This window comes from Mandrillus leucophaeus, unplaced genomic scaffold (assembly GCF_000951045.1).
Source record: "Mandrillus leucophaeus isolate KB7577 unplaced genomic scaffold, Mleu.le_1.0 Scaffold101, whole genome shotgun sequence".
Classification (NCBI taxonomy): domain Eukaryota; kingdom Metazoa; phylum Chordata; class Mammalia; order Primates; family Cercopithecidae; genus Mandrillus; species Mandrillus leucophaeus.
Window position 1 is genome coordinate 3,430,287 of NW_012098210.1, and position 72,089 is coordinate 3,502,375.

Sequence of the window (72,089 nt, forward strand, 5' to 3'; positions counted from 1 at the left end):
GGCCTTACTACTTCACAGAGCCCCTACCCACTCCTGACTGCCAGTACCTCTATTCTGTGTGAGGGTTCTCTCTAAATTCCCTGAAGGCCACTCTACCCACACTCATCATAGGGCAGCTGCAAGGGCTGGTATCAGCTCTTCTGGGAGCAGCCCTCAACCATGGTCTGTCTGGAACTATTGTACAGCTATCCCAGATCTCCTGCTTCTTGGGTGAGAAAACTCTAAGGCATGTGCTCTACACTTGCTATCAGAGGTCTCCACTGGAGATGAAGCTCTGGTTGCCCTTTGTAGTAGCTCTCCTAAGAATACACCATTTACTGGCTCCCTTCCCATCCCTGTCTCACTGCCTCACTTTAATGCTGGTGTTCTCTGCACCTTCCACATTCACAACTTGCGCTTGAAACCTTGTCTCAAGGTCTTCTTCTGGGAAAAACTAAATTAAGACAAATAATAATTTTTATTATTTGTTTTAGCCTCATCAATCTTTGTAAACAAGCATTGCTGGGAGAGGAAGGTGAAAAATGTTCAAGCTAAGATGTCATGCTTGGCTGCCTCCAAGAGTATTTGAAAATGTCATACAAATCGTTTATCTCACTGTGCTTTAAGAGGCCAACTATGGGTTCTACCGTTAGAATTTCCCAACATCAATTCCTCAAAAGCCCGAACTCTATAGTCACCTGGCTATACTGAGACCAATGAGCAATCTTCCAGCCATTAATTACCATGAATAATATTAAATTACAATTCCTCCTGCAGGTGTAACTTTCTCCTGGACTAACTGGTTGAGAAGATAAATAGGCTTTCTCAGGCCAATTAGGAGGGAGTCCCAGCCATGGGCACAAAGTCATGTTTATTACAATTATGATCATGGCTGTTTTCAGAGAGGCAGAGGCTAGATTTAAAATAATAATAATAATACTGTCCAGAAATTACTGTGTGTAGAAGATCCTAGATCTTCCTCCAGGAGGCCTTACCTGAGACTCTCATCTGAACTTTGTGTTCTCCTTCTGTGAGCCCATGCTGCCCTATCTTTCCCATATTATGGTCCTTAACCTATTAAATTTTAAGGAGTATTTTATTTATCTAACCCCAAGCATACTTGAAAGCAGTGATTATATCTTTCATTGTTATATCCTTGGCATAGAGCTTGGCACTTAAAGGCATAGATAAATAAATAAACAGAGAACTGTAACAGGCAAAACCAATGAGAAGAGACCCTCTAGACAAAAACTGGAAAATATTTGAACTATAATTTAAAAAATACTCCTTTAAGTCTCATGATTTAAAATAAAATCAGATTATCAATAAGGGTTCAACTTTGTGAATGCTGTGTTTTATGTTCAGAGAACTTGCCCTTGATGTGGAAATGCAAGAGAAGGCCAATTTGAGACATGCAGAGGCTTGAGAACATCCCATCAGAAATCCTTGAAAAAATTACTTTAAATTGTATGCTAAATAACAGAAGATAAAGCAAAATATAAGCACATAAAAAGAGAAGGCCAATTTGAGACATTCAGAGGCTTGAGAACATCCCATCAGAAATCCTTGAAAAAATTACTTTAAATTGTATGCTAAATAACAGAAGATAAAGCAAAATATAAGCACATAAAAGGATGTGATGTCATAACAGATGAGGAATAACAACAAAGAAACAGAGAAGTGTAAATAATTTTAAAGGCTTACTTTATAAAATAGAATACAGAGGGAATAAATGGAGTTAAAGTGTTCTAAAGACCTTGAATTATACAAACAGCGGTAAAATATTAATGTATATTATATTCTAAGTCAAGAATAAATGCTGTGATTTTGAGAGTAACATTTAAAAATAGTAAAAGATCATATAACTAACAAGTCAATAGAGGGAGAAAACAGATTAATAAAAGTACTTGATTGGTCAAGAAAAAGGCAAGAAAAGGATAAAAAGGAACAAATAGAGGTGGGCTAATAATAGAAAATAAATTGTAGAATAACAGATTTAAACTCAAATATATCATTAAATATGAATATGTAGACTTATTCCATTTAAAAGACAAAGATTGTGAAATTAGACTTAAAAACTATTGCTTATAAGAAACACAATTTAAGTGTGTTTATACTTTAAGTATAAAGATACAGAAAGATTAAATGTAAGAGGATTATAAAATATAATCCAACATGCATACTTTAAATAAAAGACCAAGGATGTGGGTATATGGTTATTGCATAAAGTAGATAAGAGATAAAGAGAAATATTTTATAATGATAAAAGAGTCAATCCAACAGGACCATAAAACAATTCCAAATTTCTACATATCCAATAATGTAGCTTCAAAATATCTAAATCAAATACTGACAGAAATGAAAGGAGAAATAAACAAATCCATAGTTAGAGTCAGGGATTTTTAGCACAGCATTGCATCCAGCAGCTGCAGAATGAACATTCTTTTTAAGTCCACATGGGACATTTGTCAAAATTGATTGTATACTTCTGGGATATAAAGCAATTTTCAACAAAATTCAAAGTATCAACATCTTAAAAAGTATGATCTCTAAACACAGGGGAATAAAGCTACAAAACAATAATATTTGGCCAGTTGGTTGCATTTAGAGTGAAAGATGGAGAAAGGTGGCGGGAGCAACTGGCTGCAGTGAATCATAGAAGAGTCAATCAGGGAAAAGAGAAGCTTTTGACAGATATGTATCCAAGGACAGTGCCCTGTAGACTGAAATGCAGAGCTCCTGGAAGTAAGGAATGGAGCAGAGGATGGGTCTGCAGGTCTCAACAGCAAACTTAATCAGCTGTATAAGTTTGTGGAGAGCCAGTCACTGTGGAGAAATCCTGGCTATGCCTCCACATTACTGAAATTGCCTATCAGATACATTTTCCTTCGACCATAAAGCAAATCTTTCTTCTACTGAATGTCTTTTTGCCTAGTGGAAAGCATCACACTATTAAATTCCTCCACTCTCTAAGGTTGTCTCTGTTGAATATTTCTGAAGGTCACCAGTATGTAGCCTAATGGGCCATTTGATTTGAGGCTACTGAAAAAGTATTACATGCATCTTCCAAATGTGGTCACAGGTCATAAGGAGCTTAGGCACCAAGAGAAGCTAGGTTAGAGTGCAACTTGTTCCATCAGGGGTGCTGCATTTTAGGAAGTGAGGACTCCAGAGAATGCTGTGGTAGGTTTCAACATGTTTTTATTTTTTAACTGTCAAATTCCAGCTTCTCCTTGATTTTTCAGGCTTAAAATGAAACACCATAAATGAAAAGATATTAACCCTGTATTCAGGCTCCCTCTGATCTTCATCCCCCACTACAGAATTTTCCTGAAATTCTTTTCACAGACTGCCATGCTCCGTACAAAGTAGAGAATTAAAAAATATTTCCTGAGTTGACTTAAAGAATGCTAAATACACTTGCTCATTTCATTAATGCTTTAGTGGTATATTATACCCAAAAGAGTTTAGCCACTGTAGCTTGTATCCTGGTTTGACAGAGTACTGCTTGTAATTTGAATTCATGAGAAATTTCGAACTAGGTCTTCTGGTGTGATAAAGAAATAAGCCAACTCATACTTGCATAGAGAGATTTCTTTCCATCCCAAAGGTTCCTGAAAGATCATCCCAAGAAAAGAATCCTTGGAAATTTTCCAACTTAAATGAGAAAGGCTTTGGATAGTCAGATCACAATAAATGACTCCATTGGTTTGCCCAGAGGCAGTGGGGTTTGTTAATCAAGACGCAGAGATCCTGGAGGGTGGCCCTATTACCACATGGCCGCTAGAAATATTGTGAATGGCAATAACCAGGCTATTTTCATTAGCCTCGTTTCATTCTGATGTGATTCCTATGGCAAATTCCATGAAAAAGGATGTGTCCCCCTGACCCAGAGCCTCCCTGTTCCTCCCCAGACTCCAGGCCCAGGATCCCATAGCCAGGGTTCTGGCCTCTGCTACTCCCTTCTTGCACAGGGTTTGTTCCTTCCCAGGTGAGCCCTCTTCTTTATAGTATCATTCCCCAGGCCACACCCAGAATGAAGATCTTTCAAATAAGAAAGGTTTCTGGGGGTAACCAGGTCTCCATATTCTTCATCACACAACTTACCTCACCAACTTCCCTGCACCATGCATAGCACCCTTCAGCACATATGAAAACACTTGTTTGCCAACTGGGCTAACTCTGGTTGGTCCACAAGGTTATTTGGTACTAAACATCCATAGAACTAATATACTGCCCCCAGCGACCTACCTTACTTTCATCTCCTACTTGGCTTTATACCAGGGAGACTTGGTACCTGCAAAAGGTGATGAAACAGGCAAAGGTTGTTTGCCAATAATCGCAATGAGGAAGGGACTTTGTCACTTTCATCCATCCAGAGGCTCCATAGTGCTGTGGACATTTCAGAGTTGGACTTGTCAACATTAGGAGTTATTTCTCTTCCTCCTTCTGGGCCAGTTCTGGGCTATGCAGACAGCTCTTAGTCCACATTCTGGACCATCCAAAACTTTGGCTGGTGTTCTAGGTTTGACTCTGCTGTGCATAGAGTAGGAAAGAAAAGAGTATGCAGAGGTGCAAAGATCCTGCTCCTGAATGCTAAATAAAGGAAATGCAGCATTTTTTTGCCTAATAAGATCAATGCAATAATCCAAGTTTCCACTCTGTGAAATATTAACCCTCCAGCAGAACAGATAAACAAAAGGAAAAAAAAAAAAGAATATTAACAATGTTGGGAATAGGAGACAATGAGTAACTATAATGTGAGGGGTAAAAGCTCACTCTATCTGCCTAATAAAACAGAATCATTTGTTTGAAATTCACATGTGGTTATGCTTGATTTATCTTTAGCCAATCCAATTAAAAGCCCAGTTCCAGAGCTTTCCTCCAGAGTGACTTAAGTGGTCAAACCGTAATACATTCAGTTTGCAAGTGGCATAATTAAAACAAGATGCCAGTTAAGGCCTTGGAGTGGCTTAAAATAAAATCTGACTCCTCATCAAAAAATGTACACAAAGGTATAGTGTGGCAGGAAGCAAGAAGAGAAATTCAGACTTTCGTTCTATTCCTGGCTGTGTCTCTAACTTACTCCAGACTGCTTGCCAGTCACTTAACTCTTTAGGCTCTGCTCTGTTGTCTTATCTTTGAAAATAATGAGGAGTAACTCTCCTGGCTGTCTCCAGCAATACTGCAAGGCTCAAAGGAAACACATCTAGAAATATACAGAAAGAAAACAGCCCATTTAACATAGGGTATGATAGTTTTAATTACAAATGTTGGTTATTCTTGGTAATGGGGATGGTGACGTTTGTAAAAATGTTGCTGGGATATATCACTGCAGGGAGTGTAGAAGGAAGCCAGGCTTGGTGTCTATTAAATTCCAGGATAGCATAAAATACAAATATTTTGTTGATACAACAAATAATTGAAGTGACATAGAAATGGCAACAGTCTAAAGTCCTAAAAAGGTTGGTTTGGGCCTTATGAGTGTAGCTTTGTAACCGTGGCCATGCTGGTGAACCAAGGGGGAGACCAGGTCTGGGAGCTTTTGAGCCTGAAGAGGGAGGAGAAAACAAGGAAAGGATATGATGCGAAATCCTTAGCCAGCTCAGAGGATAAGATCTGGATCCCTTTAGGGAGGGCATGGATGAAGTAACTGAGTGGCTCATTTTCATATGGGTCAAGCAGGGATATAACCAAAGATTGAACTATCTGTGTCCAGGTTGCATACCAAACTGGTGCTCCTTAACTTTCTAAGATCATGGACTCCCTTGAGAATCTTACGAAAGCCAGAGAACCCTCATCCTGGGAGACTGGGGCAGCAGGAACGTGCACACACACGTCTGCACAATTCTGCTCCTGGAAGCCCGGGTGTGGAATGTTGGTTCGGAAACTCCAAACCAGGCTTTCATCTCCAAGAATGCAACATCCATTTTTATTTGTCTTTCTAGCCTTTCTTAAGCAGGGTTCTGGGCTGCTCATGGAATTGACCAAGTTTTGATGAAAGAAATGATCTAAAGTGTTATCTACTTTGGCTGACAGCACTAATTATATTCAACAAAGTAAGGCTAGCCTTACTGATCCTTCATAAAGAGGGCAAGGATGTTTATGTTCTAGAAAGTTCATGGGCTAGAAGGCTGCAAGTTGCCAAGCATAACCTCACCTAGCCCCAGGTTTGGCCCAGATGGAAACCTCACCCTTCCATGAGTGTTCCTACTTTAACTGAACCACCTTCTAACTCAGGCCTTAAAGAAGGTCAACACAGCCCTGCTGGGCTGCTCCCCAGTCCTGGTCTCAACCACAGGTCCGAGGTGAACGTAAGACTGGAGGAACCAGCCTCCTCAGGAGTCCCCTTGCCCTCACAGACTCATTTCCACCTCCAGGCCTTTGCATGGGCTGGTCCTTCCACCTAAAATGCTGTCTCCCCTTCTCTATGTGAGTAAAAAATGGGAATTCATGGGTACAAACCCAAACGTAAGCGCGTAGAGCATGTTATATATGCTATATGTTATGTATGTTATATATGCTCAATATATATTGCTCCCCAAGGAGCAATTCAATATAAACATCACAAAATCAAACCATCTTCAAATCTTAGGGTTGGTTTACTCCTCAAAGGTCATTCACTCCAACTGTCTAACACTAATACTAATATTTATAGCAATAAATAGTGATAAGAACATTACTACTAATATCACCAGTAATATCATTACTAACACAAGCAGTCCATCTCCTTGAGTGCTGATCTGGCCCATCAGTTGTTTTCCTTTCTGCAGGACAATTAATTCTTACACACACACATACACACACACACGCCATATATTTAGACAAAAAAAACAGCGTAAGACTAAAGTTGCATGACCTTAAAAAAATAAAGAAAGAACTGAAAATAGTTACTATTTCTGTGTACTCCAGGATGACCTTGAGGAAAAAACAGACAACAATCTGATAATTTAGAACCATGCATGCACACACACACCCCTCATTTTGTTCTGGGAAGGTAGCCCAAACCTTTCAGTTTTTGTGCTAATATGGCCCAAGAAGAAGGGGACAGGGGTCTTAATGAAAGCTTTGTTTTGTAATAACAAGAATGAAATCAGATCCACCATTTACAAATGACTTTGCATGTCACAAAAGTCTCTTCCTATCCTTCAAATGCAGAGGCTTCATCAAATACTCAGTCAAATGCTCATCCACCTGCCATTTAAATGCTCAGATTTTCTTCCCAGAAACTCCTCTCCACAACCACTAGATCTTGTTAACTCAGGTGTTTCCAAAAGCAAGGGTGGCCTCCTTGCCTCATCCCAGAAAGCTAGCAGGAGTCATCCCTCCATCTTTGCATCCCCTGGGTCCTTCCAGAGATCAAAGAGCACAAAGATGCAATACTTCCCACCACTCACCCTGAAAACAGCTCCCTATAGGATTGGATTCCGCCACCAACCTTTGGCCCAAGTTGGCACAGATGTAGGCCATGTGTCACAGCCATGCGGCAAAAGCAGCAGCTCATTTTTCTAGCTCACATTTTTTACTGTAGATAGAGTATCTGGAAATGGCTCAGGCATCACATTATTGTGAAAGCTCTCGTGCTAAAGGCTAAGCTCTCAGTGTCAATTTATGAAAGGCAGCAGAAAATTATTTGCTAGGCGCAAGGTGTGCGTGGATGTGTATAAACATGTCTGGAGGTTATTTCTGATGATGGAGGCGCATGTTTTTCCATAAAGGAATAGTCTAAAACAAGGAATAAAAATTACTAATGTAGTCCATGTGGAGACAGTTTCTCTGTTCAATTACTTTTTACGTGATGTTTTGCTATACTCCCCACAATGTGCTTTACCCATGCTTAGCATTTCAGGGTGCCGTCCCACAACACTGTCTCACCTTCTCCTCCTCATAGACGTGTGAGGTCAGCTCCCCTGCACATGTGAAGAATGAGGTATCTCAGAAAGGGGCACTGTTGTGGATACTGCATGCCATTTACAAAAATCTGTTTCTTCTTTTTGGGTGCACAGCTAGACTACCTTTCCCAGCCTCCCTGGAGGTTAGTTGTGGCCATGTGACTAAGTTCCAGCCAATGGAAAGCAAATAGAAGTTTGCCTTTCCCAGCTTCCCTTGAAGGCCTTTCCCAGCCTCCCTTGAAGTTAATTGTGGCCATGTGACTAAGTTCCAGCCAACGAAGGGAAATTGAAATGATGCGTGTAGCTTCCAGTACTGACCCATAACTGTCACCTACATGTGATCCTCTTTTCCCTTCTAGCTAACGGGATGGTGCCTCATCTCCCCAGGCAAGCTTGGAAGTCACATATGTAACACTGGTGTCTAAAATGGCTATGCGATGCTGAAACACACACACACACACACACACACACACACACACACACGTCTCCCTGCTAATCTGGAATCTCCCTGGAGCATTCTGTCAGTGAGAAATAAATTGCCAAGTATTGAGCTATTACATGTATGAGTCTTTTTGTTACCACAGTCTACCCTGGCCAAACTAGTACAGAAAATTGTCCCATGAAGTGGAATGCTGCCATATTCAGAAGACTAACGTTGTGTGGCACGGGCTTAATCAGGCAGCAGTGGTGGGGTAACCCACATAGCAGGAGAAGAGGTGGAGACTCATTTGATGTGGTGACAACACATTCATTAAAATGAAACATTCCGTAACTTCGAAGGCAGACCACATGTGTGCTGAGTCCATGGCTCTAAATAAAACATTGGAATAATTCAGAGTGATGGTGTATGTTGGCTATTACTGGGTTTAGCAAGGTGTTGCAGTATTACAAGAAAGAGACGGACTCAAGCAAGTTTGGTTTACAAGGAACAGGGAGTGTTCAGAGACTGCAGATCTTAGAGTGTTGGAGAGACTTACTGTTTTTGGACCTTAAATAGTAAGAAAAAGGATTTTAAAGGCAAAGTCTCTAGGGCTTGTCAGTAAAACAAAGAGGATAAGACCTGTGGCAAAGCTTAGATTAAGAATATTGCCTTCCCAAACCTATTGATTCAGTTGGTCTCAATATAAATACGTTACATTGAGAAAAAGAGAAGCATGGACTGGGAAGCGAAAAAATAAAGCAGGCTTGAGGAATATATTTGGGAAAGAATATAAGGTGTTGTTTCTGGTACACAGAACCAACTGGAAGCAAACCAAAGAGAAGCACACCACATTTTTGAAGCTATTGTCAGAGAAACCCTGAGCCTGGCTTAAAAAACCTGTGATTGTAAAGCTACACTGAGACCTCAAACTTGCAAGAATAGGGTGAGTTATGTGACTATACTAACCCCAAGAGCTGCATCCTCCCCAGTGCCCACTGCAGATGGGGCCTCAGAGAAATGTGATCAAGGAAGCAGCTTCCATCACCTCCAGGACAGAGGCCTGCCTGAGAGGATCCCATCACTGATATGGGCCAGTGCCTAGTGAATGTTTTCTCCTCTTTCCTCTATCAAATGGGGACTTTCATTGTAGTTTTCTAGTTCCTGTTATACCATCATATAAAGTTGCACTGTTTTCTCATGAGTACTCACATTCTTTTTTTAAATACCCACATGAAGGAAGCAAGGTGAGTATCTATCTTAAACAACTGAGGTTGTTATAACAAGATGCCATAACTTGAGTAGCTTATAAATAACGGAAAATTATTTCTTACATTCTGGAAGCTGGGAAGTCCAAGATGGAGGCACCGGCAGAGTGAGTGTCTAGTGAGAGCCTGCTCTCTGGTTTATAGACCGTGCCTTCTCACTGTGTCCTCACACGGTGGAAAGGGTGGGGTGACTCTGTGGGGTCTCTCTTATTAGGGCACTAATCCCATTCATGAAGGCTCCACCCTCATGACCTAATCACTCTCCAAAGGCTCCCCCTCCTAATACCATCATATTGGTGATTAGGTTTCAACATATTAATTTGTGCAGGGATGGAGAACAGTCTGTAACAGTATTTTAATTCCCAGTTTACCAGTGAAGAAACTAGACCCAGAGAGGTTAAAACCATGATAGTAGTTTTGGCCATACCATACCCAAATATCTAGTCAATTCAATTATAGGGAACTAAAAATTGTCATTTCAACTAGCAACATTGACATTCTACACCAAAAGATACTCTGAATTCAGGCAGTAATCCAGTAAAACCCTCAACAATGATGCCAACACATCCAGATGGCTGGCTAGCTGGATTTTGGACAGAATTTACCACATTGATTTGCACCAGAAGTCTTAGAATCATAGTCGAAGATGCAGGTTATATCCGGAACCCCCAAGCCAATGACTGATTTGCTCAATTCATTTCCCAAATCAATCAATCTGGTGGGACGAAATGTTACTCAAATTAAATTTCACCTCCAACTCTTGCTTGTGCCTGGGGAAATGATGGCTTTCTTCCCTTCTCATCCTCCCCCAGTGGCTGCTTCAAATGCATGAGCCTGGAAAGATCTAGTTTGAGGGAGAGTGTGGAGTTCATGAGACATATGTCCTGTGCTTTTCCACTTGTCCTTTTGCATGTAAAAAGAGATACTGCTCCTGTCTTTGCATCCCTATAGCAGTCTTATAAAGAGAGTCAAGTAAATAATATGTCTTTGGGGGCCTGGTTTCATTCCCATAATTACCTTTTGGACAAGAAATATATATATATACACTTAGCTGAGTAACTGGTTCAAACAATAATTAAAGTTGACATCAAGCACTTAGAAATAGGGCCTAATATAAAAGGGCCAAAATCCTTCAGAGAAACTTAATGGAAGGCTGAATTCACTGGGCTTATGGTATGAAGTAGCAGTGACATGTCAGATTGAGGAGGGTGGCTGGGTGCGGTGGCTCACACCTATAATCCCAGCACTTTGGGAGGCCAAGGCCAAGGCGGGTGGATCACCTGAGGTCAGGAGTTCAAAACCAGCCTGGCCAATATGGTGAAACCCCATCTCTACTAAAAATACAAAAATTAGCTGGGTGTAGTGGCACGTGCCTGAAATCCCAGCTACTTGGGAGGCTGAGGCAGGAGAATCATTTAAAACCAGGAGGTGGAGGTTGCAGTGAACAGAGATTGCATCACTGCACTCCAGCCTGGGCAACAGAGCGAGACTCTGTCTCAAAAAAAAAAAAAAAAAATTAAGGAGAGTGACATATAACTGCACTGTAGGATATATAGCTGGGCTAGAGGACATGCATGTCCTACTTAGAGTCTGGGCCATGTATCATAGTAAATAGTGAGTTTAATAGAGGTCCATTTGCCTGAATAATCTTTGGGAGAACCTCTTAGACAATGCTCCATTGTGACATTGAAAGGACATACAGTCATTCTTTTGCCTTATTTCCAAGTTTTGTATAATTTTTCATAACAGCTTTTAATCAAATCCTTATCTCTTCTTTATAAAATAAGAAATATAATTATTGTAAGATGAAATCTGTACTTACAATATTGATTATACTAAGTGACAATTAATTATTTTCTAAGCCCAGATTCTAAAGAACTGGGCTTTTGTTCAATCTGCAAAACCACATCCTGGTGGGTCCAGGCTTTCCAGGAATGTGTGCATGCCACAAACATTCAGTATTAGCCTCCCCAGGGGTAAGGACATGAGGCTTCTGTTTGGCAGAGCCAAAAAGGGTCTCTCTCATTTTCTCTGAATCTTGAGCTGCTTGGAGCTGCCTGGAGCAGAGCCCCAATTGATGCCTGTGGGAGGTCTTCTGACTTCTGTCTCAGAAGATGACCAAGGCCTCCATGGTCTTCCTCCACCCAGAAGCCCAGTCTGGAGATGGCTCTGGAGGTATGGTTGTGCTCCATAAGGCTGTCCTTGCAGGTTGCAGCTCTCTCAACCCTAAACCTTCCAACCTCCTTCAATGTCACGGGCCTGTGATGACAACACCCAACACTTCATACTTCTCAGAGTCTTTTCTCTCATTTCCTTTCCCATCATATGCCTCCCTCTTCCTTTTCTCCGTCCCATTTCCCTTATCTCCTTTCTCTTTGTCTTTATCTCTCTTTTCCCCCCAATGCTTTTACATTTGATCGTGTCACTCTCTTGATTAGGATAAAACACAAACCCCCCCCCCCCCCATGGTTTCAGTACCTGCTATTCCTTCTGCTTGAGACACCATTGCCTCTAATCTTCCTTGGGCTAGTTCCTGCTCTCTGCTAGGTTTCTGCTTAAACCTCATTTTTCTCAGAAAGAATTTCTCCTAACACCATCACCCCATGTTAAGTCCTTTCCTGTTATTCTTTCTCATATTGCTCTGTTCCTATAGCTATAGCAATTATCTCCATTTTTAATTAAATATGTATTTGTAAGTTTGTGTGTTTAATATCTGCGGAACCATTTGGATGGAGACTTTGTGGGCAGGACTACCCCTGTGTTTTCTGCCCCCTCTGTGGTCTGCACCCACCACTGTGCCCAATTCATAGTAGGTGCTCCGCCATTGGTAAACCTGGTGCCTCACCCACTCCTTCTTCACTGCCACCTTCTCTAAGCTTACATCTTACTTCTAGAATATGATGGAATCTCTGGCAGTGAGGAACATCCAGCTCGAGGAAGGCAATTGGGAAAGAGATTTTAAACACACTCAGACCCCTGGTGCCCGACACCATCCCTGTTTCCCTGTTAGCATTACCAGTTCCCAGTGAGTATTTGTTGAATGAATGAATGATTAATATTATTCTACCTAATTTCAAAGCACTGTTTCAGACATTTAACCATGAAATACTAGGAACAAAACCATTTGACACAGAGAGAAAGATGATGTATCTACAGGAAAGACTGCTCTGCACATCGCTAGACCCAGGGTTTGGGGTAGAATGAACAGTCATTCATTCAAGCATTGATGGTAACCAGAGAGCACACTCTGGAGGCACAGCAAGGCCAACAAGGGCAGGTGACTTATAGGAAGAGCATGGCTGGGAGGCAGTTCCAGCTCCTCCACCCCTCCTAGTGACCTTGGGCAGCTCACCTTCACCTCCTGTATCACTGTCTTTCCAACTGGATTCCTCAAAGGACCATTCTGAAGAACAAGTAAAATCTATGTTTAAGGTATGATGAAAGCCATCATCACTCAGTAGAAGGTGAGAATGAGAGCAGGTTGACCTTCCGACCTGTGGATCAAGAAGAAACATGAGATGACCACAGGTGAGCCATAAATCACACCAAAGTAGCTGTTGACGAAAAGAGTCTAACTCTGTAAAATTTTTGAAGATATTTATTCTGAGCCAAATATGAGTGACCATGGCCTATGACACAGCCCTCAGGAGGCCCTGAGAACACATGTGCCCAAGGTGGTTGGGGTGCAGCTTGGTTTTATGTATTTTAGGGAGGCATGAGACATCAATCAAATACATTTAAGAAATACGTTGGTTTGATTCAGAAAGGCGAGACAACTCAAAGTGGGGGCTATAGGGAAATTTAAACATTTTCTGGTTGACACTTGGTTGAGTTTGTCTAAAGACCTCGGATCCATAGAAAGGAATGTTCAGGTTAAAGATAAAGGGTTGTGGAGACCACATTTATTGTGCAGAGGAAGCTCTCAGCAGACTTCAGAGAAATCAGGTTGTAAATTGTTCCTTACCGGACTTAAAAAGGGTGCCTGGCTCTTAGTTGATTATCTCCTGGATCTGGAAAGAAAGGAAAGAAAACAAAGGGGGAAGGGAATTCTCTATAGAATGTGGATTTTTCCCACAAGAGACTTTGCAGGGCAATTTCAAGGTATGTCAAGGGAATATATTTTGGGGTTAAATATTTTTTCCATTTCTCATAATGTTAAGCCAGAGTCAGACTGAAAGTAAGTCACAATATATAGGGTCAAATAAAACCCATCTGATGAGAATGTATGGTTTGTAGGGCATGACTCCATAGACCCCTTAGGTAGGAATTTGGGTAAGATAAAAAATCAGAGCTTAGTCCTCATAGCCAAGGGAAGAGGTAAAAGTTCACTTATACCAAGAGGTTCCTATGGAGACCCAGCAAGGTGACTTCTTCCAGTTGTTGTAGTTTATTGTTGAGACAGGGTCTCTCACTGTCACCCAAGCTGGAGAGCAGTGGTACGATCACAGCTCACTGCAGCCTCCAACTCCTGGGCTCAAGCAATCCTCCCACCTCAGCCTCCTGAGTAGCTAAGACTAGAGGCATAAGCCATCACACCTGGCTAACTTTATTATTTTCGTAGAGATGGGTCTCTATGTTGCCAGGCTGGTCTCAAACTACTGGCCTCAAGCAGCCCTCTCACCTTGGCCTCCCAAAGCACTAGAATTACAGATGTGAGCCCCTGCACCCTGCCTCCTTTGAGTTTTCTTTTTCTTCTTTTTTTATTTTTATTTTAATTTATTATTATACTTTAAGTTCTGGGGTACATGTGCACAACGTGCAGGTTTGTTACATAGGTATGCATGTGCCATGTTGGTTTGCTGCACCCTCCAAATTGACTGCTTGCTTAGTTTGAGTCCCTGTCAAGCCAGTCCCAGATGTCTATAAATAACACCCAGAGTTTTTCCCTTCTTGGTGCCTGAGGTTTGCCAAGTTTCTCCTCTGCCAATGAGTCCTGTGAATTGGCTGCCACTTGCCAATACCTCAACTATGATGTTCCATTCCATTACCCTTTGCCTCAGAAGAAGCAGGTGGGAGCCAAGTCCCCACGCTGGCTCTGAGGGAGCTCGTAACCAATGTGTCTGGATTGGTTAGAATCAGCTCACATTAAGAGTGTGTGTGTTTGCCTTTGGGTTAGATTTTGTTTGTTTTTTTAAAAGGAATCTGGGAAAGTAACCAAGAATTCTGTAAAAACAAAATAAAACAAAACAAAAAAACTTTTCCTAAAGGGGTACCTCAAACCTGGTTCTCACAGCACAGAAAAATGACACAGAAGGTACCATTTTTTCCCCCACTGATTTCATCCTCCGATGAGCAAGGTATAAAAATGCCTCTTCTCAACTATTTTTATGCTTGTAGGGTTTCCATGGGGAGGAATTTGCCCCATCTTTCTTTGTTCCTCTGAATGGAATGAAAACACGTTTTTCTCTCATGTCTTTGAATCACCACCTTCCCTGATGCAGTGCAGATGTGTTGGTTTTGCAAGTAAAAAAAGGGTGTGGTGTCAGAGCACTGACCCAGGGAGATGTAACCTGAAATACTGAGGTTGTGGAGGAGGGAGGGGCTGCCAGGACCCTCTGGCTAAAAAATAAAAGTAGAACTACATCAAACTAAAAAGCTTCTGCACAGTAAAGGAAACAATCAACTAAATGGAAAGGCAACCTATGGAATTGGAGAAAATATTTGCAGCCCATATATCTGATAGGGGTTAATATCCAAACTGTATAAGAATTCGTACAACTTAATAGCAAAAAATAATAATAATAAGTAATCTGATTTAAAAATGGACAAAGTGTAGCAGGACAAGCTGCGGACAAAACCCCTCAGACACCGAGATAGTGAAGGGAGTGGCTTTACTCAGCTGCAAGCATCGGCAGACTAGCATCTTAAAATCCGAGCTTGTCAGGTGCACACTTTCTGTCCCTTTTAAGGGCTCACAACACTAAGGGTTTCACATGAAAGGGTCCTGATTGATTGAGCAAGCCAGTGGGTACATGACAGGGGCTGCACGCACTGGTGGTCAGAGTGAAACAGAACAGACTGGGAAGTTTTACGGTGTCTTTCCACACGATGTCTGGCATCTATAGATAACATCAGTTGCTAGGTCAGGGGTCGAATTTTGACTACCAGGCTTAGGTCAGGCAGGCCTAGGCCTAGTTTCAGGTCTGGTTCCTAGGCGCTGGGCTACCTGCCTTTAGTTTCGCTTCTCTTTCCTTTTCTTAATATAAAACAATATAAAACAGTATGAGAGGGTCTGTCTCTCTTCTCTCAAAAGGACCTGAATAGATATTTTCCAAAGATAAACAAATGACCAACAGGTACATGAAAAAGTGCTCATCATCACTAATCATCAAGGAAATGCAGAATTCAAACAATAATGAGATATTGGCTCCCACCTATTAGGATGACTATTATAAAAAAGACAGACGCTAAGTGCCAGTGAGGGCATGAAGAAAAGGAAACCTTCACAGACTCTCAGTTGGGAATGTAAATTGGTACAACCACTCTGGAAAACAGTATGGCGACTCCTCAAAAAATTAAAAGTAGGACTATGACATGATCCAGGAATCCTACTCTGGGTATACATCCAGAAGAATGGAAATCAGTGTCTTGAAAATATCCTTGCCCCCTCATGTTCATTGCAGCACTACTCGCAATAGCCCAGGCATGGAAACAACCCAAGTGTTTGTCAACTGCTTAATCGATAGAGACTATATGATGATATATATACTGGAATATTATTTAGCAAGAGAAAAAAAGAAATCCTGCCACAAAAGAAATCCTTGCAATAATGTGATAAAACTTGAGGTCATTGTGCTAAGTGAAATAAATCAGACAAAGAAAGACAAGTACTGTATGATCTCACTTTTATGTGGAATCTAAAGAAGCCGACCTCACAGAAACAGGGAGTAGAATCAGAATGATGTTTGCAGGGCCTGGGGGAGAGGGGAATGAGGAGATGCTGATTAAATGATACAAACTTTCAGTTACAAGATGAGTGAACTCTGGGATTCAACGTACAGCGTGATGACTCTAGTTAGCAATAATGTATTGTATACTTAAAATTTGTTAAGAGAATAGATCTTAAATATGCTCGCAACAGACACACACAAACATATGCGAGGTAATAGATTAATTATCTGGTTTATGGTAATCATTTCACAATGTATACATATATCAAAACAACATGTTGTACATGGTAAATATATTGAGCTTTTATTTGTTCGTTATACCTCAAAAAGGTGAGAAAAAGATGGTTATAAACTTGAGTTAAATGAAGGTAAATTGACTTTTTTTAGCTGTATAAATTTACCTTGCTCTAGTGAATTTTATAGAAGAAATATTGATATTTCAGCATCAAGATTTTAAGGAAAATCTTTAAATATATTTTAATTATATATTTAAATATCTTTTAATTAAGACTTTTAATTTTTTAGTGAGAGTTAAGAAACTATTCACAATAATGAAGAAAAGAAACTGTTCTACAATAATAAAGACTAATGTTAATTACCTGTAACTACTTCTCCTAACCCTTAAACTAAAAAGGACCATCTCAATCATCCCTGGGTCTTAGGAGCACAGAGCACTACCTTCTACAAGCATGGTATTGGAGAACCCATTTCATGTGATGCCAGGTCTACCAGTTGTGTGCACGCGAGTGGTGTGTGGTTGTGTGTGCATGCACGCACGTGTGTATGATAGTAATATATAGTCGCTAGTTTTGTCTCTCAGGTTTGAAGGGATTTTCATTTTCTATTTTACATTTTTTCTTCACCATCTTAATTTCTTTGCAATTGTGTTATTTTCATAATCATAAAAAATCTATTTCCATTTTGAAGAAAAAATAGATGGTTACTTCTTGGCAAACAAAACTATTCTTTATTTTCGTTTCTGAAAACTGTGTTTATGGAGAGTCAAAATTTAAATGTAATCGGGCAGAGTGACAGCAGAAATGCCCAAGATAAGCAGCTATAGTCACTTTCCTAAACTCCTCCCTATTCCAGGGTCTGCCCTCAGTTTTTCTGACCAGGGTCAGGTACTCTGTGTCCCCTCTGTCCCCATCCCTACAACTCTTCTGCCCCATCTCATAAGATATCATGGGCATTTAAAAATGTTTAATAACATGCATCTCCCTGGGTTTGGGATGTTGCAAAGGAAAAAAACGACCCTGAAGCCATTGAGCCCAGCTTCTAAACAAAGGAATGGTAGGACTATTATTTAGCTCATTCCAGTTTTGTGCCCACCAGATGTGACAACTCTCAAAGGTCTCCAGTATTTTTTATTCTGTTTCAAGTGAACAGATCCTACTTATAATTTTACCAGGAAAAAAAAATTATCTGTCTGTGCTAAGCTTCAAATTGCTTTATTTTCCTCTGAGAAAAAAAAAACAGCAAAACACTTTTTTTTTTTGCTTTATTTTTTCCCCTGCGTATAGCTAGCTGGTTCTTTTGCTTTTTTATATCCTGTCTTTTCTCCTGGTTTGTATCCCCGAACTCAGTGCTTCTCAAACGTTAATGTGCATAAGAGTTATCTATGGATTTTGGTAAAGTACAGGTTCTGATTCAGTAGGTCTGGGGTGGGACCTGAAACTCTGTATTTTTAAAGCATACCCAGGCAAAGCAAAAGCTCTTGCCCAGAGACCACACTGAGTAGTAAGGCTGTACCTCATCTGGAGACACAGGGAGGTAAAAGTAGGTACTGCGTTCTACTCAGATGGCCTATTGCTTTTGTACCCTAGAAGTGCTTGCAGCTCTGTATTTAGCCATCTCTAAATGGAGCACTTAACTAATGCACACTGTTATTTTAATAATATTAGGTAAATAAAAATGCAAAACTTAATTTTTGGGGTTACTAACGTCTCATCACTCCCAGTTGTCCAGTCTCTAGGTGTTCTTGGAATACTCACGCTTGTGTTCAACTCCCCCAGTATCTGCTTCGGGGCCTCATGCCTGCTACCTCTAAGCGGTCTAGTGTTTTTGTTTAGAGCTTTCCTTGGAGCCTGCTATCACTAAGTCAAATTCAAGTGCTACCACTTACATACTGCATGTGCTGCGTGACCCTAAGCACACTGCTCCACTGTCTGAGCCTCAGTTTGCACGAGTCAAAGAAAAATAAAATCTACCATATACAGTGGCTGTGATATTTAAGTGAGTTCCTGGTCTCTAATAAGCCGATCTATTCTGACCCCACAGCCTCTTCTAGGCTAACCCCAGGGCCTGAAATCCCTTCTGTCTCATGCCGTTGTTGTTCTATCGCCACCAGTCTTGATTTGGATGTTAAACATGTGTCTGTAGGACAGCCACAGATCCAAGCTTGTTGTGCCACGTGGAGCAAGTGGGCAGAACACTCACAGTCAGACTCGTTGGAATCTCAGTTAATTTTTACCTAATTAGCAATCACAGCTGCTTAACTACTTAAAAAGAAAACTATAGCTGTTCCTAAGAATTGCATATTGATGTGAATATTCAGTAACTTGGGACACCTCTGTGCCAGATTCCTTATTTGCTTACAAAGATCATTATTTATTCATTGACAATTTAGTTATTACCATTTTAACTGGATGATCTGAATAGCTTGAGGCAAGGGATTTCAGATAGCTTTCGCCTGGCATACCAACTCTGCTCAACAAATTGGTAATTGGTAATGTTCCTCTGGAGTATGTTGCTAAGAAAAATTCTGAGGCTGCTTCCTTCTGGGCATGAAGGAGTACCTGATCATTTAGCAATATCCCCAGTGGGAAGGCCATCCCTTCTTTAAACCACAGGGATTTTTTTTTTTTAGGGGGGAGGCAGGGAAGGATTATATCATTCTTTCCTTATCTTCTCAATTTAGTCATATTATAAAATATTGATAGAAATTTCTACTTCTTGGGTCAATTTTATAAACTTTGTGTCCCTGACTTAAAGTTGGATTCTAAATTCAGTGGGAAATCCCAGGAGAACAAGAGCTAATTTTCACATTCACATTCAGAATCAATTATTACTTATTCTTTGAGTGCCTACTCGATGCCACACAGGCCCTGTGCTAGGCACCCTCTGGAGTTGTCCTGAGAGCACGGACCCCACCAGCTGTTCTTTCTTTCACATCCACAAAGCACATGTAAAGGTAGACAGGGCTTGTTATTCTCCCTTGTCGGAGGGTCTCTGATTTCAAACATCAAAACAAATATATTTTTTCTAAGTATATTTAATACATCTGATGTCTTTTAAATTAAAAAACAGTTTTCCAGTGTTTAAAGTTCTCTAATGAGTTTCCTGAATTTTCTATGGTAGAGAAGGAAATGTGATTGCCTTTTGGAAAGCAATTGTTATAATTCCAACATCTCATCACAACAAACACGTTCGTTTCTCAAGACTGAAGCGGGAGAAGGGGAACTAACTTCCCACAAGAAAACCCACTTGGGGTAGTTGCTGTCAGATGCATGGGGGTTAAAATTGCCACAGAGGTGAGGAAAGGGCATTGAGAATAGTTGCACATGCAATCCAAAGGGTTCATTGTTTTTTCTTTTTTTCTTTTTTAACATACACACTCTTTATCTTGCAAAGAACCAACTGGAAGAAGTACTAAAGACCAGATACATCTCTAACCACCAACAGTGGTCTTGGCAGTCTTAACTCTTTCCTGTCAGCACTGTCATCTTTTGGGTCTATAGACATCAGCTGCTCCATTCCCTTCTTCCCTAGCTCTCAGGTCCTTATTCCCTGAAATCTCCCTGAATACACCCCAGGTCTGTGGGGCTCTTAGGCAAACACCTCTGCTTCTGAGTAACTGATCCAATGCCTCGTGTGCTAGTGGTCCTGGAAACCCTCCCTCACAGCTGCCTCCTGTACTTTCTTAATTCCTTAAAATAGCCAGAAACCTTTCCCGTCAACACTTTGAATCACCCTGAATAGGATGATGCACCAGACTCCTAGCCTGGCAGTCCCATCACCCACTTCTTCCTTCCCTCCCTCCCTCCTCTCTCCCTCCCTCTCTCCCTCCCTCTCTCCCTCCCTTTCTTCCTCCCTCCCTCCCTTCCTCCCTTCCTTCCTTCCTTCCTTCCTTCCTTCCTTCCTTCCTTCCCTCCCTCTGTCCCTCCCTCCCTCTTTCCTTCCTTCCTTCTTTTCTTCCTTTTCTCTCCCTGCACCCCAGACCTTCTGACCTCTGTATGGCCACTCTCTTTGCCTACAGTGCTTCCTCACCCTCCCACTTACTCCTCTTCTCCTAATGAATTCTTTCTCTTTCTTCAGAGGTCAGTTCAATCGCTTCCTCAAGGAAGCCTTCCCTGACTTCTCTAAGTCAGATCTTCCTAGTAAATGATCTCATAGCACCATACCCCTCCCCATTGTACAATTTTACATGTATGTAATTATTTTATTAATGTCTCCATTCACCACCAGAATTAAGTCCCAGCAGATGAGAATAGTTCGTGATTTTTGCTCACAGAAATTCCAATGGAATTCCTAGCATCTAGCATTTTCCCTGACACTTAGAAGGTGTGCAATAACTATCTGTTGGATGTAATCATGAGAAACATTCCATTTATCAAAAGTCATTATTCTGTTTCACCCAAAACTGGGTGTACTACAATAAAATTCAAATGCTGACCACCTGGAGTTAGTTAGTATCAGGCCCCACAAGTTACAGGCTGAGTCCCCCACAAGACTGCCTCCACTTCAGATGCCAGCCCCACTTCAGGGGCCCCCAGGCCACCCACACTTCAGACTGACTATAAGTTTGGGATTCCTATGACCCCCTCAGATTTGGTAATTCACTACAATGACCCACAGAACTCAGGAACATGCTACACTTATGATGACAGTTTTATTATGAAGGATACAGATCAGGAACAGCCAAATGAAGGGATGCACAGAGCAAGGTTAGAGGGATGCAGAGCTTCCATGCTGTCTCTCTGTGGAATCAGGGGCAGCACCTGCTTGACACATCTGTGCATTCACCAACAAGGAAGTTCCACTGAGCTTTGGTCTAGAGTTTTTACTGGGGTTTCATTATATAGGCAAGATTGAGTAAATTATTGGCTACATCACTGAACTCAATCTCCAGCCTCTCTCCCCTCCTCAGAGGTCCTTCTGACCCAAATTTCCAGTCTCTCCTTCCTTCCTTCCTTCCTTCCTTCCTTCCTTCCTTCCTTCCTTCTTTCCTTCCTTCCTTCCTCCCTCCGTCCCTCCCTACCTACCTTACCATTCCTTCTTTTCCTTCCTTCCTTCCTTCTTTCCTTCCTTCCTCCCTCCCTCCCTCCCTCCCTCTCTCCCTCCCTCCCTTCCTTCCTCTCTCCCTCCCTTCCTCTCTTCCTTCCTTCCTATCTTACCATTCCTTCTTTTCCTTCCTTCCTTCCTTCCTCCCTCCCTTTCTCCCTTCCTTCCTTTCTTCCTTCTTTCCTAACCATTCCTTCTTTTCCTTCCTTCCCTTCCCTTCCCTGCCTCCCTCCTTCCTTTCCTGAGTCACCTCATTAGCATAGCAAAGATAACTTCTCTCACTCAGGACGTTGCAAGGGTTTTTGAAACTGTGCCAGGAACTAGGGATAAAAACTAGATATCATTTATTATTCCACAATCATCATAAACAAAATTACAGCAAAACAATGCTGTTTTGTTTCATTAAAACTGGGGGAATTTGGGACACTTCAGTGATGGTGGGAGTGGGCAGAGAGAAGCCCTCTCTAGCACTGCTGGTGGGAGGTAAGTTGATCAAAACCTCTATTATGGAAGCAACCTGGAAATATGCACTGAATCTTAACATGTGTATGCCCTTCCCCAGTAACCTATAATTTGGAATCTATAATAGGGAATATCCAGAAATATATAGGAAGATTTATCTGCAAGTATGTTTGTCACAGTGTTATTTATTATATGAAAAAAATGAAAATGTCAAATTCCAGTGATAATAAAATGTTAAAGTTCCTTCTAAGTGTCAGGAAAAATGCTAGGATGAATAAATTATGGCAACTTCACACAATGAAATAATATGTGTCTATTAAAAGCATTCCACAGATGATTAATGACAGAGGAACATGTTTTAGCATACTATTAAGTAAAAAAAAAGATTTTAAAATCTGTATATGGTAATATTAATAGTGGCTAATTCTTGGAGATAACATTGTGGGTGATTATTATTTTTTAATATTTTTCTGCCATTTCTATAATGATTGTATTATTTTTATAATCAGAAAAAAATGACATTGTAAAGAAAACCCTCCTTAAACCACTCGGGGCCTAGTTGAATGCAACTATGAATTATAATCACAAATTATTCTTTCTCATTCATTAAAGTACATCTGGCAAGACCTTTACTTGGCACCAGTTCCTTCGACATTAATTTAAGAGACCAGTTTATAGCTGAGAACAATAAAGCTTCCAACCTTTCCAAATTTCATGTGAGTTTTCACAAGCTGTCCCTCTCCATAATTTGTTCAGAATTATGAAATTTTTGCCTGCTCTCATCTCTGGCAAGCTCACAGGAATACGTGACAGTCAGTGCTTGGCAGAACATATCTTCTGCACCTGGGGCCCCTCAACCCACTTAGCTCTGGAAGGCAATTAAAGGGTGGTTTGATGATAAGCCCCTATCTTTTATCACCCGCCTATGGTCCCTGGGGAGCCCTTAGAGCTGCATCCTGGAATCACTTTCAGGGAGCTCCTGTCTACCTTCTCTAAAAGGCACACTCCTTTTGACGGCACCATTCCTTTCTTGTAGCTCTGTTTCAGAGCAGGTGCCCTTCCAAACCAGACTCAGGTTTTCAAGAACAACCTTATTCTCCTGACCTCAGCCCTCTGTAGAGGGGAGCCACGTCTCCTTGACATGACTGAGGACTTGCCACAAAGAACTGTTTTTTAATTAAAATATGAACGTCCGAAAGCATCTCAACAGTGTAGACATTCCTTAAGGAAAGCAAGTGGCCCCCATACCAGATTGGGGTCCCCCCTAAAGCAGTGGGATACTAAGAATGGGTGGTGGGCAGTGGGAGTGGTCTACCCAGGTAAAGGCAGTAAAGGAGTGCTTTGTCTGTAGAGAATATCAAGTCAATACTAAAAAGGTGCTTTTTATTATCATGTGTGCCAGCAATTCTAAACAAAGGCTGTGATACAATTTTTCTCCTCCAAAAAATCATTTGTTAGACCACTTTCTAAACAACAGCGATGGTTGCTATTGAGTTTTAATAATGCATATGTAAGCCTCTTATTAGTACATTTTTATTATCCTTCATAAACATGGTATTCTACACAGGAGTTAATTTGAAGCACTCCCAGTTATAGAGTCAGCCTCAACACATATGTGGGCTCAGCCTCACCCATTCATTTCAAAAGTCAGGTCCTAAAAGTTCCAGATAGTTTGAACTGACTTCCAGCGTTTTTCTCGTATCCAACACTGTTGGTTCTCCATGTTCCTGTATGTCAACAGTAGATGCAAAATAACAACCATAGCACAGTGACTCTAAAGAGGACAAAACCAAATGAGTTATTTCAATTGTCATTTTATGAAACCCCTCGGAGTTCTACTTGTGTTTAAATTTTAAAATAGTAAAACAGTATACAAACATCAAGGGGTCATGTTTTGTTTGATACGTGCAAATTTTAATTCATCATGAAATACATTACCAAATTTGAATAATGTTTTTAAAGTGCAAATAGAGTATTTAAAAATTTCTTTAAAAACTAAAGAATAAATCAAGAAAATGGTGATTATTACTGATGAGTACATGATTGCTACTGAAAAAAACTGTTGCTCAAGGAGAAGTTTTAAAAATTATCTATTTGGGGTTTCAAGTATACAAGGTATTATACCACTGTTGCAAGTCACAGATTCATGTCCTCTTGTTACTTTCTATTAGTCTGGAAGCCACTACCATTTCCTAAATTCAAAGAATCAAGGAAAAGACAGGTTCTGATTTCTTATACTTTCAAAATTGGGAAATGCTGACCAAATATTCAATGACAGGTTGTCCTAGGCATGTTAATTTAGTTGGTGTGTTGAGGTTAATACTAGCATGGAGTTTGGAGAAGGATAGACTTGGGTGTTAAGCCTATTTACTGGTTGTCTGATTTTAGACAAGTCATGTATCCTATCTAAACCTCAGTTTTCTCATATGTAAAATAGGAACTTAACAATGCTTAGCGTGGTGTTCATGAACATTAGCAAAACAATACAGTACAACTACAAATAATAATATGAAGAAGAAAGAGGAAGAGAACACAAAAATTTTTTAAATAACCAATCTATCTGAAATTAGTCTTACATTTCTTCTACTTAAAGAAATTTTCTGTTTTCTAACCCTAGACATATGCCACATATCTAATTACCCCAGTTTATTTTTAAACTGTCATCATACGAGTATGCTTTACAGAAAGTAGTCATTCTGTGAAAAGCAATTTACAAATTCTAATACCGCTTGGTTCCTAATATCACATGGTAGAAAAATGGGAGGTATTTTAACAACACCAAAACATCATAGAATCCCAAAGCAAACTCTTACTCTTCCTGGGCATCCCTAGTCCCTTATGGCAAAGGCCTGTTAGCATATTGAACTACAGAAACCGGAGCCCACCTGCCTTACAAAGAGCAGGACATTTTATCAGCCTCGGAATAGGCTATGCTACAACTTGAGCCTAATTCAAGGACATAAACTTTCTCCAAAATTTACCGAAGCAGAGCTCTTTCTCTGCATTTTAACATTATCTCCAATATTCTCCCAAGTTGACCTTTCCTTAACTGTAACAATCTACTTTCCCTTAATAACCAGAACTCATCCACTTTTTTTAAAGGATTTCCGTCCCTCTGTGCCATTAACCCATCTGTTCTTCCTGGCTCCTCATTACCACAGCCTCAGTGAAGTCTGATATCTGTTACTAAAACTCCCATGTCACACAGATCTGTATATACCTATGGACAAGGTGACTGCACGTTGCAGTTTGCTGGGTCAGTCCTGGCTCCGGTATGTTGTTTCAGACAGTTATTCACAGTGCCCCCTTTTTTCTCAAAAGCATCTCAGTGTGAGTAGTAAGTTACATGTTGCACTATCGATAGAAAAGAATAAGTCTCTGTCCTCAATTTTTATAAAAAACTATAAATATCCCCTAAGTATCCTTTAAGATGGTTTAAAAAAGAGAATTAGAGGCCGAGTGTGGTGGCTCACACCTGTAATCCCAGCACTATGGGAGATTGAGGCGGGTGGGTCACCTGAGGTCAGGAGTTTGAGACCAGCCTGGCCAACATGGTGAAACTCCATTTCTACAAAAATACAAAAATTAGCCAGGCATGATGGCAGGTGCCTGTAATCCCAGCTACTCAGGAGGCTGTGGTGGGAGAATCACTTGAATTCGGGAGGCAGAGGTTGAAGTGAGCCGAAATCACACCACTGCACTCCAGCCCGGGTGACAGAGCAAGACTCCATCTCAAAAAAAAAAAAGAAAGAAGTAGAGAGATGGTTCGCCATCATAAAAATTCTAAGCTGAGAAGGCAAAAAGATCAAAGGAAAAGAGTTAAGACTTGGTGGAGGCTGCAACTCCCAAGCACTTGTAGGATACAGATTTCTGATCCTGGCTTTTAGCAGACAACAAAAACTGACTTGATTTTTGAGGCTTCCTGGAAGTGGTAGGAGGTGGCGAGTTACAGCCTGTTTTATAGTTCAGCCTTTCTGGGATGTCTCCTGATGCCACACAGATGCTCCAGCTTTTGGTTCAAGAGAGATTAGAGTTGCATCCACTCCCCAGGCAAGTGAAAGCCTCAGCCTTTCTAGAACCATGGTCTGGTTTTGACTAGATCTCCAGGGCACAAGGATGCTGCCAGTCCTGGCTATAGGAAGTTGTCCTGCCTCTCCCAAGTGTCCCCAGGCTGCCCTGCATGCTGGCTCTGCTCCACCTTATCCCTGGCACCTCCAGAACCTGAGTTCCTTCCTGCGGTCCAGGCTGCTCTGCGTAGACCCTTTGGGCCCTTGCTGGGATGTCGGGTCTCAAACCTCTTCTCTACATCAGTGTTCCACAATGTCCTTTGAGAGGCTCTGTGATAAAGTCCCTGAAAAAATTGCACTTTCAAAACCTGCCTTTTGGAGATTGAGAATGCATAATCACTTATCAAATATTCCAGGAAGAGCTACAACAAAGAAGCATGTTTAACTGTTTAGCCCAATGTTCCCTGTATTTTTGATGATAGAATCCCCTCATTTTTTTCTGTACACCTAATATCCCCCAGTATTATACTTGGGGAAATTCCACTCTGATTTCTCTCTCTTCTGTCGAGTTTGGTTAAAACAGAATCACTCTCCAGCTGCTAAGGTGGTTTCTAGGCTCTGATGAGATCAGAGGTCTCTTAACCTTTTATTCTAAGCCAGTATTTATTGCAAAAGGCCACTGGCCTGATGCTGGACACCATCTTTCCCTGGCATTTATCAGTGTCACAGCAGCTGTCCCCAGCAGCCAGATTCCCTATGTCTTCCTTTTTCTGGCATATTCGAGTTGGTGGTAGGCTAAGACCTAAGACAGAAAAATCACTCCTGCAGAGCGGAGCAAGCACTTGGGGCATGGTGATGAGAGAAGTCAGTTGTGAAAGTAGAAAGGGATTTATAGAGTAAAGGCAGCCTGGGATAGGACGTAGGGGTGGTGGGAACAATGCCTGAGCCTCATACAGTGACAAGTAAAGACTTTTGATTATTTGCTTGTCTGTTTCGGGCTTTGTTTTTATTACTTACACCCTAGTCATGTAGCTGTGTGGTGCTTTTATTCCAGAAACCAAACTTAAGCAAAAGGGCTCCAGCAACCTAAAGGAGTGGACAGAATGTGTACTCTGAGAATGGAAATGGCCACAGCTGACGAAGCCCACAAAAGCAAGACTTAGTCACTAGAGGCACCATGAGAACCCGGTAAAGGAATAGAACAGACCCTGCGGCCAAGTGTTGACCTCTGAATCATTGAGCTAGTGCTGTAGGGCTTCCTGAATCCTACTAAAATGGGACAAGGACTGACCCAGGGCCTGAGGCAAGGATGGCCCTAAAGTAAAGTCACTAGCATCATCTTTGAGAATTAAAAACTTTCAGTGGCATAAAGAGACTGTGATGTTAAAGCCTGCACTTCTTTCTAGAAAAGCTAACAAAATCTTATTTTCTCTCTGAGATGCAGACTCTCAGTTCATCCCCAATACTCAGAAGGGGTCACCCTTCATTCTGTAAGGGGATATTAGTTATCTGTTGCCACAATAATGCTGCATAATAGACAGCCACTGAACCTCAGTGGCATTCTGCAACAGGCATCTATTCTGCTCATGTGTGTGGGGTCAGCTGGGGTCAGCTAGGCAGCTCTGCTGATCTTGGCAGGGCTTGCTGTGGGGCTGGGGCTGGCTGACTGTCAGCTGGTAAAGGCTGGCCTTGGCTGGGACACCTGGGACAACGAGATCTGTTTTGTTCAGAGCTTCTTGGGGCCTAGGCCCAAAACTGCAACACTATCTCTTCTGCAAAAGTCTGTTGACTGAAGTAAGTCTCACGGTGGAACCCAGATCAAAATGGAACCCAGATCACCAATTATCTAGGTGAAAAAGACTCCCACCTATTGAATGAAAGAAACTGGAAACTTATGTGCTGAAAAGTGTAGCTATGGAGAGAGGTGACGAATCAGGGCTGTTAATGAATCACATTATCCCAGGGGTCACATGCCCAGTACCCCTTTGCTAATTCTGACTCCTATTTTTAAAACTTAATCAGTACCTTCCTTCTGCAGCTGGAGGTAAAGTGAATGAGTGACTGCTTGGGCAACTCTACTTACTTATGTGGCATAAAGATTGCAGAGCTAGGTTTAACCAGGGTGACTATGAAATAGTTTAGGAGAGACATTCTGCCAGGTGGGCGTTCTCGCTAGTCTTTCAGACCCATCTGGGGAACCAGAGGGAAAAGGCTGGTGCTTCTCCAACACATACCCAATAAATGTCATCTACCATCTGAGAAGCACAATTATGCGTGCACTTCATTTTAGCATCACAATTCTGTGAGGTTGCCAGAGCCCTGAGAGAGATCTCCATTTCCTCCTGAGACTGTGAGAGCTAAGGCACCTCCCAGGTTCACTCTGCAGAAAAGGCAGTGCCCAGATAGGACCTGCTCCCCTGCCCTTCACCCTTGGCTCCCTCTGTTCCGCCCCTCCCGCCCCCAACTGCCTCTGGCAGCCTGTGGATACTGGTCCCTGAAGCATCCTTGGCCACCCCATTCTAATGGCAGCATGTGGACATTAGAGAACCCAGCCAAGCCATTTTAAGGAGGCGATGCCTCCTTTTTCTCTGACAGTTTGGACAGCAGATTCTCACACAGCCAGGCCATAGCTGGAATTCCACTGGCTGAGATAACAGCTTAGGAGCTGGACAAATGTGTGATGGAAGACCTTGCTTGTCTTCAGGAGGCACTTATTTTGTTTCTACTTGTTTTTCTGCCAGCTCCTTGTGCAATTGTTATGACTACTTTGGTGCATTTCCAAGAGATGCTAGTAACACTCCAAAGGCAAGAAATCAAAAAGGAAGTGAAATGCAGTAATGCAGCAGTTGCTGTGATAGAGGACACAGGGAGATGCCATCCAGCACCCTGCTCCAGCTGCAGAAACTGTGACACATCACCACTTATCCCCTAGGGGAGGAAAGCCCAAGAATGAGAAAATCTGGGCAGCAAATAAAAATGTCACCACACTGTCTCAATGGCCTATAAAGAGGGGCAGAGTGAGGAAGTCAGGCTGAGAGAATTACTGGGGAAGGCTTGCAATAGTGACAGCCTGCTTTTGCCACCCACAGATGTTTCTCTCCAAACTGTTTTGAGGCATAATGACATACACGGGCCCCCTTGCTAATAAACAGATTGGGCACTAGAACATTGATTTCCTAAACTTCCTCTCTATTCATATGGTAACTTACTAAATAGGAAAACAAACATGTTCCTTGAAGAAGACTGTCTGGACTTTTCCATCACACATTCATATATATCTTCATTTAAATCTACTGGGTTTTCAATGCTCGCAACGGATGGCACTCACTCTCATTTCAGCAGGTCTATTGAGAATCAAATGTAAATTCCCAGTGGGAATTTGAAAATAAAATTACCTGTCAAAATACGTGACTTGCGATACATCAATGAAAACAATACTCATAGCCGTAGAGAAGACAAAAAAGCCATAGGTACAGTGATAGTCACAAAGGGAGCCAGTGTTACCCCAAGACAACCCAGTAGAGCTGGAAGCCAGGTCTCCAGACGAACTGGGAAAGGCTTATTGAAGAGGAGTGCTGTTCCACAGAACTTTCTGTGATCATGGGAAAGTTCAATATCTATGCTGCCCAATATGGTAGCCACTAGCCACGTGAGGCCATTGAGCACCTGAAATGCAGCCAGGGCAGCTGAGGACCTGAATTGTTAGCTTTTTAAAATGTTCAATTAATTGAAGTTTTAATAGCTGCATGCAGCTAGTGGCTACTGCATTGGACTGCCCCACTCTAGTGTCTTGCTTTTTCTACTAAATTGCATTTTGTTCTGTTGTGTTCACCAGTATTTCTGATGTCAACTTTAGCTGCTTGGAGTGTTTGGCGGTGTTCCCATCCCCTGTGGCAGGGGCTCAGGAATGCAAGGTTGATGGAATGGTCCTCACTTTGGAGGCAGCCAGCCTGAGGGGACAAGCCTCAACATGGGAAAATTTGGGACCAAGTATGTGGGTGCCTGAAGGTTAAGGTATTTGGACTCCTGGTACAGAAGGAAGAGAAAAGCTAAAAAGGAAGACTTCTTGATTTTTGGAGCCTGCCTTCTTTGGAATGTGTCCTTTACAGACAGAAAAATAAGCTGGCCTTTTGAGGAAAGAGGAAGGAGGCGTTTATAAATGTGTTATCCTTACAGCCAGATGAGAGGAAAGAGAAATGAAGAGTGACTAGCAATTAGAGATGCTAGACAAGGCATTTCAGAACCAAAACAGGAGGGGTCAGAAAAGCTGTTCTCTCCCATGACTTTCTACTCTGAGAGGAGTGACCCCCTAGCTTCAAGATGATTCTTGTGCAAATATGCTCAGTGTGTTTTTCATTAAGTATCAAAACAAAACAATGGAATTGCGGGAAAAACTTGGCCACTGCCTGAGGTGAATTCTAGGGTTTGTGGGTCTATGTATTCAAGGGGGCCAAAGGCACCATGTGAAGCCCTTGTTGGATGGGAGGTCTGCAAAGACAATTCCTATCACTCAATAAATACTCGATGAGGTGGGCATGTGTAGGAATGGGAGACTGGGGAAAGAGAGCTGATGCATGCCAGTAAAACAGGGACTCTAGGATAGGTCACCCACATTGCGATGCCATCCAGAGGACCCTAATCAGTATCCTGTTTGAGGTTGCATTTGTGTGACAACTGGTGGCCTGAGGAGGCATAAACCCTATGATGATGACTAGGGAACAGGGCTTGGGGGAGAAACAAGGGTAGAGCTAGTATCTCTTAGATCCTTATTCTTTCCCAGAACATTGCTGATTTCAACATGGCCCCAAGAAACACCCCTGAAACACGTCCTGTTCATCTCAACCCAGTCACAAACTTCCTTAAGCAGTTTAGTCTCGTGTCTAAACAGACCGATACTTCATTTCTTAACAACTCCCTGAGTTTAGCATAAGACTGAGTTCTCCTTCCAAGTCAGTGAAGAGAAGAGTTGACAACATTGGATCTCTTTGGTAAAAGAGAGACAATGTATTGGGTTTCTACCTTTTCTCACTGTGAGAATTTAGCCAACTGCAAAGTTAGAAGAACAGTCCACACAAGGCCACCCTCACTTCTGACAGCAACTATAAGTTTGGGTGGTTCCCCAAACCACCCTCAGTTTCAATAATTCACTAGGACTCAGAGAACTCTGTTATATTCATTATTATAGAGGGAGGAAAGAGATTAAAATTAGCCAAGGGCAGGAGCTCACTGGGTGGAATCCAGGGACGTACCAAATGTGGAGCTTCCATTGTCTTCCCCCTGTGGAGCCAGAATGCATTACTGTTCCAGTATTGGTGCGTGACAGTATGCACAGTTCATTACCAGCCAGGGAAGCTTACTCAAGCCTTGAGTTCAGAGTTTTTATTGGGGCTCCATTACGTAGTCATGGTTGACTGATTGATTGCCCATGTGTTGGAGTTCAGTCTTCATGTCAGTTGATACCTCATGACCCTAAGCTGCTATCCTAAATCACATGGCCAGTCCCTACTTTAAGACATGGCCAGCTTGATCATAAATCATACTATTAGACTACCCACCGTGACCCAAGGCTTCCAGGCAAACCAAGACACTTCTTTCAGGAATATCATGTCAAGGCCTGAGGGAGTAACTCCCAGAAGCCAACATCAAAGGCCAGACGTCTTTTGAGGCAAGGTTAAATTATTTACCACAAACTCATAACAATAAACTCAAGGTAGCTTGAAGACCTAACTATGAAAAAAATTAAAGATCCAGAATAAAATATGATGAAAGTTTTATAATCCTAGGGTGTAAAAGTTGTCTAAACATATAATTAAGCCTATAAAACATATAGGAGAAGACTAAATACATAAAAATATAACATTTTTAAACTAAAAAGACACCACAAACAAAATGAAAAGATAACTGAAATTAGAGAATATATTCACATCATATTGAAGTCAACAAATGGACATGAAAAGACAAATAGTACATTAGAAAAGTGGACATAATCTACAAGGCACAGAAAAATTAACAAAAGAAATAAATATACACTGTTGATGAGCATGTAGGTCAGTATAACCTCTTGGGTCATCAAACTTTTGGGTCATTTAGAGTCATTAAAATGTAAAAAATGACATTTTACCTCTAGGAATATGGTCTATAGAAATTGTGTACAAGCCCAGAAACGTATGTATGTGTGTCTGTACAGCATTGTTTGCAATAAAGAGAGACAGGAAACACTCTAAATCTCTAGCCCATATAAAAAATGTTATGCTATACAGTCTACACAAATAATGAGGGAGAGGTCTACAAATGGATGTGAAAAGAAGTCCGTAGGCATGCATTGAATACATAAGTTGCAAAAGAATATTTATGGCCTGATTTTGGTTTTGTATATAAAAAGTATGTAAATACATATAATCTGTTCATGTATAATGATGAATACACACATATGTGTTACATCTACACGCAGGAAAAACAAAGACTTTTAAGGTGTTACTCCAAGAAAGAAATGGAAGGATTAACTTTCCTCTTTTATACTCTATGATTTCATTTGAATTTGTTCCAGCAAGTACATGTGCATGTGTGAATTTTGTAACCATGCACACACATGGGTATGAAGAGTGGTTTTGCAGTGTGTCACCTTGGTGGCACTGGAGCTGCTTCTTACAATCCCCTTCTCTTTAGGATTCTAAGATAGAGTTGCTGAGAAAGAAGTTTGCAGGAAACATGGAGGGCAGAAGTAAATCAACAGCCTTTATTCTCAGATAGCCTTTGTGGCCAGATCTAGTGACAAAGACAGACAAAAAGGTGCTGGTGGATTCTATCTCATCCTAAGTTCTCCCCTACTCAGCAACCAGGTCTCAACTCTGGCCCTGCTAACCAACAGCTGCCTTCCCCCTGACGTGGGGCTGCACTCACAGCAGCAGTGGCTATGAGCAGCCCTCCATAGCCTCTCCCTTCCCCTTTGCAACCCCACGCTGGCAGCTGGTGCATCTGGCCACCTCCCCACCTCCCCTGCAGACTCCAACTTGTCCTCCCATGCCGCTGCTTCAGGAGGGCTGGAGAGAGCATTTCCTCTGACCTCCCAGCTCCCCTTTTTGGACCTTTATTTTCCAAGCTCCTCCCACATTTGTATAGGTTTAATGTCCATATAAATCTCTCATTTCGTAATAGTCATAGTGGTTCTGCTTTCCCAATTGGATCTTGACAGATACCACATGTCCACATATTTTTTATATACATATAAAATATATGTGTGTGTGTGTGTGTGTGTGTGTGTGTATGTCTGTGTGTGTGTCATGTATGGTGTGAGGAAAGTTTTCTGATGGGAAATCTGAGTTTCAGTTTTCCCCTTTGAGACTCTTATGCCATCAGCCCTCAGGCCTAGGATGCACCCTGTCACACTCTGGCCCACTTGGGAGCAAAACTCCCCTTCATCTTCGTCATCTCAGCATAGCTTAGCTAGCCAGAGACATGAAAAAATGCTAAACCCTAAGGGAAATCAGCAGAGTCCTCACAGTATCAAAACAGGACAATTTCCAGAGCAGGCTGGGATTCCTTCAGAGCTAACTTGATTTGGAGGATTCTTAGATTCCATCACACATCTTAGATGTGGTGGATATCACCCTTAAACTCCTTCCCTAAAAATCCCTTCTTTAGACTTTTAGATCCAGTGAATCCCAGTGGCAATGGGAATACAAGTGAGGAAGAGGGAACAAATATTTCAGCTTTGCTTGCCAAGTATTGGGTACTTAACCTGCAAACATCCTCTTATTTAATCCTCACAACATCCTGTGAGGTAGATCTTTTCCCTGTTCTAAGAAGAGAAAATGGAAGCTCAGAGATGTTACACAAATCTCCCAAAGTCACACAGCTGACCACTAAGTAGCAAGACCAGGACTCAAAGTAGTTAAGTTTGAATATTAGACATGGCTTGTACACATGATCTGGTCTTTGAGATGGATCCACTTCAGCTGCCTCCTGAATTAGCTACTCTTGCACAAACCAATGACCTCAAGATCTTCAAGGCTCACAGCAACAAGCACTTATTTCTTGCTTATAGGTGTGTGGGTTGGCTATAGATTGGCTATAGATTGCCTGGACCCAGTTGAGCCTGGGTGGCCTCAGGTTTGAGGTCTGGTCAACGTCTGTTGTATGTCTTCATTCTGGGACTGGGACTGAAGGAGCAGTGACTACTTGGCCATGTTCTTCTCACAGTGGATGGTACATGCTTACGAGGTTAAGTGGGAACTTGCCGTGTTCTTAAAGCCCAAGCTCAGAACTGGCACACTGCCCCTTCTACCTGTGTCTCTTTGGTCCATAGCAAATTGGCCCATAGTCAAGCAGGGGCAGGGAAGCACCCTCTTTCCACAGTGGGAAGGAAAGCGAATGAATATTTGTTCAACATTCTTCCCGAAGGTGCTGACTAAATTTCAGTTTATCTTCTGAGACCACATCCTTGCATCCAAGGAATGAGGGCTTCCCTTCTAGCAGATTCCTGTTCAACCAGCTACAGTGTAGCTTGGTTTTAGATAACCAAATATCGGTATAACAAAATGACTATTGTATTCATTATTTGTTGTTAGGTAATAAACCATCCTAAAACTTAGTGTCTTCAAATGATAACAATCATTTATTTTGCTCATGAATCTGCAATTTGGACAGGGTGCAGCTCACATAGCTTATCTGCTCAGGTATCAGTTGGCGAGAGTAGTATCAGGTATCAGTTGGAGAGTCAGGACTGACTCACCCTCTGGGACAGTAATCTCCCAAAGACTCACTGCACTCACTCACATGTCTGGTAGTTGATATTGACTGTCAGCTGGGACCTCACCTGTCAATCAGAACACAACACACATTCTCTCCATGGGGCTTCCTGGGCTTCCTCAGTCTGATGGCTAGGTTTCAAGTCTAAGAGTCCTTACAGAACAAGGCAGAAGTGCATGCAATTTTTATGATCTACCTTTAAGAGTCACATCACTTCTGCCATACTGTGCTGCATGGGTAGTCATAAAAGTCCACTCAGGTTCAAGGGAAGGGAATAGAGACTCTCACCACTTCATGGATGGAGCCATCAGTGTTACATTGTACGCAGTAGGTGTGGGATGGGACATGGTATGGTAGCCATCTTTAGAAAAAATATATGCCACAACCATATAATGGCAACTCATGCCATCTGATGGGGGAGGGCATTTTTCTTCAAAGGACAAAAGTTACTAAAATTATAGTCTATCTTTCAACTCCTTTAATGGGAACTGAAAATCCCTCCTTCACATTTTGCAGCCGTACTCCCACTGTGTGGCACTACTGATCATGACTGATCTGGACGAAGCTAGTCCCAGGTAAGCCTGGGGGTAAGTTAGAGTAGAAGGACAAAGTTTGCATCCATGGACTGAGGGATTTGTGTGGCATTAAACATCAGCAAGACCTAGCAAGTCACAGGCATTTCTCATCGGGAATTGTTGGAGAATTCTATTCACAACTCCCAATAATTGTCTTGGCGTTAGTGTGAAGAAAGAAAACTAATATTTGTGATGCCCATGTGCCAGGCACTCTACGACATGCTTGCCATTTAACCCTTTGTTTAGCCCTTTCTGGTGGATATGACTCCAGGTAGATCTCATTATCCCTATTTGTGGATGAGAGAGTCAAAGACAGAGGGGTTCAGTCACCTTCTCAAGACCACACATCTAATAAGTGGCGGAGCTAGGATCTCAAAGAAGGTATAATTAGGACAAACCCTTTAATAATCGGATTTTTTTAAAAAGCTACTGTCACAACAGAGGAGAAAAACATGTCAATCTCACACGTAAGCAGATGGTGGGGATGCAAGTTAATGACAGTGAGAGGGGAACTTGTCACCTGCAGACAGAGTTTTTGAAGAATTCTGCTCCAATCTAACAGCTTGTCAAGTGACTAGTGACCTAGGACAGCTGGTCACCACAAAACCAAGTGTCACAGCAGGGCTACATCAACCTGCCTGCAAAGCCTTCTACAATTCTGCTCATGTTGGGAGATGAGAAGAGGGAAACTCCAAGAGAACTCCCCACATCAATGATGAGCTAAATCCATCTCCTTATCTCAATTCCAAGATCTTTCAGAAGATGACAGAAGGAAGTTTTAAGAAATCCTGATGCCCAGGTGACACCCCAGATCAATTAAACCTGAATCCCTGGGGTGAGACCCAGGAATCAGTAATTTTTAAAATTCTCTAGGTGATTCTAATTGCAGCCAAGTTTAAGTACTATTGGTCTACTTACAGTTAATGCTTATGGGAGCCCAGAGAAGCCTGTATGTAGCACACAATGCAAGAAAACAGCACCATTTCCTACTCCCATAGTTCTGCGTGCTTTCCCCTTTCTCTGGGTTTGTAGTACTCCCAATAAATAGGAAGACCCTCCCTCTACACCCCTTTCCCTGCTATCTTTTTTTCTTAGCAGATATATCCCTGCTAGGATACTCTATACTTATTTGTCTACCTGTTTATTATCTGTCATCTCCACTAGAGTGTTAGGTCCATGGGCCAACAGACAACATTCCACAGCTCCAGGAGCTACCATTTATATATGATACAAGATGAATGGTGCCCCCTGGAGTTGTGCGATATCTTAACCCTTCATGGGGGTGGACATTTTGTCTCGTTCACTGTTGTTTCCCAAAGGCCTAGAACATTACCTAAAATATAAGAAATGTTCAACAAATATTTTTTGAGTGAATGAACAAATGAATGAATATAGAAAAGTAACAGGAATTCTCCTATAGAAAGACGTGGTCTCCCTCCAGCCTAAAAGTTTGGCTCTGATGCTCATAATCTTCTTCATCCTCATCACCATCATCATCATCATCATCTGTTATTAAGTCACCACATAAAATTTCCTTTGAAGGCAGATTTCCATAACTAAAAATAAAAGCTTGAAAACTAATCCCTTGTTGAGATGAACTAATGTTCACCTTGCCCCAGATGGCTTTGGAACCAGACAGACTTGAGTTTAAAATCTGCCTTCATCACTTGCTAGCAATAGGACCCAGGGTAAATATTTATCCTTAAGTGGTTATAACAACTAATTTAGTAGACTATTATATATTAAAAGAGGTCATATTTAAAGTGCCAGTGACAAATAAATATATGAAAACATACCCAACTTCACTAGCATCCAGGGAAATGCAAATTAAAACAATTTTTACTCATCAGATTGGCAAAAGTGAAATAATATGTTAGTAAGAGAAGCTAGCTCTTATTAACAGATAAACCTCAAAAATCTCAGCAACTTAATACAATATACTTAATTTTCTCTTCAGCTAAAGACCAATCAGCAGTGACAGGGAGACGTACTCAGTTCCATGACGACATTCTCAGGCTCAGACTGATGGCCTTCGGTGACTGTGTTTCCCCCTATGGGCCTTGGAGCTTTCCACTAGATCCTCTGCCCCCCTGTAAGAAAGGGATGGCACCAGACGTTTGTACAGACCAGCTCATTACTTCTGCCCAATTTTCTTTGGGCAGACCAGCGACGTGGCCTTACCTAAAGGCAAGAGAGGCTGGGAAATGCAGTCCTTGACTGGGTGGCTGCCTCTTAGCAATAACTCTAGACTACAGAACAAGAGCAGGACTCTTTAGCGGACAACTGGCTATGTGTGCCACACATAACATCAATGTCATGAGGATGTGGGTAAGTGAGTTCTCTTACATGCCACTGACAGAAAAGTGAACTGGTTACAGGCTCTATGGAGGACCCAAGGCAGTGACTTTTAAAATTTAAAACATGGTTGTTGTGTGTTCCAGCAACTTAGCTTCTTGCTAGCAATCCCAGAAGCCCTACCAAAAAAGGCATACTAGAATGTTTATTACAACACTGTTGCAATCACGAATACAAACTAAATGTCTATCAACAGGGGAAAGTCCAAATGAACCATGTCTATCCCTACAATGGAATACTATGCACCAGTTTGAATAAGATAAATCTATACCTATTTGCACAGACAGTATCTAAAGTCACTTTGTTGAGTGAATACAACAATTTTCAAAATAATACAGTATGATAATGTTTATATAAAAATAGCTATACAGTACTACATATTTTCGATATGGTTGTAAATTTAGTAATGAATAGAAAAAATGTCTGGAGGCAAATGATCCAAAAAGAAATAACGGTTCTAGAGAAAGATAGTGAGGAGGAGAGGGATGGAGGGAGGAAGAAGAGCTTGGCAGTCACAGAAATCTGAAGATCTTATGGCTGAGCAAGTGCAGACCCACACTCTTATAACAAGATGATGCATTAATTCCACTCCTAGTTATATACCCAAAGGAACTGAAAATAGAGACTCAAACAAGTATTTGTACGTACATGTTTGAGGCAGCATTATTCACAATAGCCAAAAGGCAGAAACAGCCCAAGTGTCATCAACAGATGAATGTATTAAAAAAGTGTGGTATGTATATACAATGGAATATTATTCAGCCATATAAAGGAGTGAAGTTTTTACACCTACTATAAAATGAATGAACAAACCTTGAAAACATTGTGCTAAATGAAATAAGCCAGACAGACACAAAAGAAAATATTGCATTATTCTACTTATTTGAAATACCTAGAATAGATTTATAAAGATGGAAATCAGATTAAAAATGACCAGGTGCTGGGAGCAGGGGAATAGGAAATTACTGCTTTATGGGTACAGAGTTTCTGTTTGGGGTGATGAAAAATTTTGGAAATAGTGGTGGTCGTATCTACATATAACATTGTAGATATGATTAATGCCACTAAATTGTATGCTTAAATATGGTTAAAATAGCAAATTTTATGTTATAAATATCTTACCAAAATAATAAAATGAAGAAAAATGATCAACTGATCTACAATTGTACTTCGAAACATATATATAATTCAATATACTCTCAACTTGCTTTCAGAAAGAATCAAATAGGTTCTTCCTGAGTCAAGGGAAGGGGAAATGAAGATTATAGGGGTCCTTGCTAGAAACCAGATTTTCCTGTCTTCTGCCCCAAGACATGGCTTCCAACATTTAGGTGTCTGACTTTGCTGTAGACTATTTTAAAATAACAAACTTGTGTAAAGAAATGAAAGAATGCAATTAAATCTGATGAGAAGTGTGCTATTTAAATCTCCTTAATAGGAAATCTGCTGAATTTAGTCATGTACTATGAGAACCTCATAATAGAAGTAGAAAATGCAAGGTATGCTGTAGGAAATTTGACTTTGAATCAGAGGGAGGAAGACTAGATCTTCCTCCTTGGACTAATTACTGTATTGATGCAATTCTCCATAGTGCCATGTGTGTTTTGAGGGAGTCGGGGGAGGGCGGTTGAATGATTTATGCGTTTAATTTCCCTCGATGCTTAGAAGGCTGCTGCCCTGCACTCTGAACAGGGAAATTGATTAAAATAACAATTGTGGAGAGCACAACCCCTAGCAATCAGTAACAGGGAGCTGTTTTCCTCTCCTGGAATTAGAATCCTGATCCCTCCCAGATGCCTGGGGTCATCTCCTTGGCCTTGGGGACCAGTGTGGAATATTCAAAGCTAACAAGAGTTGACCTTAACTAACAAGTTCAGTGGAAAAACTAACAAATTTGACAGGGTCCAAAAAGCAGAGCAGAGTTCGTCTCTTAATGGTCTCTGCTTTGCTCCTGCTCTTGAGGTACTCTAGTTCTCAGATAAATGCATTTGTGATCAAATACAAATTAACAAATATTTGTTGACATAGTGTTAGGGAGAGAGGATATGATTTCTGTGTAGAGCTAAGGGGACAAAAGTCATAAGGACTGACAGAAGAGAAAGAGAATTTTGGCTTTGGAGGTGATGTTGCGTAGCGGAAGGACACAGGTGTGGAACCAGCAGGCCTTGTCACTTATTAACTTCTGTGACTTGAGCAGCGGTTTTTCCTCTCTGAGCCACAGCTTCCTTGTCTGCACAATAAGGATGATAATAATGTCTACTGCATGGTATTGTATGCTAGAAGGGTAAGAGGTGTAAAGGCCTCATGCAGAGTAAAAGCTTAGTCAGTGATTAGCGTTATTGGTGTTGCTGGTTCTGGATCACAAAAGTGGAGAACTGAGGCCTGAACTCTCAGGGCACTTAGGGTGAGATGAGAGAAGGTGGCATTGGGATGGGCACCAAGTCAACTGGCAAGCCAGAAATAGGATGGGAAAAGGGATTTGTTCCATTTCTACCCCAACTGGTCTGACCCCACCTGGGTGCTCTCCAATTCAACTCAGATATAAGTACCCAGAGTTGACACAGACCCCACAGGTGAAGGGCAAAGTCCTCCACAAGCTTGCCCTCACTTCAAATGCCAGCTGCACTTCAAGGGCCCCAGGCCACTTCCAACCAACTGGCTGTAAATTTGGGAGTTCTCGTGACCCTCTCAGTTTCCATAATTCACTAGAATGGCCCACAGAGCTCACAGAAAGCATTGGACTTATGAGTGTACTTTTACTATTAAGGATACATGTAGGAGAAGATCTGGAGGGGTCTTGGATGCAGAGTTTCCATGCTCCTTCTCTGTGGAGTCAGGATGTATGACTTTCCCTGCACATCAGTGTGGTCATCAACCAGGAAGCTCCACCATGCCTCAATGTCCAGAGTTTTCACTGGGGTTTCATTACATAGACATAATTGATTAAATCATTGGCCATGGGATTAAAGTCAGTCTCCAGTCTTCCTCTGTTCTCCTCTCCAGGACTGAAAATCCCAACCCTCTAATCACATTTGGTGTTTCTAAGGACCAGCCCTCATCCTGATGCTAGTAAGAGACCTACCATGAGTCACCTCATAAGCATAACAAAGATACTCCAATCACTCAGGAAATTCCAAAGGTTTCCGAAGCTCTGTGCCAGGAACCAGGAATATATTCTTTATTTTATATAAATTGTTATATATCAGATATATTCTTTATAGTACCACAGGGTTGGAGCTTGAAGAACTAGCTTTGAGTCAGTCCCAACTGGTTTGTACAGGACCAATCTTGGCTTGTTTGTTCACCTGGATTTCAGTATCTTCCTCTGTAAATGAAAGCATTGCACTGTTACCTTTAAAAGTCTGATTCAGCAAAGAAAAGAATGTACATATAGAAAAATCCTGGAAGGACATAAATCAAAATAGTTAATGGGAGAATTTCTGTTCTTTATCATTTCTGTAATATAATGTCCATATTTTTTGTACTTTTTAAACATGTAAAATGTCTTTTGATTCTATAATACTAAGAAACTCACAACTTTTAAAATTGGAGTATATAATTTACATATTTATAATACATAGATTTTAAATATACAGAGTTGGATGAGTTTTGACAAACGTATACACCCATGTGACCAAACACCTAAATCAAAATGTCAACACTGCACCTTTCCAGTTGATCCTATCCCACCTCACCCCAGAGCCAGCTCTACTCTGATTTTTAATACCACACATTAGTTTTGTCTATTCTTGCGTTTCACATAAATTGAATCATACAGTATTAACTCTATCTCACTTTCTTTCTCTCAGCATATTGTTTTGAGATACATTCAGTTTGAATCAGAAGTTCATTATTTTTATGGCTGCATAATATTCCATTGTATGACTATGCCACTATTTTGTTATCAATTCTCCTGTTGATAGACTTTTGAGTTGTTTCCAGGAGGCAGCTATTATGAAAAATCTGCTATAAACATTCTCGTACAATAGTTTTTTGTGGACATAGGACTTTATTTCTCCTGTATATATACCTAGGAGTTGGACTGGTAGGTCGTAAGTGTATGTTAATTTTTTTTTTAATGGCCAGTTTCCAAAGTGCCTGTATCAGCTAATGTTCCCACCAGCAATGTATGAGAGTTCTGGTTACTCTGCCATCTCACCAACACTTGGTATTGTCAATCCTTAATTTTAGTCACCTGAGTGACTGTGAAGGGATATTTGTGGTATTAATTTGCATTTTCTTGATGACATATTGGGTATCTTTTCATTTGCTCTCTGGGCACTCATGTATTTTCTTTTGTAAAAGTTTTGTTCAAGTCATCCATTGTTTTTATTTTTAATTGGGAAAATGCTTAACTTTTCCCAGGCATTTTTATATCAGCTTCCTCATTTTATTCTCCTAAAGAGCCTGAGATGTGGGTGACTCAGCAGTGATCCCTTGTTACAGATGAGACACTGAAGTTCAAAGAATGTTCAGTAAATGCTTCACAGTAGGGTGATGGAATGATGGAAACTGGAATTGGGGCCTTCTCACCCTGTTCTCTTTTAGATCCTATTTTCCTTCTCTAAGGAAGATTGTGATGTGGGGAAGACAATAAGCAAATGTGCCCAAGTGATATGCTTGAAGTTCTGACTTGTTGTGAGCAAGCACGGGAAGGGGATACCCTGCTCTTCCTGTCAGACCTTGGTGCCTCCCTCATACAACCAACATGGTGGATGTACTGAGACCAAGTGGAGAGTGCTCGTCAGCAGCTGCTTGACTGCCCCTCCCATGAAATGGTGGACAGACTCTGCTTCTTAGTTCCTCAAACATCGGTTTCAACACAACCCTGGGACCACATGGCCCCACTGAGTGAGGCTGGGACATCCGGGCCAAGGGAGGGAGAGGTAATCCTGGCACTTTCCGAATGGGCACTCTGCCATACTCCTCACATGGAAGGGGAACATATCTCACACCTCTCTGTCCAGTGCTCATACCTGCAGTCCCAGGAAAATGTCCAGCTCATTCAAACAAGGGAGCAAGTCTCTAGACGACCCATCATTGCCCCCAGCCACTCACTTTTCCCTGCCCATCCCACCGTTCCACTCTCTGCCTGCCTTGACATTGATTGCTACCTGGACTCTGAAGGTGGGTCATTTACCTTAATTAACTTTTATTGATCACCTACTATAAGCTCAGAATAGTCATGGTTTCTTCTACTTACATTATGTCATTATCTTGTTCTTTTAAAAATTCACATTTCATGCCTTTAAAGAATCCCTATCCTAAAAGTGTGTAACTTTTTAAACCCGTGTGGCCCATCACCCAGATCAAGATGTAGAACATTTGCAACACCTCGAAAAGTTCTCTCAAATCCTCCCAACCAATATTCTGTAAAGATAACCACTATTCTATCATCGCCAATTAGTTTTGCCTGTACTGGAACTTCATGGACATGGTATTATGCAGCATGTATTATTTTATGTCTGGTTTTTGCTAAATATTCATCCATGTTGCATGGAGCAGTAGTGTGTTATTTTTCATTTCTGAGAAGTAGTATGTAGTAGTGTGAATATATCCCAACAAGTCAATCTAGTCTACTATTGATGGAATTTGGTTTGTTTCCAGTTCGAGGTACTATGTAAAATGCTACTATAGACATTTTCGTAGTTACCTTCTGGTGAAAACAGGCACTCACTTCTGTTGGCCATGTAGCCAGGAGTCATAATGTAGTTATGTTTAACTTTATAAGAAACTACAATATAATTTTTGAAGTGTTTGTATCAAGTTTTAATCTCAACAGAAATATATGACAATTCTAATTGCTCTACATTCTTGCCAACCTTTGGTATTTTCAGACTCTTTTCTTTTGGAAGTACATTGTATTATAGTTTTATTTTGTATTTCCTTTTAAGGTTTTTAAAAAATGTTTGCTAAATTAGTCAGAATTCATATTAAAAATGAAACAACTGAATTAATTTTGTTGTTTCTAAAATTTCACTCTCCTGGATTTGTAAAGCAGTGCTTGATGGATTGAATGAGATCATCTGTTACTCAGCTTTGCGAAAACACAGCAATTAAAGTAATGAACTCCAGTCATCATTAGCATTTCCATCACTAAGGGACCCTTTCAAAACTTCAGTCTCCTCTTGGTGGCTAGACTTTTGGAATCCTCATGGGGTTTGTTTTCCCACCATCTGTACTATGCACAAAGGACTTCTCTGCAGGGCCACTTAAAAATATAGATTCTTAAAAGGCTCAATATGGCAAGAAGGATTGCAAGTGAATGGCCCAATTAATTCCTGCTAAATATTTCTCATAGGAAATCTTTGTTCGATTTTGAAAAATCATTTATTTGACTTTGGAGTAATCATTTAATATATACATGTCCTGTGTTGAAGGCAAAGAATGATCTTTAATTTTGAACAGTTACTTGTTTCACGAGTTGGTGCCTTACTATTTAAATGATTTGAATTCTTCCTGAGAAGAGACTATGTCTACTTGTACACTTGTATACAGACCAATATAGCAACTGAGTCAGGGTCTGGCATATAATAGGAACTCAATAAAACTGTTAAATGGATGAGTTAAAACTGTTCCTTCTCATGTACATACAGTACCTAACACAAAGCTCTGCAAATGACAGCCAACCCAGAAATGTTTGTGAAAGGAAAGTAGAAAAGCTGAAAAGAAAGATTAAATGAGTGGAAGGGAAGAAAAGAGAATTAATCCTGGCAAAACTCTCTTTACATCAGCAAGGCCTGTTTAATTTTCATAATACACACTCTTCACAACAAATACCCAGGTACCTACTTGAATGTCCTGCAGACTCCTAATTTAACATGTTCGTAACTGAACTCACCATTACACTGATTTTTAGCCCAACATTCAAGACCTCCTCCTATTGTGTATCCTCTTAGTTAATACTACCACAAGCCAACACTGTTCCCCAAGCCAGAAACTAAGAGTAACCCTCAGCTCTTCTCTCTTCCTCACCAACCTATTCATTCATAAGTTAGTTCACTCAATAAATATTCATTAAGAGCCTTTTATACACCTGACTTTGTTCTTCAAGTTGAGGACATGCATTTTGGACAATCTCACCATGAGAAGAACTTTTCTTATTTAAGAACCCAACTATTATAATCTTGATTCCCTAAGCAGCAGCCTCTCATGTGAGGCATGTTCCAGACTTGAGAACAAAGGCTAAAAACTTCATTGCACGGCTTAATTTTCCATTCATAAAGGATGAGTCAAGGATGACTCACCTGATAACTATTTCTATTAAGTTACCATGTCTAGCTGAGAGAAATATCTCCATTCACAAAATTTTCCCCTCTTCTTTCTTACTGCTGCAGTAGAGAGACAATATGTATTTAATCAGGTGTCTCAATTGTGTGAAACTCGGTAACTCAAGTAGAGACGGAGTTTGGCATGGATCAAGAGGATTTGTGATGCCTGGGGGTAGGTCATTCGCATATATGCATGAAATCGTGGAACACATTGACCCAGTTGAAGGATGGGAGAATGTACCTTAGACCCAGAAATTTTGGTTTCTGGCAATGTCAATGTCAAACTCTAGACAATGGAAATGGTAACAGAATGAGATATCACAAAGTATTCAGTTTTACAATCATTTTATGAGAGGCTATTATGGACAAAGCAAATACAGACACTCCTCAGGTTAGAAATGTCTAACTCTCCGAAGACTTATTCATGTAAAATTTAATTTCAATTCGTCCCCCGACTTCCTCTGACCACTCTGAAATCCCCATCTCCCACACTCTCATGCCTTTCCTCCAGCTTCAGACAGCAACCAAGAAGGAAACTGGTACAAATACCTGTCAGACCTGATATTTATTTCTAAATATTCCTTTTTCCATTGCCTTTCCCCGTTCATGACAGGGAATTTCACATCAAACAAGACATTTCTCAATTTGTAAATCCGTCATCAGACATGTCCTCTTCCTCCTTTTTCTCTTATTTTTTCTTCCTTCCTTTTCCTCTCTTACTCTCTCTCCCAGTTCCTGTGGTCTGAATGTGAGCCAAAAACAACCTTAATCAAGGTTAAGATGAGTAATGCTTGGGCTACACTTCAAGAAAAGTCAAAGTGTTTAATGACATCTACTGATGTCCAGAAACTGTAAAATTCTTTATCAACTTTCTTTTCCTCCTCTAATATGTTTTCTTGTTATCAAATGTCAATATTCAAGATGCCCCAGAAATGCCTTGACCATATTCAATATTAGCATTTGGTATAATATTTATGAATATTGGAAATTTATATTTTTATTGTGAATATACAACATTTCAGCCACATTGAGTGATATAGGCTCTTATGGGGACACAAACACTATTAAGAATATTATTACTAAGAAAAATGTCAATGACAGTGTCCAACCATCAAACCTGAAACATCCTTTGAAAATCCAATCTGCAAATTGGGACTTCCAGATTTGGAAGTGTCTTTGTTTCCTAGGTCTACAAGTTTCTGTAGTTTTCATACACAAGTCATTAACCAGGTGTTGGGAGAACAAGCACTGACATTTTCATAGATGCCAAGTCTATACAGGTGTTGTGCCTGTGAGTGTGTGTGTATGTAGGAAGGGATGAGGGTGCTGAAGAGATGGTTATTTTCTGTCCTCCAAACCCATGTCCTTGGCCATATAGGAGTGGGTATGTTGGAGATATTCTCCAAGCTGGCCCAACAGAGCCCCAAAGGCAGAAGGAGACCAGCTGTTGGGGAGGGAAGCCCTCCTGTCCAGAGGCTCCCAACAGCATGGAATGCCAATATGAGAGCCAAGGAGGATGCCTCCAGAGGAGAGCTGGGTAACAGAACAGGCTCCACCAGATTTTCAGTTCCCCAGATTCCCATAGCCAAAGTTATACGTTTCCAGTCCCTGATCTGGGGCATGCTGGAAATCAAAGCCCATGTACTTCTTATGACCTTCTGGACCAAAGGTTCTTCTGATACAACCAACTCTTTTGTAATCACTTATTTTAGAATGATGTTTTCAACAAGACAGTATAGGAATACAAAGGAAAACAATTAGATTGAAATACAGTTATCAAAACATTTTTTAAAAATACATTTGCTTCCCTGTTAACCCATTAAATCAGTGCTTTTCAAACTGCTGAAAAGGACTAATTTGTTTTTCCAATCCATCTTGGACTGACACCTTTTATAAAATAAAAATATGAAATAAAAAAGAATATGAAATACAAATCCCATTTTTTATTCTCAGACCCAAAGTATATTAAATTATTCTGTGAAATTGTTGTAAAAGTTTCTAAATCTTCCTCTCAATGCCTCTTCTTGCTTGGTCATGAATCTGTAAGAGTTCATGGGCTGGCACCAGTTTGTGAACCATTCTCTGAGCAGCTCTGGATTAAATACAAGACCTAGCTCTAGGTCTAATAATGACTCTAATTTTGAAGTCGTGGTTAACATAAACAATCCGTCACTGACATGTGATATAAAAAATCTGTGAATTCCATTGATGACAAAGTTACAGTTACTGCTAATTCCATTAGACTGTGTTAGCCACTTCCGTAATAGAAGGAAATGCTAAATTTCAACTATATAGAAATGAAGATGTAATTCTTTCCTGTCCAAGTCCGCAGGCTCCCTAAAATTTTATTTCTAGACCCACGTGGAGCTTTAGGTTAGGGGCCCCTGCTTTAGACAATGGAAGGGGCAGTGAAGACTAGAAAAGGAGGAAAATGACCCACACCATGCGGGAGGCTCTCCCCAGAATTTCAGCCTTCTTCCATCTGGGGTCAGAGGTTTATAGGGTTAGCATGATAGTTCTGACCAGGGAAGGAAAAACCCTGCACATGGGGTAGCTTAGGTCCTGGCTTGAGGTAAGGGGGAGATCAGCACATTTGAGCTGGATTCTATTGGAAACCAGAAGCCCAGGCAGAAAAGGTAAGGTGAGTGGCAGACACTGGGGCAGGCGGAGAAGCCGACAGCCTGAACAACAAGGCTTGCCAGCTGCCTTGGCTCCTGTAGCTCAGAGAGACATGGTGGCCTGAGCTGCCTGTAGGGAGTCTAGTGGAGACCCCTATTATTTTCAGAATTGTGGTTTTCACCATTGTGCTCATCCAGGCTCAGAACCATCTCTCCTCATTCACGGACCCCATCACTGAAGGCTACCTTGTGCCAAACATGGAGGTAAACATGCCTCTTCTAGTTCAATCCTAAAAGCCACCCTGTAGAATATGTGTTCTCATTATCCCCACTTTACAAGAGGGGAAGCAGGTTGAAGACCACACAGCTAACTGGACAGTAAGCAGCATTGCTGGGACTTCCACTGGGACCCTCTGAAGGCAGAGCATGAGAGGACTCCATGCCCCTTACATGCCAAATCCTTTGTTCACTGGGAGCACTGCAGGCAAGTTCTGCTAAGCACACTCAGGCGAATTAGATCTCCTGGCTGGGAAGTGCAAGGAAAGAAATAGCCCTTCCCTTTTGACATTTCTTGTATAGTGTGCATTTTACAACAGCACACATTTTGTTTTACTTTATTTAAGGAATAAATATCTACATGAGGCCAACAACATGAGATGGCTGGCTGCAGGATGGCTGGTGTTGGCATCCAGGTCCCCACTGGGCACTGGAATGTTTCCAAGGGCACTTAAGGGCTTGATGTAGTTCAAGATTCTACAATTGGGGCTAACAGTGCCCCCTAGAGGGCTTGGGGCTGCACTGCTTTTCCCAGGGTCAGGCTTTGGTGGCAGTTGAGGTGGGTAGGGTTTTGTTTCACAGGAAATGGGGCAGCGCCTGGAAGTAGCCACCACAAAACCAGAGAACACCAGAGGCAACCAAGATTTAATTCATCCACAGGTGGGCAGGTAGCTCATGGGCTATCTTGATTAGCAACCATAAGTAAAGAGAAGAAAGAAATGCCCAAGGGCTGTCCCAGAGGCATACTGGAGAGTGCTTTAGGACCTTGTCCCTCGGGCTTTTCTTGGGTCCTAAGGACCAAGGGACAAGGTTAAGGCTAAATTTCCGCAGTTTAGTCACTGCCTGTGTGATGCTCACACTGTGTGATGCTCCACATTTCCAGATGGCAACTGTTGAGAGGATGAAAGTGAAAGCATTTTGTCTTCATGGTTAGGTCTGGTTATTATTGTCAATACATAAAGCACAGCCTGTTTTCTAGGCTTTGTCTCTTTCTTTTCTCACTGACTATCAGGAATAGGAATAGGCATGGTTGGTCCCTATAAAGGCTTGCAGGTTCCTTATTTTAAGGTACAGCAGTGGGAGCCCACATAGCTACAAAGGCTCAATTTCAAAGGAAGCTGCTGTCCTCTCTCTGGGAAACCAGGGAATCTGTGGCAAAAAAATTCTTAAAATAAAAGCTGAGAGGTGACATGATGGACAAAGAACAGGAAAAAGACAAGGATACCTGTTTTCATCACTGCTGTTTAATGTTGTACCAGAAGTCCTAGCCAGAGCAAGTATTCAAGAAAAAAAAAAAAAAAAAAAAAAAAAAAAAGGTAGACATATTGGAAAAGAATAAATAAAACATGTGATATAAAAAATCTGTGAATTCCATTGATGACAAGGTTACAGTTATATAATTAGTTACTAGGGAAATCCATATCAAACCCTCAATGAGCTATTACTTTATATCCACTATGGTGGCTATAATCAAAAAACAAAAAGTAAGTGGAACATGTACATTGTTAGTGGAAATTAAAAATGGTTGAACAACTGAGGAGAACAATTTGGTAATTCTTCAAAAAGTTAAACAGAATTACCACATGACCCCACAATTACACTACTAGATATATACACCAAAATATTGAAAACAGGTACTCCAACAAGTTCATGTATACACATATTCATGGCAGCACAATAGCCGAAAGATGGAAACATCACAAATACCCATCAATAGATAAACAAATTACAAGTTGATGTATATACATATAATGGAATATTATTCAGCCATAAAAAGGGATAAAGTATTGATATAAGGTACAATGTGGATGAACCTCCAAAACATTATGCTAAGTGTAAGAAGCCAGGCACATAAGATCACGTATTGCATGATTCCATTCATATGAAATATCCAGAAGAGATAAACTCATAGAGACAGGACACCAATTGGTGGATTTTGGGGACGATGGGGAGGGAATAATGGGGAGAAACAACTTAATGGGTAAGAGGCTTTACTTTGGACCGATGGAAATGTTTTCAACTAGGCAAAGGTGGTAGTTGCGTAATATCGTGAGTACACTAAATGCCACTAAATTATTCACTTTAAAATGGTTAATTTTATGTTATATAAATTTTACCTCAATAAATTATCTTAAAAAAGAAAAAGCAAGAGCTGAGGACTTGGGATTGCTGAACCATTGCCACCTGTGGTGTAGTACGTAACATGTAACAATTTTTTAATGCACAAAACAATACCTAGTGGCAGGTCAGAGAACTTCTCTGATTTTAAAATAGTGATGAGCACAAACAGTATTTTGGGATAGCTATAAGAACCATAATACAATGAAGGACCTGTAATTTCTACTGGCAGCAAAGTCACAGGTACTGTTAATAGTTGCTTATGTTCACCCTAAAAGGAAACACTAAATTTTAGATATAGGTTAATGGAAATTAAAATTGAGAAAAAAAATTTTATTTTCCTAGATTATGAACCTCTAGACTAGAAACCCTTGTTCTAGGGTGGTAAGAATTGGAAAAAGATGACCGGAATTCACTACAGAAGAAAGGTAACTGCTGTTCCCAACTGGTACTGACCTCTTAAATCAGTGGTCAGCAAACTACAGTCCACAGGCCAAATCCAGTCCACCAGCTACTTTTTCAAATAACGTGTTTTTGAAATACAGCTGTGCCTTCTGATTTACATATTGTCCGTGACTACTTTCACACTCTAACAGCACAGTTGAGTAGTTGAAACAGAAACCATATGGCCTGCAAACCTAAAATATTTACTATCTGGTTCTTTCAGAAAATATGGTTGCTGATCCCTGCCTTCAAGGAATGCTGACCAGTTTTCTGGAGACTCACAGCCTCTCAGCAGAGACCACAGGTAATTGGTCAGACTGTAAACTGCAGGAGGTACCCTGTGCACACGAGTAAGTAGCGCTGACATCTAATACACCTCTAATTGGAAATGGCAAATGTTCACTAACACAAAAAAATTAAAATTAAAAATTTATCTTTCACAAGCCCAAGCAAAACAGAGTAAATGTACTCCAATGTGTCCCTGCCACTAAGTACAACTGTAAAACCTAGAGAGAGTTCATGGAGCAACTATTTGAGGACTCTGAAAAGGAAATAGCAGCAGGCAGATGGGGAAGATCAGTATTCTAGGTGTGCATTAGTGCCAACAGAGAGAGATTCAGGAAAAATCTGCTAGTTCTTGATAAAGGAGTGGGAAATATCTCCCAATGCTTAGTCAGAGTAGGGAAATTCCTTGTTGTTATTGTTTCTTTTATCCATTCTCTCACACCCAATAATCTAACCAGTTTTCCACTGTGGTGGTGGCCGTGACAATAATGTCAGTGGAACCTAAAACTCTAAGGAAGGGTGTACTAGAGTTCTTCAGAGACACAGAACTGATAGGAGAGAAAGAAAGAGAGAGAGAGAGAGAGAGAGAGAGATTTATTATGGAAATTGATTCATTTGGTTATGGAGGCTGTCCTCTGATACATCATCTGCAAGCTGGAGAACCAGAAAAGCCAGAAGTGTAATTCAGTATGTGTCCTCAGACCTGGCAGGGAGTCAATGGTGTAACATCAATAGAATAAAAGGAGAGTGAGTTTTTGGTTTTTGTTTTTTTAAGTCATGCAAATGTCTGTATTCTGTTTCTTGTGGTAGTGGCAAGAATCTATGTATGTTTTAAAATTGACATTGCTTCTGAATCCCAAAAAGTCAATTTTATTCTATGTTAATTAAAAAAATAAAATGTTAGCCTCTTAAGAAGTAATGTCAGCAAGATGGCAGAATAAAAGTTTCCAGGGCTCATTCTCTCACAGAAACATCAATGTGAACAACTATTCATGCATGAAAATACCTTCACAAGAACTAAGGAATCCAGGTAAGAGATTACAGTACCTAGGTGGAACATGGAAACAAAAAGAGACATATTGAAGAGAGTAGAAAGGATAGCTTTACCCATGTTACCCTTTCCCCAAATGCAGGCAACACAGTGAGGAGAGAGATTCTCTCTGAGTCAGGGAAAGAAAGTGAGGTGAGCACCCAATTTCATCATGGACCCTAGTACAAGGCCCACTCCAGCAAATCCCAGCACTAGGCTTGCCTCTGCAATACAGGACTCCAGGCCTACCCCAATACCAAGCCAGCCCCTGAAACTCCAGGTTCCAGACCTGCCCTCACAAATTCAGGCACCAAGCCAGCCCCTGTAGACCCAAGCACCAGGCCAACCCACCGGAGAATTCCAGCAGCAAGCTTACCAAAACTTCACCAGACAGGCTTCCCAGAATCTCTGGACAGGCTTACTGGCGAAGGAATTTCCCTGCTAAATCCAGTCTGCAAGAATGGAAGGGGTGCCTACTTCTTCAAATACACAGACAACAATGCAAGGCCACAAGGAGAAAGAATAATTGGAGAAACATGGCACTATTAAGGAACTAAATAAGGCACCAGTAACAGACCCTAAAGGAATGCAGATCCACAACTGTCTGACAAATAATTCAAAATAACTGTTTTAAAGAAGTTCAGTGAGCTGTAAGAGAACACAGATAGACAACTAGACCAAAAAAATCAGGAAAACAATACATGAACAAAATTGGAAATTTTACGAAGAGATATAAACCACAAAAAAGAACCAAACAGAAATTTGGGAGTTGAACAGCACAATGATTAATCTGAAAAATTCAATAAAGGACTTCAACAGAAGATTCAATTAAGCAGAAGGAAAAAAATCAGTGAGTCTGAAGACAGGTAATTTGAAATTCCTCAGTTAGAGAAACAAAAAGAAAAAATAATGAAAAAAGTGAAGAAAGTCTACAGGACGTATGGGACACCACGAAGCAAACCAATATGATAACTCACATCATGAGTGTATCACAAGGAGCAGAGAGAGAGAGAAGGACAGAAAGTTTATTTAAAGAAACAATAACAGAAGGAAAAAAAGATAATAATAATCAAATTAGAAATAAATGATATATAGACTAGAAAAACAATAGAAAAGATCAATAAAACTAAAAATAATTTTTTAAAAAAGAAACAAAATTGACAAATTTTAGCTAAATTAACTTAAAAAAGAGAGAAGATTTAAAATCAGAAATGAAAGCATAAATATTACAACTGATATTACAGAAATATGAAAGATTATGAGAGACTGCAAAGAACAATCATACCCTAACAGACTGGATAACCTAGAAGAAATGAAGACATTTCTAGAAAAATACAAGATACTGAGACTAAATCATAAAGAAATAGAAAATATGAGCAGACCAATAATGAGTAAGGAAATTGAAACCAAAAACCTCACAACAACAACAAATCCAGAATTATGTGGTTTCATTGGTAAATTCTACCAAATCTTTAAAGAAGAATTAACTTCATTTCTTCACAAAATCTTCCCAAAAATTGAAGAGAAGGAAACACTTCCAAACTTATTTTATGAGGCCAGGATTATTCTAATATTAAAGTCAGACAAAAACACTGTAAGAAAAGAAAACTACAGATTAATATCCTTGATGAGCAGTAATGCAAAAATCCTCAACAAAATACTAGCAAACTAAATTCAATAGTATAGTAAGAAAGTCGTACACCATGATCAAGTGATACCTCTAGGATTCAAGGATGGTTCAATATGCACAAATTAATAAATGTGTTACATCATGTTAAGAGAAAGAAAAATAAGAATCACATGATTATCTCTATAGATACAGAAAAAGTACTGGACAAAATTCAACAACTTTTCATTATAAACACACTCAACAAACTAGGATAGCAAGAGTGTACTTCAACATAGTAAAGGCCATTTATGACAAACCCACAGCTGACATCATACTCAATGGTGAATAGTTGAAATTTTTCCTCTAAGCTCAGAAACAAGAAAAGGATATCCACTCACATCACTTCTATTCAATACAGTACTGGAAGTCCTAGACAGAGCAATTAGGCAAGAAAAAGAAATAAAAGGCAGCCAAATTGGAAAGGAAGAAGTAAAATGATCTCTGTTTAGAAATGACATGATCTTATATATAGAAAACCCTAAAGACTCCACAGAAAAACAGTTAGAACTAATAAAAAAAACTCAATAATGTTGTGTGATACAAATCAACATAGAAAAATCAGTGACATTTCTATACACTAACAACAAACTATCAAAAAAAGAATTAAGAAAACAATCCCATTTGTAATAGCATTAACAATACTTAGAAATAAATTTAACTGAAATGAAAGATCATTACACTGAAAACTATAAAACATTGATGAAATAACAGAAAGATAGCCCATATTCATGAATTGGAGGAATTAATAGTGTTAAAATGTGCATACTTACCCAAAGCATTCTGAAGATTTATTGCAATCTCTGTCAACATTTCAATGGTATTTTTTTTTATCAAAATAGAAAAAACGATTCTAAAATTTGTATGGGACCACAAAAAACTTGAATAGCCAAAGCAATCTTGAGCAAGAACAAAGCTGGAGGCATCACACAAAATGTACTACAAAGTTATGGTAACCAAAACAGCATAGTACTGTCATAAAAGCATACATACAGATCAATGGAACAGAATAGAGAGCCCAGAAATAAATCATGCATTTACAGTCAATTAATCTTTGACAGAAGTGCCAGGAATATACAGTGGGGAAAAGAAAGTCTCTTTAACAAGTGGTGTTGGAAAAACTGAATATCATAATCAGAAAAATAAATTTGCACCCTATCTTATGCCATATACAAAAATCACTCAAAATAAATTAAATACCTGAAACTATAAGATTCCTAGAAGAAAACAAAAGAAAATCTTCTTGACATTGGTTTGGATGGTGACTTTTTGAACACAGGCAACAAAAGTAAAAATAAATGAATGAAATGACATCAAACTGAAAAGCTTCTGTGCAGCAAAGAAAACAATCCCTAAAGTAAAGAGACAACTTGTGGAATGGGACAAAATATTTACAAATCATATATCTGATAAGGGGTTCTATTAAAAATGTATAAGTAACTCAAACAACTCAATAGCAAGAAAACAAACAAACGTTTCTCTGAAGAAAACATACAAATAACCGACAGGTATATGAAAAAATGCTAAATCGTTAATCACCAGGGAAATACAAATCAAGACCACAAAGAGATAACACTTAATACCTGTTAAAATGGCTATTGTGAAAAAGACAAAAGCTAAGCGTTGATGAGGATGTGGAGAAAAAGGAACCCTCATGCGCTGTTGGAGGAAATGTGTACTGGTACAGTCACTATGGAGAACTCTATGGTGGTTCCTCAATAAATTGAAAACAGAACTACTATATGACCCAGCAATCCCACTTCTGGGCGTATATCCAAAGGAAATGAACTCAGTATCTCAAAGAGATATCGGCAATGTTCCTTGCAACATCATGTACAACAGCCAAGATATGAAACCAACCAAAGTATCCATTGTTGGAAAAATAAATTTTAAAAATTGTGGGGTATATAAATATAGATATATCTCTATCTGTGCCTCTCTCTCTCTCTGTCTTTCTCTCTCTCTCTCACACACACACACACACATACATATAGACACATACACACATCTTGGAATATTATTCAGTCTTTCAGTAGAGGGAAAACCTACCATTTGTGACAACAAAGGTTAAACTGGAGGACATTATGCTAAGTGCAGTCAGTCAGACACAGAAAGGCAAGTTTTGGATGATGTCACTTAGATGTAGAATCTTAAAAAGTTAAACTAATAAAAGCAGAGTAGAAAATTGGTTACCAGGAGCTGGACAGTCGGGGGATGGCAAGATGTTGGTCAAAGGGTGCAAAGTTCAGTTATGTAGGATGAATGAGGACTGGAGATCTACTGCACAGCATGCAAACTATAGTTTGCATTGTAGACTTGAAATTTATTAAGATAACAGATCTAAATGTTCTTACTATAAAAAATAAAATTGGTAACTCCGGGAGATGATGGACTGTGGTAATCACATCACAATGTATATGTACATCAACACATCACATTTTACATCATAAATACATATAATTTTTATTTGTCCATTTTATCTCAATAAAATATGGGAAAAATAAAGTTTTTAAATTTACCTTTCAAAATTCACAAAATGAGTACAACCGAAATTCGAATATTTTAAATTTCAAGTTTTTTTAAAGTTAATAGCATTCATACTTCTCAAGTTATTAAAGATTAAAACTCCACTAACAACCAGGTGTGTTGGCTCATGCCTGTAATCCCAACACTTTGGGAGGCTGAGGCGGGTGGATCACCTGAGATTGGGAGTTCGAGACCAGCTGGACAACATGATGAAACCCCATCTCTACTAAAAATACAAAAAACAGCTGGGTGTGGTGGAGCATGTCTATAATCCCAGTTACTCAAGAGGTTGAGGCAGGAGAATCACTTGAACCCAGGAGGCAGAGGTTGCAATGAGCCAAGATTGCACCGCTGTATTCCAGCCTGGGTGACAGAGTGAGACTCTATCTCAAAACAAACGAACAAACAAAAAACTCCACTAAGACTTTTGGGACACCCTGTACATACCTGACCTGCCTTTCCATCTTTAATGCTCTTCTGTTCTCCCCAGTCCCACTTCAATTGCATACTGGACAAAGTCATGACTGCCAAGTAGGGAACCCCAGGATCTCCAGGATCTGGCATCTAACCACATCTCCAACCCTACCTCCCATAACCCCTTGCCTCTACTCTCCTTCCACTGCTATTGGAGCCCCACAGATTCTGAATTGCTTATTGAATCTGCATCTTTGCCAGTGCTATGCTTTTTAACAAAATGCAGGCTCCCTGTTCATTCCATCCTCTTATTTGCATGTTTCAACTCAGATATCTCTTTCTTCAAATGAGCCTTCCCTAAAAAACTATGTTCCCTACCCTTCAAGCTGTGCTGCCTCAGGATCCTGTGCACATGTCTATCCTGGGCTTAACTCACAATGTCACTGCCCTGTGATTCTGTCTTTATGAGAATGTTTCTCCTCCACTGTGAGATTTCAAGAAAAGGGCTCAGAAGTAAGAGAATAAGTGAACAAGGAAAAAAAAAAGACTCATGAATTTAAGAAGCAAACAGCAAGGGTCTTAGTAATTCCTATTGATTATTCGTGTCTTATAATTGGCTTGACCAACTGAGTAACTGATCACTGTTCTTCCATTTACTAGTTGTGACACTGGGAAAATCCTTTTACTTCTCAGTGTGTTTCTTGTCTCTCAAATAACAAAACATTCAACCCCTGATGGCATGGTAAATTTGGATCTGCCATCAAATGAAATTAAGGATGTGAATATGCTTTCACATCTAAGATCTATACTTGCAAGATGTTTTTATTGCAAGCCTCTGAATCACAGTATAAAAACATGAAATTTGGAAACAGAAAAGGCTACGAGATAACAAAGTTGAAATTCTTCATTTTCAATGGCAAATTCATGGGATCAACCTAAAAGCCCACCAGTGTTAAGCTAGATAAAGAAAATGTGGTACATATACACCATGGAATACTATGCAGCCATAAAAAAAGAAGTAGATCATGTCCTTTGCAGGAACATAGATGGAGCTAGAGGCCATTTTCCTTAGCAAACTCATGCAGGAACAGAAAACCAAATACCACATGTTCTCATTTATAAGTGGAAGCTAAATGATGAGAACACATGGACATATAGAAGGGAACAACACACACTGGGGGCTACCTGAGGGTGGAGGGTTGGGGGAGACAGAAGTTCAGGAAAAATAACTAGTGGATAATAGACTTAACACCTGGGTGATAAAATTATCTGTACAACAAGCTCTCATGACACAAAGTTTACCTATGTCACAAACCCGCACATGTACCCCGAACTTAAAAAACAAAAAGAAACCCTTCATTTTATTAATAAGGAAATGAGATGTGAGTGAAAAGAGACTTACCCAAGATCACACAATGAGGCAGATTAAGAGCTTTCTCAAACCTGGGGCTCCTGGCTCTGTCCAAAACCTCATTCTTATTTTCTATCCTATTTTTCTTCTTTCTTTCTTTTTTTACTTTTTTATTCTTTCTTCAGCAGAGCCCTTCAGCTCTTTCTTTCCCCCAAATAGAAGAATCGCTCTTTTCCCCACCAAATAGAATAGCCACAGTTAAGAGCGGTTGATCTTTGTTGATTGAAAATCTAACTTTGTGCATGCCTATATTATGTCCCCAACTGCCGTATACTTGTTAGCATGGACACTTAACGGGCCAAGAGGCACACAGGAAGCCCCTTAAAGTATTTACTCCAACCAGACTCGGGGAAAAATGAAACTGGGTTGTCTTTTAGGGATATTGTCTTTCAGGGACTAAGTTACCATGGCAAGCAGAGATCTACTGCCTTGGCTTACAAACTGTTCCCCTGTGAGGTCTCCCACAGGCCAATTGCTCTATAAAACTATGTTGTTTAATTTTGAGTAAAGGGATAGAAAGATTCCCTAGGACAAAATGCCAGGGAAAGAAAGAAACCCAAAACTGAGTTTTCCAAAAGACTAGATTTAAATCTCCTTAGAACATTGTTACTTCTTCCTTGCTCAAAGAGTGCCTTTGTAAGTCAGGTCAGTGGTGGCTGTCGCACGCTGTCGGGGAAGATGTGTGGCATTTCATCAGAGGGGCAGCTCAAGCAGCAGACCCAGATCAGGAAATTAGAAATGTTTCCCTGCCTGCCCAAAAAAGGCTAGATTCACAGTTTTGGTTCAGACGTGTCCCAGAATTTTAGCCAACCATGGAAGTCCTTGGAGCTGAAAATCAAGCTGTCAAAATGTCTTTTCTAAGCATCTGCTATGTCTAGTCCTGTGTCAGATGATGAGAACAACGTTATCATCTCCACTCACATACTTTCCCATGCCAGTCATCCCACTTTGCATACCTTTGCTAATATTATAATGACCCTTGGAGGTGAGTATTATTATTCTCATTTTTCAGATAAAGAAAGTTAGCATCCTCAAACCAAACAACTTGCAATTGTTCAATATATGGTCTTTTGTACCTGGCTTCTTTCAATTAGAGTGTTTTCAGTGCTGTAGCATGTATCAGTAGTTCATTCCTTCTTATTGCCAAATAATATTAAATTGTATAACCAATTTTTAAAATCCATTCATCAGTTGAGGAGCATTTGGGTTGTTTCTACTTTTTGGCTATCATGGTTAATTCTGCTAGGAATATTCATGTACAGTATTTGTATGGACATATGTTTTTATTTATCTTAAGCATATGACTAGGAGTGGAATCACTGGGCCACATGGAAATTCTATGTTTAACATTTTCAGGAATTTTCAAACGTATTTCCAAAGTGGTTGTACCATTTTACAATCTTACCAGCAATATATTAGCATTTTAAGTTTTTCATATCTTTGCTAATATTTGTTGCTGTCTGATTCGTTGATAATAGCCATCCTACAGGATATAAAGTGATATCTCGTTGTAATTTTGTTTGTTTGTTTAGAGACAGTGTCTCACTCTGTTGCCCAGGCTGGAGTATAGTGGAGCAATCATAGTTCACTGTAACCTTAAACTCCTGGGCCCAAGCAATCCTCCCACCTCAGCCTCCCAAGTATCTAGGACTACAGGCATATGCCACCATGCCCAGCTAATTTTTTAATTTTTTGTAGAGATAGGGTCTCACTATGTGCCCAGGATAACCTCAAGCTTCTGGCATCAAGTGATCCATCCACCTCAACCTCCCAAAGTGCTAGGATTACAGGTGTAAGCCACTGTGCCTGGCCAATTTGAACATTTTTAAATGTTCTCATTGATCAGTTAAATTTCTTCTTTGGGGAATGTCTATTCAAATCCTTTGCCCATTTTAAAATTGGGTTGTTTGTATTTTTATTGTTAAGATAACTCTTAAATTTTATTTATTTTTTGAGATGGAGTCTCACTCTGTCACCCAGGCTGGAGTACAGTAGCATGATTTCAACTCACTGAAACCCCCACCTCCTGGGTTCAAGCGATTCTCCTGCCTCAGCCTCCCAAGTAGCTGAGATTACAGGTGCATGCCATCACTCCTGGCTAATTTTTGTATTTTAGTAGAGACAGGGTTTCACCATGTTGGCCAGGCTGGGCTCGAACTCCTGACCTCAAGTGATCTGCATGCCTCAGCCTCCAAAGTGTTGGGATTACAGGCATGAGCCACCGCACCCGGCCTGTTAACCCTTGAGAAGTCTTACATATTTTGGATATGGATCCTTTATTATATGTATAATTTGCAAATATTCTTTTCTCTATTCTGTAGGCAAATCCACAGAGACAGAAAGTTCTAATGAATTTCAGGAGGTAGGAGGGAAAGAGGAGTATCTGCTAATGGGTATAGGGCTTCTTTTAGTACTGATAAAAAAAATTCTAAAATTAGTGGTGAAGTTTGCACAACTCTTTAAATATAATTTTAAAACATAGAATTGTGTACTTTAAGATGGTAAATTTTGTGGTGTGTGAGTTATATCTGCATAAAGTTGTTACTTTTTTTTTTAATTGAACAGCTTGCAAGTGGTAGGACTTGGATTGGAATTTAAGTCTACCAAACTCTAAAGTCTATGTTACACAGCCATGGGGAGAGGGAATAATGTTGTACAGAAAAAGTATAGAAAAGAAGAGGTGGAATACACAGACATCAAGCTACTCACAAAACTAATTGTGGAGATGGATCTAGATGGTGCACTGTATTTGCATAAATACCCTCCTTCCTGAATGACAGGAAGAGATTATTTTTAATAAAAATAAATTTAATGTAATTTAAGTAATGTCAGAAAGGTAGGAAGCGTTCAACAAAGAAAAGCTCAGGACCAGAAGCCTTCATGAGTGAATTCTGCCAAATACTTAAAGAAAAATTAACACCAACATTTATTAAACTCTTCAAAAAAATAGAAGAAGAAACACACCTAACCTCATTTTATAAGGCCAGCATCACCCTGATACTAAAGCCAGAAAAATGCAACACAAGAAGAGACTACAGGCCAATATCTTTGATGAACATACACGTAAAAATCTTCAATAAAATACTAGCAAACTGAATTCAACAGCACATTAAAAGGATCATACACCATGACAGGGTGGAATTTATCCTTGAGATTCAACCATGGTTTGATGTACAAAAATCAATCATTGTGATACAACAGATACTACATTAACAGAATGAAAGACAAAAACCACATGCTTATTTCAATAGATGCAGGAAAAGTATTTTGACAAATTCAATATCCTTTCATGATAAAAGAGACTCTCAACAGAGTAGGTATAGAAATAACTTATTTCATCACAATAAAGGCTTATATGAAAAACTTACTTCTAGCGTCATAATCAGTGGAGAAAAACTAAAAGCTTTTCCTCTAAGATCCAGAACAAGGCAAGGATGCCCAGTCTTGCCTCTGCTATTCAACATAGTACTGGAAGTCCTAGAGCAATCAGACAAGAAAAAGAAATTAAAGGTTTACAAATTGGGAAGGAAGAAGTAAACTTATCTCTGTTTCCAGATGGTATGATCATATATGTAGAAAATCCTAAAGATTCACTAAAACAACAGTTGTTAGAACTAACAAACAAATTCAATAAAGGATTTGCAGGATACAAAATCAACATACAAAATCAGTGGTATTTTTATACACCAACAAACTATCTGGAAGGAAATTAAGAAAACAATTTCATTTATTAATACATTAACAATGGCAGCAGCAACAAATAAAATATTTAGGAATTAGCTTAAGCAAAGAGATGAAAGACCTATATACCAAAAATTATAAAACATTGATGAAGGAAATCTAAAAAGATACAAATAAAGGAATAGATATCCCATGTTCATGGATTGGAAGAATTAATATGGTCAAAATGTTCTTACTACCCAAAATGATGTACAGATTTAATGAAATCCCTATCAAAATCCCAAGGGTATGTTTTACAGAAATAGAAAAAAAATCTTAAAATTAATATGACACCACAAAAAGCCCTAAATAGTCAAAGCATTCTTGAGTAAGAAAAATAAAATTGAAGGCATCACACCACCTAATTTCAAAATACACTACAAAGCTATAGTAATCAAAACGTTTAGTACTGGCATAAAAACACATAGACCAATGTAACAGAAAAGAGAACCCAGAAATAAACCCACATATATATGATTAATTGATCTTTGTCAGGAGCGTCAATAACACAAAATGGAAAAGAGCAGTCTCTTCAACAAATGGTGATTTTTAAATATCTAGATATCTACATGCAAGAAAAAAAATTAATTAGACCCCTATTTCACACCATATACAAAAATTAACTCAAAATGGATTAAAGACTTAAATGTAAAACTTGAAACTATAAACCTCCTAGAAGAAAACATAGGAAAAACAATCTTGACATTGGTCTTGGCAATAATTTTTGGTTATGACCCCAAAAGTTCAGGCAACAAAAGCAAAAATAGACAAGTGGGATAACATCAAACCCAAAAACTTCTGCAGAGCAAGAGAAACAATCAACAAAATGAAAATGATATAAGAAAAATATTTGCAAACCTATATCCAATAAGGGATTAGTATCCAAAATACGAAAATTAGCTGGGCATGGTGGTGTGCACCTGTAGTCGCAGTTACTTGGGAGGCTGAGGCAGGAGAATCACTTGAACCCAGGAGGTGGAGGTTGCAATGAGCCGAGATCGGGCCACTGCACTCCAGCCTGGGCGGCAGAGCCAGACTCCATCTCAAAAAATAAACAAACAAAAAAACACACACAAAAAAACCCATGTTCGCAAAGAGATATCTGTACTCTCATGTTCATTGCACATTATTCACAACAGCCAAGATATGGAAACAAATGTCCTTTGATGGATGATTGCATAAAGAAAGTGTGGTGTATGTGTATGACAGAATATTATTCAGCCTTAAAAAGGAAGGAAACCCTGACAATTGTGACAATAAGAATGGAGCTGGAAGGCATTATGCTAAGCGAAATAAGCAAGACACAGAAACAGAAATACTGCATGGTCTGTCTTATAGATGGAATCTGAAACAGTCCAACTTACAGAAGTGGAGAGCAGAATTGTGGTTGCCAAGGATTGTGGGGGAAGGGGAAGGAAGTGATGTTGGTCAAAGGGTACAAAGTTTCTTTTACGCAAAATGAGTTAGTTCTAGAGACCTTAGGCTCTGCTTCTGGGGCAACCCAAACTAAGACAGGTATTAAATACAAATTTTAAAGCTTTATCTTTAAAGTCTTGCAATTGAATTGGGAAGATATTTACAATTTTACACAATATTAGGACTCTTAAATCAGTCCTATCTTAAAACGTTTAATCAAGTTTTACCCTCTGATTAGCCATTGACAATAAATCAGTGTAGATTGGTACATCATGGGCCATTTAGCATTTCTTGGCATTTATTTGCAACAGCTCATTATTATCCAAAAGTCAACTGCTGCCAAATTTCCTCTCCAGTAGGCAAAGAAATTCCCAGTTGGGAGGTGAGCTGACTACCAACTCAGCCTGCCTGCTTATCGGGTTTCATGCATCCCTCTCCTCCCGCCCTTCCTCAATTTGGGCAATCTACAGGACCTCCAAAGTACCTTCTCCTTGGGGAAGGATGTGTATTTCTCCTAAGAGTGGTTCAGAAAGATTAATGCTAAAGAAACTGCCCGTTTCTCCCTCTTTATCAATTTCCATCTTCTAAAGACTTCAGCACTTTGAAGCTTAATCAATTTGTATCACAGTCAGTTCCATGCTCGTGTTTTGGTCTTTTGGTTCTTCAATGAATTCCTCTCCTTTTGAACATGAAAGAGGCAGATACTTAGCTTTAAGTTTCTATCTGCCTTCAAGTCCCATTTTATTCAGAAAAATTAATATAATCTGGGGGAAATGCACCTAAAATTATTTGGAAATAGGGCTCATGTAATTTCTTATACAGACAATTTTTGCTGTGACACCCAGGGAACTTTGAATGTTTGCGTGAGTTCAGCTTGTATGGAGGTAACGCATCTAAACTGACCCTAATTTAAGCAAAAGGAGGGGTTTATTGAAAAGATGCTTGGTAGCTTATAGAACTAGAGAGCTTGATAAACCAGTCTCTGGAAGTATGCAGTAGGAAAGATTCAGGGATCTCATAGACAGAAATTCCCAGACTTAATCATTACACTGTTACCTTCAGACAACTCAGAGCCAACCATCTTGCCTCCCTGTGCATTCCCATTCAGATGCTCCCAAGAGAAGGAATTTGGCCTAGCTTGGGCATGTGCTCAACGCCTGTGGTCAGTAGAGCAGGAGTGTGAGTTATCCTCTGATGAGTTTCTCTACCAGAAGAGAATATTGGTGGCAGGGCATGAGGGAAAGGGAGGGAGGCCTGCAATTCTCCCAAAGAAAGAGATGCTGGGTAGATGGAAGCCATAGATATCCACTACATTAATTCCTCTGGCTCTCCATTTGTGCATATTTCCATTCACAGAATTTTACAAATGCTGCCATCTAACATTACAAAATCATACCCCGTAAACCTTCAACTGTACTCTTTCCTGAAAGTCTCAGCCAGCGATTGCACCTGGAAGCAAGGCCTCCAGGCCCCTGTTCTCCCAGGATACAATCTCTAAGTGCATCTCATATCTCTTTACCATGTACTATTTCAGTACATGTTGGCCCTGACTTCCAACTGTGAGCACCTATAACTCTTTGCCTGTAGGCTCTCTCTGGCCACTGGAGACTTCTCTGACCATTTTTGGGGTAGGGAAGGAAATGTCTAAAAGTTATCACCACTTTGGGAGCAACCCTCAACCAATGACTGAAGGAACTAATAGACAAATATACACTTTTCCTCACCCTTCCTGGAGCTATTGGAAGAACTCTTAGGTGTATATTTCTACAGTTTTCCAGAGTGCTCCATCCTTTGTGAGCTCCAGTTGCTCACACTGATAATATGCACAGTAGTGTATCCTTTATTGTCTCCACTTTCTCTTCCTCAATCTCACATTCCCACTATCCTGCTAGTACTTCCTAGAGTCACCTCCCAAATAAGTGGCATGAACCCAAGTTATTGTCTCAGTGTTTGCTTCTATGTTATTGGGTATTTTGTATTCATCCTCTAGGTCTGCCATAATACCACCTCACAATTTTGTAACCTGTGGACTAACAGATAGATTTCACCATGACTAACTGGTCTTTATGCGGCTGGTCACTATGCCATAGCTATTATGTATGAATCCTGCCCATTTGATGTTGTTTTGCCCTTATTCAGTCTTTCAGTCAGTAGGATTCCTTCCAAGTGGAGTAACCAATGTTTCACTCCTGAAAGCCTCTAATTCCTTAGAAGTCCTTCTTTTGCTTTTTCTGCATCTTTTTAACAGGACATTCCACCATTTAATGAGGTTGGTTACTTCTGGGTTATAGGGAACATAATGTGATAAGACCAGTGTATCCCATCAGCTCATTGTCTTCCATTTTGCACACTGAGGTGAGTCCCTACTTAGGAGAAGTGTAGTATGGAATAGGTGCCATAATGGTGAACAAGGCCCTCAATACATCGATGTGTAAGAACAGAAAACTCAGCTCCCAGAAGTGTTTATTAATAGTTTGGTAAGAAAAACAATGACTGCATGTTCTGTGATGAAAGGGGTCCAGTGGAATTACTAGCAGTATGGCTGCATGTGAGGGTCTTGAGGATAATTGTTTTGCTGCCACACTGGGGTCTCAGCGGTGGTGGTGAGGGAAAGTTTATTTCGCTGTAGCTTCCCTGGTCATGGGCAATGTGAGCAACACCACAGGTAGCTGGGGCAGGTGGATGACTGCCATCCAGAGCAGATAAGCCCATCCTTGTTTGGTTATTAAAGTGGTCTTCTGGGGTGAGGGATTTCTAGTACTATGTGTACAGGATAGAAATATGCTCATATTTTGGACCCACATATGTTTCCTGAACTTCCTTATAGTTCATGTTTGAGTCATTCTCTGAGTTCCTAACCTTCACCCAAAAAATTAGCTACTGCCCGACTGTCTGTGTAAATCCTTACAGTTGCTTGTCTCTCTGTCCAGGACAAGTGGGAAATAATACATACTGTAATCATTAAAGTTCTGCCCACAGAAAAACTTCCCATTTTTTATTATGCTTCAAAGCTACATCTGAGTAGGGCTCTAATACCACCGTAATCCACGATATATTGTGTGTAGTCACCTGCACAGTCACCTGTAAACAGAGCTCTAGTTTTTTCCTCATTAGTTAAACAATCATAAGGAGCTCCTCATGTGTCCAGGTGCAGATTAAGGGAGGGCAGCAGAGAGACAGGGTAGGGGTTCTGAGAGGGTTAACAACCCACAACTTCTGAAACTAACCTGCACGTTCAAGATATATTGAGGCTTGATCTTGCGTGTAGCCCTTCCCCTTGATGACAGAGCACGCTGAAGATGCCTCCCTTTATGATGGATTGAATAAAATAGCACCCAGATATAATGGACTGCTCAGAACCCATGGCCACATGATCTTTCAGATGTTTAATCTCAAACACAGAGCAGTATCAGGCCCAAAGCTGTTACTGAAGAGAAAATTGTCACTTACTGCAAGTCTAATTGCCTTGATCCAAGATCCTATGGGTGTACTGTAGTTTTCATATTGGAACTTACCAAAGTCTCTATATGACCTCCATAAATGCTACAAACATTTTGAAAACTATTGGATCCACCAAATAACATAGGTCAGGTGAATCCAGCCTACGTTACCTGGAGCCACTGAAGGTACCTCCTCATGGGTGCTGGGTACCACCCAGAACCGGCATCTGTCTTCACAGGAAAGATTGTTCTCTTTTCTTTCTCTCCATAATGTCTTTGTCTTCTTTTGTATCAAAACAATTTTTTCATCATATTTTCTTGTTCGTGTGAAAATTGAGACTATATTTTACTCATTGAAGAGTAAACAACTTAAATCTATGAAGAAATCTTATACATTTATTTAAATTATGTATCTGTTATAAAAATATAAAATCAACAATTTATTAGGTTCACTAATTTTTAATTTATAATTTTGCTTTGATGCTCTATTTTCTTAAATATAATGAACTAAAGTAATGATGATAGAAAATTAAGTAGAATCATCTCTTGAGCTATGATTCTGTAGACCTGCTTAAAATTTATAAAGAGTTAAAAAATAGGAAGAATTCAAGAGTGAAGCCATCTGGACTGGACCTGAAATTTTCTTTATGGGAAGATTTTTTAAATCACACATTCACCTTCTTTAATCAGATGTATGATGCTGAGATTGCTTTCTATTTTTTTGTCAATTTTCATAAACTGTGGTTTGCTTGGATTTATCCACGTCATCTCTATTTTCAAATTTGTTAGCATAAAGTTGCTCATAATATCCTCTTATCTTTTTACAGCTTTATTGAGGTACAATTGATATACACAAAAAATGCATATACTTAACGTATACAATTTGATGAGTTTGGACACATATACACACCCATAACATCATCACCACAATCAAGGTAATAGATACACCCATCAACCCCTAAAGTTTCTTGTGTCTCTTTGCTTTTCTGTGTGTATTTGTGTGTTATCATATATCATAAAATCTACCCTCCTCAATGTTTAAGTGAAAACACTGTATTATTAACCACAGGCACAATGTTGAACAGCAGATCTCTAGAATTTATTCATCTTGTATAATGGTGACTTTATACCCACTGAGCAACAACTCTCCATTTCCCCCTTCTCTCCTTGCCTGACAATCACCATTCTATTTTCTGCTTCTAAAAGTTTGACTATTTTAGATTTCTTATATCAATAAAATTATGCAATATTTGTTATTTTTTGACTAGCTTATTTTAGTTTGCATAATGTCTTCCAGGTCCACCCATATTGTTACAAATTTCCTTCGTGTTTAAGGCTGAATAATATTCCATTATATATAAAATGCCACATTTTCTTTATCCATTTATCTGTCAGTAGACAATGGGGTAGCTTCCCAGTCCAAATGCCCTCCCTGGCTATTGTAAATGATGCTACAACAAACACGAGAATGCAGATATGTCTTTGAGATTTTGATTCCAATTATTTTGGATGTATACCCGGGAATGGGATTGCTGGATAACATGATAGTTCCATTTTTAATTTTTTTGTGGAGGCTCCATACTGTTTTCTGTAGTGACTGCATTTCACATTTCTACCAACAGTGTACAAGAATTCCAATTTCTCTATATCCTTGCCAACACGTGTGATCTTTAATTTACATAAGAGCCATTCTAACATTGATTAAGATATTACCTGGGGGATTGTCATAAGTGGCCTTTATTATGTTGAAATACATTCCTGCTAAACCTAGTTTGTTGAGTGTTTTTATTAGGAAGGATGTGGAATTTTATCAAATCCTTTCTCTGCATCTATTGAGATGATCATGTGATTTTTATCTTTCATTCTGTTAATATGGTGTATCGCATGTATTGATTTGCATATGTTAAAACATCCCTGCATCCCAGGGATAAACCCCACTTGATCATGGCATATGATCTTTTCACTGTGTTGTTGCATTTAATTTGCTAATATTTTGTTGAGAATTTCTGTATCTATACTTATTGGAAATAGTGACCTGTAGTTTTCTTTTCTTGTAATGTCTTTGTCTGGCTTTGGTATCTGGGTAATACCGACCTCATAAAATGGAGTTGGAAGTATTTGCTCCTCTTCAATTTTTCAGAAGAGTTTGAGAAAAATTGGCATTAATTCCTCTTTAAGTGTTTGATAGAATTCACCAATGACATCATCTAGTCCTGGCCTTTTCTTTTTTTGGGAAGTTTTTGATTGCTGATTCAATCTCCTTCCTCATTATTGGTCTGTTTAGATTTTCTGTTTCTCCATGATTCAGTCTTGGTAGGTTGTATGTTTACAGGAATTTCTCCATTTCTTCCATGTTATGCAATTTGTTGATATATAATTGTTCACAGTAGTCCCTTATGATCCTTTTTATTCCTGTGGTGTCAGCTGTAGTGTTTCCATTTTCATTCCTAATTTTGTTTATCTGAGTCTTCTTTCCTTTTTTGTTAGTTAGGTCAGTCAAGGGTTTGCCAATTCTATTTATCATTTCAGAAAAGTAATTCTTAGTTTTGTTGATTTTTTTCTATTTTTCTAGTTTCTATTTCATTTATTTCTGCTCTAATCTTTACTAACTTTTACTAACTTTGGGTTTAGTTTGTTCTTCTTTCTCAAATTCCCTGAGATGTAAAGTTAGATTGTTTATTTGAGACCTTTCTTCTTTTTTAAAGCAGGCATTTATCACTATGAGCTTGCCTCTCGTTGCTGTTTTTGCTGTACTCCATAAGTTTTAGTATGTTATGTTTTTATTTTGTTTCTCTCAAGGTATGTCTTGATTTCTCCTCTGACTCATTGAATGTTCAGGAGTGTGTTGTTCAATTTCCACATTTTTGTGAATTTCTAATTTGCCTTCTGTTGTTAATTTCTGATTCCATACCATTGTGGTCACAGAAGATATTTGATAGGATTTAAATCTTAAATATGTGAAGACTTGTTTTGCGGTCTCATATGCGATCTATCCCAAAGAATGTTCCGTGTGTGCTTGAGAAGAATGTGTGTTCCTCTGCTGTTTGGTAGAAGGTACATCAGGGGAGTCCACTCTTTTGGCTTCCCTGTGCCACACTGAAAGCAGAATTGTCTTGGGCCACACATAAAATACACTAACAATAACAGTAGCTGTTGAGCTAAGTAAAAAAATGGCGACGAATCTCATCATGTTTTAAGAAAGTTTACGTGTTTGTGTTGGGCTGCATTCAAAGCCATCCTGGGCTGCGTGTGGCCTGTGGGCCACGGTGGGACAAGCTTGCTCTACATATATCCATTAGGTCCATTTGGTGTATAGTGTGGTTCCAGTCTGCTGTTTCTTCATTGATTTTCTGTTTGGATGCTCTATCCATTGTTGATTTGATGTGTTGTAAAATGTCCATGAGATTTGTTTTAATCATGTGTGATAAAATACACAGGCACAGAAATGACTATCATGAAGGAAGATTTTTGCATTAATATCTACAGTTCCGTAGAAGCAGAAGGCACAGCATGCCACAGAGAAATACATGGGGAAGCAGCAGGGTCAGTGAGGAGCAGAGGGAGTGAGGGGGAAACATGGGCAAGAGTATCGTGTTGGTTGTGTGTGTGTGTGTGTGTGTGTGTGTAGGTGTGTAGGTGTGTCTATGTGGTAAGAGATGGCCAAGGCATCTTGGTAAGTGTGCTAAGTAGGTTTATGATTGGCTAATTGGAATAATTTCAGCAGGTTCCAGGGTGCAGGGGCCACCCCTGGTTGTCGGAAACCTGGACCTGGGGTGATTAGAGCAGGGAAACAATGGCTAGGCATGTGAGAGCTCAACAAAGGAGGTTGCTGGGGGTATGGGCTTTGGACTTGTTTATTTGCATATGAAAGGAACCCTTGCAGGCAAGTTCTTCACTATGTTTAGGAATTGGGTAGCCCTAAGAGGAAAAGTCTATCCAGGATCAGCCCTAAGAGAAGGAAGTCTCTGAGATGCAAAGGCTGTCTAGGATCAGCAAGGCCCCAGATGCCAAAATGTTAGAAAATAAAAAGGCATGATTCATACATGTCTGATAGATTTGTAGCAGCATCAAATATTTTTAACTCCTAATATTGGTATTTATGCCATCTCTCTTTTTTTCTTGCTTATTATTTCTAAGCGTTTATCAATTTTATTGCTCTTTTAAAAGAACAAACATTTGTCTGCGTACTAATACATTCCCAACTTTTTATGGCATAAATTAATGGTTACTTGAATTCCATCTGGTGGAGTTATGAACTCTAGCACCAGTGAGTAATAATGAGTCAGTTTTATTGGATACCACTGAATGTAGGACTTTACTGTGATCACTGTGTGGGCAGTGATAACAACTCAGAAATAACATCCAGAGATAACAACCACATCCTCCTCTCTTCCCATAGACACACAGAACCTTTAGAAATTCATCACTGCGGCAATGTCTTCACAGTGGTCCTTGGAGAACCAGCATAAGAAATACCTGAGGACCTTGTTAAAAACTCAGATTCTACATCCCCACCTCAGACTTACCAAATCAAATATACAGCTAGTAGTATGCATTTTTGGAAAATACCTTAGTGAATCTTTTTAAGGTAAAAGTTTTATAATCATAAAAAGTTTCAGAATAAGAAATCTAATGGAAAAGGCATAGACCCCACAATTTGAGTTTGCCTTATTTAAATGAGAAGGATACAACATGGTCACATAGTAAAATGCACATAAGTGTTTGCAGAAATCCCATTGCTAGGAACTACATCATGGTTCTGAATCTATTGCCAATCCTCTGACCTTGGCCACCTTCCTGGCCTCCACATCCCTGGGGTGCTTGGTACAAATCTTATTTGTCAAGTTCAAATGGTTGAAGCTTAAAAACTGTAATGAGAAAGTTGAGGCTGCTGGATCTGCTTCACGATCCCAAATTAAGAGTCTCAATTTTAATCCTGGAAGCAATTGATTACAAAGAAGCCTAACGAGATCTGAGTTTTAGTGGCCTCCATTAATTACCTAAATGGAGGGTGAGACTTCACTTGGACAAGGGCTGGCACCAAATCCTGCTTCAGCCTTTTAGAGTTGGCTCATAAATCAGAGAATAAGGCCAAAAAGAATTTTAAAATTGGACAGAATCATGATCCCATCCAAGAGCCATTTTTATGTGATCCCATCCCTGGTTGGTAATTACTAGGCTATGACAATTAATTACTTGCTTTGTATTAAAACCCATTCAGTGCTAGATGGATCGTATTTTAGTCTGGTAAGATAAATTGTACTTCATTTTACCTGTGCAGAGGTATCAGCAGATGGAGAATGATAAGCTGAACAAAAATGGTTTATTAAAAATAGTCCAAGGACAATTAGTACCTAAACAGCCTACAGATTCTTTTTTAAAAGGGGTTTTTACTGACTCATAGAGAGCCGGAGTTTCTAAAGTCTTTACGAAAGAACAGCTTCATTCAACTTCTATATTGAGAACATAGAAATAGTAGTTAGTGCATGCAAGTCCAGTTTTCAGAAAACCTGAAATGTAGAAACCCAGATTTACAAACCTTATGAATAAGGGGATACTCATTCAAAGCCGGGCTGG